Source organism: Anomaloglossus baeobatrachus, chromosome 4 (assembly GCF_048569485.1).
Source record: "Anomaloglossus baeobatrachus isolate aAnoBae1 chromosome 4, aAnoBae1.hap1, whole genome shotgun sequence".
In the NCBI taxonomy this organism is placed as follows: domain Eukaryota; kingdom Metazoa; phylum Chordata; class Amphibia; order Anura; family Aromobatidae; genus Anomaloglossus; species Anomaloglossus baeobatrachus.
Genome location: NC_134356.1, coordinates 35,156,466 through 35,219,332, shown reverse-complemented (window position 1 = coordinate 35,219,332; position 62,867 = coordinate 35,156,466). Strand labels below are relative to the sequence as shown.

General features: G+C 47.7%; 1 long non-coding RNA gene across 1 annotated transcript; it reads left to right on the top strand.

Annotated features, from left to right (window-relative positions):
• The first annotated feature begins 30,188 nt into the window (after positions 1 to 30,188).
• On the top strand, positions 30,189 to 60,210 carry LOC142301147 (uncharacterized). The gene is made up of 3 exons (XR_012752699.1): positions 30,189 to 30,272; positions 51,514 to 51,625; positions 59,805 to 60,210. It is a non-coding gene; the product is annotated as an uncharacterized LOC142301147 (long non-coding RNA).
• Positions 60,211 to 62,867: the final 2,657 nt, after the last annotated feature.

The following is a 62,867-nucleotide window of genomic DNA, read 5'->3' as shown; positions in this document are numbered from 1 at the left end:
TGTGAGGGCTGTGTGTCTCTCTCAGTAATATAGGTTAGATGAGAGGTCTGTGTGTCTCTCCCAGTAATATAGGCTGGATGTGAGGGCTGTGTGTCTCTCTCAGTAATATAGGCTGGATGTGAGGGCTGTGTATCTCTCCCAGTAATATAGGCTGGTTGTGAGCTCTGTGTGTCTCTCCCAGTAATATAGGCTGGATGTGAGGTCTGTATGTCTCTCCCAGTAATATAGGCTGGATGTGAGGTCTGTATGTCTCTCCCAGTAATATAGGCTGGATGTGAGTTCTGTGTGTATCACCGAGTAATATAGGCTGGATGTGAGCTCTGTGTGTCTCTCCCAGTAATATAGGCTGGATGTGAGGTCTGTGTGTGTCTCCCAGTAATATAGGCAGGATGTGAGCTCTGTGTGTCTCTATCAGTAATATAGGTTGGATGAGAGGTCTGTGTGTCTCTCCCAGTATTATAGGCTGGATGTGAGGTCTGTGTGTCTCTCCCAGTAATATAGGCTGGATGTGAGGGCTGCGTGTCTCTCCCAGTAATATAGGCTGGATGTGAGGGCTGTGTGTCTCTCCCAGTAATATAGGCTGGATGTGAGCTCTGTGTGTCTCTCCCAGTAATATAGGCAGGATGTGAGCTCTGTGTGTCTCTATCAGTAACATAGGCTGGATGTGAGGTCTGTGTGTCTCTATCAGTAATATAGGTTGGATGAGAGGTCTGTGTGTCTCTCCCAGTAATATAGGCTGGATGTGAGGTCTGTGTGTCTCTCCCAGTAATATAGGCTGGATGTGAGGGCTGTGTGTCTCTCCCAGTAATATAGGCTGGATATGAGCTCTGTGTGTCTCTCCCAGTAATATAGGTTGGATGTGAGGTCTGTGTGTCTCTCCCAGTAATACAGGCTGGATGTGAGCTCTGTGTGTCTCTATCAGTAATATAGGTTGGATGAGAGGTCTGTATGTCTCTCCCAGTAATATAGGCTGGATGTGAGTTCTGTGTGTCTCACCGAGTAATATAGGCTGGATGTGAGCTCTGTGTGTCTCTCCCGGTAATATAGGCTGGATGTGAGGTCTGTGTGTGTCTCCCAGTAATATAGGCAGGATGTGAGCTCTGTGTGTCTCTATCAGTAATATAGGTTGGATGAGAGGTATGTGTGTCTCTCCCAGTAATATAGGCTGGATGTGAGGTCTGTGTGTCTCTCCCAGTAATATAGGCTGGATGTGAGGGCTGTGTGTCTCTCCCAGTAATATAGGCTGGATGTGAGGGCTGTGTGTCTCGCCCAGTAATATAGGCTGGATGTGAGGGCTGTGTGTCTCTCCCAGTATTATAGGCTGGATGTGAGGTCTGTGTGTCTCTCCCAGTAATATAGGCTGGATGTGAGGGCTGTGTGTCTCTCCCAGTAATACAGGCTGGATGTGAGCTCTGTGTGTCTCTATCAGTAATATAGGTTGGATGAGAGGTCTGTGTGTCTCTCCCAGTAATATAGGCTGGATGTGAGCTCTGTGTGTCTCTCCCAGTAATATAGGCTGGATGTGAGGTCTGTGTGTCTCTCCCAGTAATATAGGCTGGATGTGAGGTCTGTGTGTGTCTCCCAGTAATATAGGCTGGATGTGAGTTCTGTGTGTCTCACCCAGTAATATACTATATGGAGAGAAGGTATGCACACCAGTGACTATGTAAGGGGAATATATGAAAAGCAGAAACTGCAGTGGGAATACTGACATGAAAAATCCAATAGCTATATGCAAGAGTGAAAGTATGAAAAATGGAATCTGCATTACTGCCATAAACATATGAACAAAGAGAAATTTAGCTACTGAATTGATCAATGCAACAGAGCCCCAACACCAAAGTATTTCTCTACGTTGGGGTCCCTAGCTTGTGTGTGTCCTCTCATGCAGTTAAAAAACTTACCGTGTATGGGAAGCTGAGACCCAGGCTATATATGTGTATAATGTGGACTGGCAATAGGTGTGGGTGGGGAGGGTTCACAAACGAAAGACTACAAATCAATCAAGAAATAACGTCTGGAACACCAATTCTGAGTCTGAACTGGGTGCAAAAACCTAAAAAATCTACACTATATGGAGAGAAGGTATGCACACCAGTGACTATGTAAGGGTCCCTAGCTAATGTGTGTCCTCTCATGCAGTTAAAAAACGTACCCATACATGGTAAGTTTTTTAACTGCATGAGAGGACACACACAAGCTAGGGACCCCAACGTAGAGAAATACTTTGGCGTAGTGTTGGGGCTCTGTTGCATTGATCAATTCAATAGCTAAATTTCTCTTTGTTCATATGTTCATGGCAGTAATGCAGATTCCATTTTTCATACTTTCACTCTTGCATATAGCTATTGGATTTTTCATGTCAGTATTCACACAGCAGTTTCTGCTTTTCATATATTCACCTTACATAGTCACTGGTGTGCATACCTTCTCTCCATATAATATAGATTTTTTAGGTTTTTGCACCCAGTTCAGACTCAGAATGGTGTTCCAGACGTTATTTCTTGATTGTCACCCAGTAATATAAGCTGGATGTGAGGTTTGTGTGTCTCTCCAGTAATATATGCTGGATGTGAGGTCTGTGTGTCTCTCCCAGTAATATAGGCTGGATGTGAGGTCTGTGTGTCTCTCCCAGTAATACTGGCTGGATGTGAGGTCTGTGTGTCTCTCTCAGTAATAAAGGCTGGATGTGAGGTTTGTGTGTCTCTCCAGTAATATATGCTGGATGTGAGGTCTGTGTGTCTCTCCCAGTAATACTGGCTGGATGTGAGGTCTGTGTGTCTCTCCCAGTAATATAGGCTGGATGTGAGGTTTGTGTGTCTCTCCCAGTAATATAGGCTGGATGTGAGGTCTGTGTGTCTCTCCCAGTAATACTGGCTGGATGTGAGGTCTGTGTGTCTCTCTCAGTAATAAAGGCTGGATGTGAGGTCTGTGTGTCTCTCCCAGTAATATAGGCTGGATGTGAGGTTTGTGTGTCTCTCCCAGTAATATATGCTGGATGTGAGGTCTGTGTGTCTCTCTCAGTAATAAAGGCTGGATGTGAGGTTTGTGTGTCTCTCCAGTAATATATGCTGGATGTGAGGTCTGTGTGTCTCTCTCAGTAATATAGGCTGGATGTGAGGTCTGTGTGTCTCTCCAGTAATATAGACTGGATGTGAGGTCTGTGTGTCCCTCTCAGTAATATAGGCTGGATGTGAGGTCTGTGTGTCTCTCCAGTAATATATGCTGGATGTGAGGTCTGTGTGTCTCTCCAGTAATATAGGCTGGATGTGAGGTCTGTGTGTCTCTCCAGTAATATATGCTGGATGTGAGCTCTGTGTGTCTCTCCCAGTAATATAGGCTGGATGTGAGGTCTTTGTGTCTCTCCAGTAATATAGGCTGGATGTGAGGTCTGTGTGTCTCTCCAGTAATATAGGCTGGATGTGAGGTCTGTGTGTCTCTCCAGTAATATAGGCTGGATGTGAGGTCTGTGTGTCTCTCCAGTAATATATGCTGGATGTGAGGCCTGTGTGTCTCCCAGTAATATATGCCGGATGTGCGCTCTGTGTGTCTCTCCCAGTAATATAGACTTGATGTGAGGTCTGTGTGTGTCTCCAGTAATATAGGCTGGATGTGAGGTATGTGTGTCACTCCAGTAATATAGGCTGGATGTGAGGCCCGTGTGTCTCTCCCAGTAACAAAGGCTGGATGTGAGGTCTGTGTGTCTCTCCAGTAATATAGGCTGGATGTGAGGCCTGTGTGTCTCTCCCAGTGATATAGGCTGGATGTGAGGTCTGTGTGTCTCTCCCAGTAACAAAGGCTGGATGTGAGGTCTGTGTGTCTCTCCCAGTAATATAGGCTGGATGTGAGCTCTGTGTGTGTCTCCCAGTAATATATGCTGGATTTGAGCTCTGTGTGTCTCTCCCAGTAATATAGGCTGGATGTGAGGTCTGTGTGTCTCTCCAGTAATATAGGCTGGATGTGAGGTCTGTGTGTCTCTCCAGTAATATAGGCTGGATGTGAGGTCTGTGTGTCTCTCCAGTAATATAGGCTGGATGTGAGGTCTGTGTGTCTCTCCAGTAATATAGGCTGGATGTGAGCTCTGTGTGTCTCCCAGTAATATATGCTGGATGTGCGCTCTGTGTGTCTCTCCCAGTAATATAGGCTGGATGTGAGGTCTGTGTGTGTCTCCAGTAATATAGGCTGGATGTGAGGTCTGTGTGTCACTCCAGTAATATAGGCTGGATGTGAGGTCTGTGTGTCTCTCCCAGTAACAAAGGCTGGATGTGAGGTCTGTGTGTGTGTGTCTCTCCCAGTAATATGGACTTGATGTGAGGTCTGTGTGTCTCTCCAGTAATATAGGCTGGATGTGAGGTCTGTGTGTCTCCCAGTAATAAATGCTGGATGTGAGCTCTGTGTGTCTCTCCCAGTAATATAGGCTGGATGTGAGGGCTGTGTGTCGCTCCCAGTGATATAGGCTGGATGTGAGGTCTGTGTGTCTCTCCAGTAATATAGGCTGGATGTGAGGTCTGTGTGTCACTCCAGTATTATAGGCTGGATGTGAGGCCTGTGTGTCTCTCCCAGTGATATAGGCTGGATGTGAGGTCTGTGTGTCTCTCCCAGTAACAAAGGCTGGATGTGAGGTCTGTGTGTGTGTCTCTCCCAGTAATATAGGCTGGATGTGAGGTCTGTGTGTCTCTCCCAGTTATATAGGCTGGATGTGAGGTCTGTGTGTCTCCCAGTAATACAGGCTGGATGTGAGGTCTGTGTGTCTCTCTTAGTGATATAGGCTGGATGTGAGGTCTGTGTGTGTGTCTCTCCCAGTAATATAGGCTGGATGTGAGGTCTGTGTGTCTCTCCCAGTTATATAGGCTGGATGTGAGGTCTGTGTGTCTCCCAGTAATACAGGCTGGATGTGAGGTCTGTGTGTCTCTCCCAGTGATATAGGCTGGATGTGAGGTCTGTGTGTCTCTCCAGTAATATAGGCTGGATGTGAGGTCTGTGTGTCACTCCAGTATTATAGGCTGGATGTGAGGCCTGTGTGTCTCTCCCAGTGATATAGGCTGGATGTGAGGTCTGTGTGTCTCTCCAGTAATATAGGCTGGATGTGAGGTCTGTGTGTCTCTCCAGTAATATATGCTGGATGTGAGGCCTGTGTGTCTCCCAGTAATATATGCCGGATGTGCGCTCTGTGTGTCTCTCCCAGTAATATAGACTTGATGTGAGGTCTGTGTGTGTCTCCAGTAATATAGGCTGGATGTGAGGTATGTGTGTCACTCCAGTAATATAGGCTGGATGTGAGGCCCGTGTGTCTCTCCCAGTAACAAAGGCTGGATGTGAGGTCTGTGTGTCTCTCCAGTAATATAGGCTGGATGTGAGGCCTGTGTGTCTCTCCCAGTGATATAGGCTGGATGTGAGGTCTGTGTGTCTCTCCCAGTAACAAAGGCTGGATGTGAGGTCTGTGTGTCTCTCCCAGTAATATAGGCTGGATGTGAGCTCTGTGTGTGTCTCCCAGTAATATATGCTGGATTTGAGCTCTGTGTGTCTCTCCCAGTAATATAGGCTGGATGTGAGGTCTGTGTGTCTCTCCAGTAATATAGGCTGGATGTGAGGTCTGTGTGTCTCTCCAGTAATATAGGCTGGATGTGAGGTCTGTGTGTCTCTCCAGTAATATAGGCTGGATGTGAGGTCTGTGTGTCTCTCCAGTAATATAGGCTGGATGTGAGCTCTGTGTGTCTCCCAGTAATATATGCTGGATGTGCGCTCTGTGTGTCTCTCCCAGTAATATAGGCTGGATGTGAGGTCTGTGTGTGTCTCCAGTAATATAGGCTGGATGTGAGGTCTGTGTGTCACTCCAGTAATATAGGCTGGATGTGAGGTCTGTGTGTCTCTCCCAGTAACAAAGGCTGGATGTGAGGTCTGTGTGTGTGTGTCTCTCCCAGTAATATGGACTTGATGTGAGGTCTGTGTGTCTCTCCAGTAATATAGGCTGGATGTGAGGTCTGTGTGTCTCCCAGTAATAAATGCTGGATGTGAGCTCTGTGTGTCTCTCCCAGTAATATAGGCTGGATGTGAGGGCTGTGTGTCGCTCCCAGTGATATAGGCTGGATGTGAGGTCTGTGTGTCTCTCCAGTAATATAGGCTGGATGTGAGGTCTGTGTGTCACTCCAGTATTATAGGCTGGATGTGAGGCCTGTGTGTCTCTCCCAGTGATATAGGCTGGATGTGAGGTCTGTGTGTCTCTCCCAGTAACAAAGGCTGGATGTGAGGTCTGTGTGTGTGTCTCTCCCAGTAATATAGGCTGGATGTGAGGTCTGTGTGTCTCTCCCAGTTATATAGGCTGGATGTGAGGTCTGTGTGTCTCCCAGTAATACAGGCTGGATGTGAGGTCTGTGTGTCTCTCTTAGTGATATAGGCTGGATGTGAGGTCTGTGTGTGTGTCTCTCCCAGTAATATAGGCTGGATGTGAGGTCTGTGTGTCTCTCCCAGTTATATAGGCTGGATGTGAGGTCTGTGTGTCTCTCCAGTAATATAGGCTGGATGTGAGGTCTGTGTGTCACTCCAGTATTATAGGCTGGATGTGAGGCCTGTGTGTCTCTCCCAGTGATATAGGCTGGATGTGAGGTCTGTGTGTCTCTCCAGTAATATAGGCTGGATGTGAGGTCTGTGTGTCTCTCCAGTAATATATGCTGGATGTGAGGCCTGTGTGTCTCCCAGTAATATATGCCGGATGTGCGCTCTGTGTGTCTCTCCCAGTAATATAGACTTGATGTGAGGTCTGTGTGTGTCTCCAGTAATATAGGCTGGATGTGAGGTATGTGTGTCACTCCAGTAATATAGGCTGGATGTGAGGCCCGTGTGTCTCTCCCAGTAACAAAGGCTGGATGTGAGGTCTGTGTGTCTCTCCAGTAATATAGGCTGGATGTGAGGCCTGTGTGTCTCTCCCAGTGATATAGGCTGGATGTGAGGTCTGTGTGTCTCTCCCAGTAACAAAGGCTGGATGTGAGGTCTGTGTGTCTCTCCCAGTAATATAGGCTGGATGTGAGCTCTGTGTGTGTCTCCCAGTAATATATGCTGGATTTGAGCTCTGTGTGTCTCTCCCAGTAATATAGGCTGGATGTGAGGTCTGTGTGTCTCTCCAGTAATATAGGCTGGATGTGAGGTCTGTGTGTCTCTCCAGTAATATAGGCTGGATGTGAGGTCTGTGTGTCTCTCCAGTAATATAGGCTGGATGTGAGGTCTGTGTGTCTCTCCAGTAATATAGGCTGGATGTGAGCTCTGTGTGTCTCCCAGTAATATATGCTGGATGTGCGCTCTGTGTGTCTCTCCCAGTAATATAGGCTGTATGTGAGGTCTGTGTGTGTCTCCAGTAATATAGGCTGGATGTGAGGTCTGTGTGTCACTCCAGTAATATAGGCTGGATGTGAGGTCTGTGTGTCTCTCCCAGTAACAAAGGCTGGATGTGAGGTCTGTGTGTGTGTGTCTCTCCCAGTAATATGGACTTGATGTGAGGTCTGTGTGTCTCTCCAGTAATATAGGCTGGATGTGAGGTCTGTGTGTCTCCCAGTAATAAATGCTGGATGTGAGCTCTGTGTGTCTCTCCCAGTAATATAGGCTGGATGTGAGGGCTGTGTGTCGCTCCCAGTGATATAGGCTGGATGTGAGGTCTGTGTGTCTCTCCAGTAATATAGGCTGGATGTGAGGTCTGTGTGTCACTCCAGTATTATAGGCTGGATGTGAGGCCTGTGTGTCTCTCCCAGTGATATAGGCTGGATGTGAGGTCTGTGTGTCTCTCCCAGTAACAAAGGCTGGATGTGAGGTCTGTGTGTGTGTCTCTCCCAGTAATATAGGCTGGATGTGAGGTCTGTGTGTCTCTCCCAGTTATATAGGCTGGATGTGAGGTCTGTGTGTCTCCCAGTAATACAGGCTGGATGTGAGGTCTGTGTGTCTCTCTTAGTGATATAGGCTGGATGTGAGGTCTGTGTGTGTGTCTCTCCCAGTAATATAGGCTGGATGTGAGGTCTGTGTGTCTCTCCCAGTTATATAGGCTGGATGTGAGGTCTGTGTGTCTCCCAGTAATACAGGCTGGATGTGAGGTCTGTGTGTCTCTCCCAGTGATATAGGCTGGATGTGAGGTCTGTGTGTCTCTCCAGTAATATAGGCTGGATGTGAGGTCTGTGTGTCACTCCAGTATTATAGGCTGGATGTGAGGCCTGTGTGTCTCTCCCAGTGATATAGGCTGGATGTGAGGTCTGTGTGTCTCTCCCAGTAACAAAGGCTGGATGTGAGGTCTGTGTGTGTGTCTCTCCCAGTAATATAGGCTGGATGTGAGGTCTGTGTGTCTCTCCCAGTTATATAGGCTGGATGTGAGGTCTGTGTGTCTCCCAGTAATACAGGCTGGATGTGAGGTCTGTGTGTCTCTCTCAGTGATATAGGCTGGATGTGAGGTCTGTGTGTCTCTCTCAGTGATATAGGCTGGATGTGAGGTCTGTGTGTCTCTCTCAGTGATATAGGCTGGATGTGAGGTCTGTGTGTCTCTCTTAGTGATATAGGCTGGATGTGAGGTCTGTGTGTGTCTCCCAGTAATATAGGCTGGATGTGAGGTCTGTGTGTCTCTGTCAGTAATATAGGCTGGATGTGATATCTGTGTGTCTCTCTCAGTAATATAGGCTGGATGTGATATCTGAGTGTCTCTCTCAGTAATATAGGCTGGATGTGAGGTCTGTGTGTCTCTCCGAGTAATATAAGCTGGATGTGAGTTCTGTGTGTCTCTCCCAGTGATATAGGCTGGATGTGAGGTCTGGGTGTCTCTCACAGTAATATAGGTAAGGATGGTTGACCTCGGGGAGATCAACATCCAACACCGCGGAGACACCATCACGTGTTTCTCAACGCAGTGACACTAGAACAAGGCCCCCTGGGAAAATATCCAAAACAAGAATGCCATGGAGACACCATCACATGTTTCTCAACGCTGGCAAGAAACTAGCCAGGTCTTTCAAGGAGACCACCATGTTTGGCATAGGTGGTTTCCTTGACTGGAGACTGCCCTTCCCGTGGTTGTTCCTTCCGGGTGAAAGACCTGGCTAGGTTCCTGCCAGCATTGAGAAACATGTGATGGTGTCTCCATGGCATTCTTGTTTTGCATAATCTCCCAGTAATACAAGCTGGATGTGAGGTCTGTGTGTCTTTCTAAGTAATATAGGCTGGATGTGAGTTCTGTGTTTCTCCCAGTAATATAGGCTGGATGTGAGGTCTGTATGTGTCTCTTCCAGTAATATAGGCTGGATATGAGGTCTGTGTGTGTCTCTCCCAGTAATATAGGCTGGATGTGAGGTCTGTGTGTCTCTCCCAGTAATATAGGCTGGATGTGAGGTCTGTGTGTCTCTCCCTGTAATATAGGCTGGATGTGAACTGTGTGTTTCTCTCTCAGTAATATAGGCTGGATCTGAGCTCTGTATGTCTCTCTTAGTAATATAGGCTGGATGTAAGGTCTGTGTGTCTTGCCTAATAATGTAGGTTGCATGTGAGCTCTTCATGTATCTCCAAGTGATATAGGCTGGATAGGAGGTCTGTGTGTTTTTTTTCAGTAATATAGGCTGGATGTGAGGGATGTTTCTCTCTCAACAATATTGGCTGAATTTGAGCTCTGTGTGTCTCTCTCAGTAATATAGGCTGGATGTGAGGTCTGTGTGTCTCTCTCAGTAATATAGTCTTGATGTGAGGTGTGTCTCTCTCAGTAATATAGGCTGGATGTGAGGTCTGTGTGTCTCTCTCAGTAATATAGTCTTGATGTGAGGTGTGTCTCTCTCAGTAATATAGGCTGGATGTGTAGTCTATCCAGGGCACTGTTTTCACTAGCTGTGCTATATTTTACACTACACACTTGTTTTCATGTACCAGCACAGCTCTAGTCCTGTAATTTCCTCTCCATGTGCTTTCAATTTTGTCTATTGACTGTTTTCTGTGCCATAAAATATACAGTTAGGTCCAGAAATATTTGGACAGTGACACAATTTTGGCGAGTTGGGCTCTGCATGCCACCACATTGGATTTGAAATGAAACCTCTACAACAGAATTCAAGTGCAGATTGTAACGTTTAATTTGAAGGTTTGAACAAAAATATCTGATAGAAATTGTAGGAATTGTACACATTTCTTTACAAACACTCCACATTTTAGGAGGTCAAAAGTAATTGGACAAATAAACCAAACCCAAACAAAATATTTTTATTTTCAATATTTTGTTGCGAATCCTTTGGAGGCAATCACTGCCTTAAGTCTGGAACCCATGGACATCACCAAACGCTGGGTTTCCTCCTTGTTAATGCTTTGCCAGGCCTTTACAGCCGCAGCCTTCAGGTCTTGCTTGTTTGTGGGTCTTTCCGTCTTAAGTCTGGATTTGAGCAAGTGAAATGCATGCTCAATTGGGTTAAGATCTGGTCATTGACTTGGCCATTGCAGAATGTTCCACTTTTTAGCACTCATGAACTCCTGGGTAGCTTTGGCTGTATGCTTGGGGTCATTGTCCATCTGTACTATGAAGCGCCGTCCGATCAACTTTGCGGCATTTGGCTGAATCTGGGCTGAAAGTATATCCCGGTACACTTCAGAATTCATCCGGCTACTCTTGTCTGCTGTTATGTCATCAATAAACACAAGTGACCCAGTGCCATTGAAAGCCATGCATGCCCATGCCATCACGTTGCCTCCACCATGTTTTACAGAGGATGTGGTGTGCCTTGGATCATGTGCCGTTCCCTTTCTTCTCCAAACTTTTTTCTTCCCATCATTCTGGTACAGGTTGATCTTGGTCTCATCTGTCCATAGAATACTTTTCCAGAACTGAGCTGGCTTCATGAGGTGTTTTTCAGCAAATGTAACTCTGGCCTGTCTATTTTTGGAATTGATGAATGGTTTGCATCTAGATGTGAACCCTTTGTATTTACTTTCATGGAGTCTTCTCTTTACTGTTGCCTTAGAGACAGATACACCTACTTCACTGAGAGTGTTCTGGACTTCAGTTGATGTTGTGAACGGGTTCTTCTTCACCAAAGAAAGTATGCGGCGATCATGTTGTCATCCGTGGACGCCCAGGCCTTTTTGAGTTCCCAAGCTCACCAGTCAATTCCTTTTTTCTCAGAATGTACCCGACTGTTGATTTTGCTACACCAAGCATGTCTGCTATTTCTCTGATGGATTTTTTCTTTTTTTTCAGCCTCCGGATGTTCTGCTTCACCTCAATTGAGAGTTCCTTAGACCGCATGTTGTCTGGTCACAGCAACAGCTTCCAAATGCAAAACCACACACCTGTAATCAACCCCAGACCTTTTAACTACTTCATTGATTACAGGTTAACGAGGGAGACGCCTTCAGAGTTAATTGCAGCCCTTAGAGTCCCTTGTCCAATTACTTTTGGTCCCTTGAAAAAGAGGAGGCTATGCACTATAGAGCTATGATTCCTAAACCCTTTCTCCGATTTGGATGTGAAAACTCTCATATTGCAGCTGGGAGTGTGCACTTTCAGCCCATATTATATATATAATTGTATTTCTGAACATGTTTTTGTAAACAGCTAAAATAACAAAACTTGTGTCACTGTCCAAATATTTCTGGACCTAACTGTACTTTCCCCTCTCTTCACTCCACATATGTGTACAATCCCCTCCCTCCTGCTATATTTAACACTGGGAAAGCAGTATCAGTGATCCATCATATTCAGGAGCAGTGATCTATCAGATCCAGGAGCAGTGATCCATCAGATCCAGGAGCAGGAGTGCTGCTGGATTTGTAACACTTTTGCAGAGCACCAAGCTAGATAAATGACTTACAGATACTCTGTATTAGCAAAATAGTAAAGAAAATGTTATAAAGACTAGTTATAAAGTTACTTACCTTTGCATATAAGAAGCAAATGATCAGAAATGGAAAAAAAACAGAAAAAAAAAACAGTTGGCGCCTCCCTGGTATGGAACAGGCTCAGCTACTGAGCCCGCTCCATGCATCCACCCCATCCTATGATGTACTCTTACGAGTGCTCATCTGTATGAGAATAGAGATTGAAGAATATTGGCTGAGCATGCTGGCAAACATGAACTTGTATATGAACAGCTATAGCTATCTTTAGAAAAAAGAGGGAAGATTATGTAATCACGAATAACAAAATGATGGGGAATATAAACTCCGGGCCTTCACTGTAATGGCTGTAACAGAAAGGAGATGACTGGAAGAGAGCCCCTGCACTGGCCATCAGACAAAGCGTACCCTAGGCTTTCCCTCAACCTAGAGGTACGCTTGAAGGTAGCGAGGTCTGAGCCCCTAGCGTCTCCCTGTCTGCTGTCCTTGGCCCTGATGATAAGACCCTCTCCTCAACCCACCACCCAAGGGGACGAGCAAGGACAAAATTCAAAATCCCAACCAACAATATAGACAGACAGGGGTAACAACAATACTCGCACACACCTAAAACCACCACAAGGGGACTACAAAAGTTGTACAGGAAGGGGTAGCAAAGGAAAAGAGAAAGTAACAAAACTAGATATTTTCACACATCAAAGAGCAGTAGCAAACTCATCCTCACAGCTCCAGGCCTAGCTCCAGACTGAACTGAATAACCAGCATCCTTTACTGAGAGCAGAGGGTACTTATCTAGACTAAAAGACATCATCAAGGAAAACACATGGGAAGAGTAAAGGAGTTTGCTGCTGGCAAGGAGAACAGACATTAACCCTGCAAGTGCCAAAAGAAAAACACACGTTTAACATGTAAGGCATCAGTTGAAACAAAGAGAATCCAACCCTGAGCCTGTCACTAATCTCCGAAAGAGACGACCGTGACATTCACCTCCAGTGTCACCCTGTTTGATTTTTTACAGCCCCTCTCTATTATATATGACTTTAGGTAAGAATATACTATTATATTATTTTAGATTCATATTCCCATCCCTGTATATGTAAAAAATGAGTTTGTGTGCAAAAGAAAACCAATGTCTTAGTCGTGGTTGTTGCTTCCCTTTCTTGTCTTCTCTTCCCTTGTCTGGGCACTGGGTATAGCGCGGGGTACTGGGCACACGAAGCATGTCCTGTCTGGATATTCTCAAGATATTTGTTCTTTTTCTCAGCTTTTCAGGTGAGTTACTTAAAACTGTCTGTAACACCCTTGCATTCATTTGGGAAAGGCTTGGAACTGAAATGTCTACTGAGGCACAGAACACATTTTACATGCTTTACATCGGAGCGCTGCCTTCCTTTAATATCTCTGTATTTTGTAGTTCGACAGTCTGTGGCACCTGGATGCTTGCACTGCCACTATATTTTCTTATTTTTATAAGTAATTTAATGCAAAAAGGAAACACAAAAAATATATAGAGTCATTACACACAGAGGGATCTATTCCTATATATTATATAGAGTCATTACACACAGAGGGATCTATTCCTATATATTATATAGAGTCATTACACACAGAGGGATCTATTACTCTATTTTATATAGAGTCATTACACACAGAGGGATCTATTCCTATATATTATATAGAGTCATTACACACAGAGGGATCTATTCCTATATATTATATAGAGTCATTATACACAGTGATCTATTCCTATATATTATATAGAGCCATTACACACAGAGGGATCTATTTCTGTCTATTATATAATCATTACACACAGAGGGATCTATTCCTACATAGTATATAGGGTCATTACACACAGAGGGATCTATTCCTATATATTATATAGAGTCATTACACACAGAGGGATCTATTCCTATATATTATAGAGTCATTACGCACAGAGGGATCTATTCCTATATATTATATAGAATCATTACACAAAGAGGGATCTATTCCTATATATTATAGAGTCATTACACACAGAAGGATCTACTTCAAGTGTTTATTATATATTATATAGTCATTACACACAGAGGCTTACAGGCAATGAAAACCCAAAAGTCATTATCTCAGCAAATTAAAATAATTAACACAAAACACCTGCAAAGACTTCCTAAGCGTTTAAAATGTTCCCTTAGACTGTGTGTAATGACTCTATATAATATATAGAAATCGATCCCTCTGTGTGTAATGACTCTATATAATATACAGAAATAGATCCCTCTGTGTGTAATGACTCTATATAATACAGTATATAGGAATAGATCCCTCTGTGTGTAATGGCTCTATATAATATATAGGAATAGATCCCTGTGTGTAATGACTCTATATAATATATAGGAATAGATCACTCTATGTGTAATGACTCAATATAATATATAGAAATAGATCCCTCTGTGTGTAAGGACTCTATATAATATATGCGTTTCTTTTTTTTGTATTCAATTACTAAAATGATTTTTTGATGATATTCTAATTTATTGAGATGCACCTGTAAATAGATATCAAACATAAAGGGGAAGGAAAAATAGATCCCAAGGAAGTAGGATTCCGAATCATTACATTTGTGCCATTTGTTGTCTATATATTTTCTTGTTTTTGTTTGTTTTTATGTTTTTGTTTGCTTTTCATTTAAGCTTTATTCTTCGCTTAATTTTGCCTCTATTTTAAAGTCTGCGAGTCTGTGTTCACCTTTGGGGGCAGGGTTTGGAGTTTCCCTATGTTTCCAGCTGATTGATCAAAGTTCCAAATTTGGGCACAAATCTCCAGCGGTTCCCTCCTGGGGGGATTTTATGTTCCACTTGTATGTTTTTTTGCTCTATATTTTGCATCATTTCAGCAGAACATGTGACTTTTTTTTCACCTAAAAATTTGCACAACAGGTTAAAGACAAAAATTTAGAGCATTTTTTATTTTGCAAAGAATTGAAGATGGGAGTGCGGCTTTTTGAAGAATTTTGCACAACAAAAACAACAAAAAAATAGCACAAAAAATAAGAAAAAGAAAAGTAAATAAAAACAATAAATGATTTGGGATCTTACGTATATTCTGGTGAAATGCTACAAAAAATCTTTAGTGTTTTTAAGGAAAAATGGAGCTAAAAATAATGTGTTTCCCTCTTTTACCCACAGGAGTGGCTCCTATGGCTCGACAACGAGACGTTGTCACTGGATCAGTGAATGGCACACTGACTTTACCCTGTACTAGTAGCCAGTCCATAAAGTGGACACCTGGAGGATGTTCACCTTCAATGGGAAATATTCAGGTCATCGTTGCGACAGATGGCCAAAAAGTGACCGAGAGGAAATCTGACCGATATCAGCTACTGGGGAACATTAGCCTGGGGGACGTGTCCCTGACCATCACCGGGGCCACCAAAAAAGATGAAGGAACGTACTGCTGCCGGTTGAATATCGAATCATTATTCAGTAATTATGTCAATGAAGTGGAAGTGAAGATACAAGAAGGTGAGAACTTTTAAGTTACGTTCAAACAGAATTTTTTGGAGCTGATCCTTTTAGTGTCCCAAACTAAAAAGATATATGTGTAATAACCTGCAGGTAACGGGATACGCAAGGACCGCACGGAACCACGGGGGTTAATCAATGCAAATTTAATAATGTATTGCACAACACAGGTGGAGGAAAAGTAAGGGAAGGGAGCACAGCAGTAGAGATAATGCAATATATATACAACTACTTTGAATAACTTGTCAAAGATAGGAAGCCTCAGATTGTACTCCCAAAAGCAAAACACAGAACTCCTTATTAAACAAAAAAAACCTGCAGAGTCCTTGTTATCTTACTCGTATAACACAGTGCAGAGTCTTTTCCTATCTGTCCCTAACTAAAAGTAGTGTGCACACTTAACTGCAGGTTTCAGCGTGGGGTACCTCGTCACCGTTGGGACCCGTATTCCACCGGCAGACACCTCTAAAGTTCAGTCTTTGTCCCGTCTCTGTAATTTGCCCGTGCTGTCTGGCTCCTCGCTCCACATCCAGCCTTTCTTGGATCTGTGTCTTGGGGAGATGTCACGCAACACTCAGGTACTTGGACCTTGTTCAGCAGGGCAGAATGCAGCCTTGCCTTCTTCAGCACGTCCGGACACACACACTTCAGCATAAACAGCTACCAAACAAAACTAGCTCCTCTGCACATCCTGTTCAGGACTGTACCAAGTAAATCCAGCAGCAGGGGTTTGTGCCCGCTGTTCTTTGTTTTGACAGCAGGTGGCAGCATAACAAGGAAAAGTCCACAGTCTTCTAACCTATATATGTAAATGTTAACAGGTCTTACATTTCCCCCCCTCTTTAACCTTGGCCGTCCCGGCCGATACTCTCCTGAGGCGCTCTGCACAGGGGCACACGATGGCAACTCCTGCCCTGCTTCACAACCTGTTGTTTGGGAGCCAATGTCTTAAAACAGGATCCAGTGACAGAACACACAAATTCATCTGCCAAGTACCGATCAGGGGGAATACCAGCATTAGCCCGCTCAGTCCGGCGTGGTACTACGGCTAAGTCACCAGACGTCGGCGCCATATCAGGGAGTACAGTATTCTCGTCCCCATCTCTGGTGATTGGTGACTCCTGCTCTGCAGGGGTGGCACCTGTGTCTTGAACGGATGGGGGCGTGGATCTGTCCCAGTCTGCTGGGTTGGCCGGGGCCCGCCACCATTCTTCATCGTCAGAGCCCTCTTCGAGGGTAACAGGGACGGGCACGGGCACCATCTCCGAGGTACTTTGTCTGGTCCTGTCTTCTGAATAGCAGGGCCTCAGCATATTACGATGCAGGATGAGGGTGCCGCCTCTTTGCTCGCCTCTCACTTCGTATACTGATCCGTAGGGCGAGATTCTTCTGATCACAATGTAAGGCTCTGTTTTCCAGCGCTCGCTCAACTTGTATCTCGGGTGCTTCTCTGCAACTAGTACTCTGTCCCCTGGCAAGAACGGGGTTTCACACACAGGTTTCTGCTGTGGATGTGTCTTTTCTTGCAGCCGCTTGGTGACAATTCGATGGATAGTCTCCAGCCGCCGACGGTGACAGTCAACCCAGGAACCTACGCTCTGACCTTCACTGATCTCGGGGGGAGCCAGGTTGAGCTCTTCTATGCCTCTTCCGGCTCTTCCAAACAGTAGCACATACGGGGTGTACCCAGTGGTGGAGTGGACATGATTATTGTACGCCCACACGAGTTCTGCGAGATAGCTGGGCCAGTGATTCTTACGATCATCCTCTAACGTGCGTAGCATTTGTAGGAGGGTTCGGTTAAATCTCTCGCAGGCTCCGTTGCCCTGTGGATGATAAGGCGTAGTCCTTGACTTCTGCATTCCGTAAATCCTTTGCAGCTCTCTCATGACACCGCCCTGAAAGCAAGCCCCTTGGTCGGAATGTATTCTTTTGGGGCAGCCGTACACCCGGATAAAGTCATCACTGATGGCTCGAGCAGCTGATTCAGCTGTCTGATCTCTGGTGGGTGTCACCACCGCAAATTTGGAGAAGTGATCTGTCATCACAAGGCAGAACTGATAGCCCCGGTGGGAGTGACCAATCTTCAGATAATCGATCATGAGTACTTCCAATGGCTCTTTGGTTGCAATAGTCTGTACTGGTGCTCGCTGTGGGGGAGCTTTACTTAACTCACAGGAACGGCACAGTTTACAGGCCTTCTCTACTGCCCGGAGCATCTGAGGACAGTATACTATTCTTTGCAACCACTGGTAAGTCTTGTCCGGTCCGAAATGAGCTCCCTTCTCATGCACCTCTCGGGCCAATGGTACTGCCATCTTCTGGGGTATCACTACTTGCCACCGTACTTCCAACTCTGTAGCTAGGTGCACCTTCCGATACAGCATCCCTTCCTGCACCGACAGCTTATCCCACTGGCTGAGAATCTGGAGGGCCACGTGCGACAGCGTGGCCCGTATTTCCTTTCTAGGCTTGCGCTGCTGGATCACCCACTCTTTGACTTGAAGCAGTTCTGGGTCAGATGACTGGATTTTCACCCATTCCTCTCTGGTTTGGCCAAGCAGGCGTGATGTCGTGCCTGATGTAATTTCCAGCATACGAGCCTCTACCACTTGAGCGGTGAATTTACTGAAGTCCAGAATTTCGTCTGCCTCTAACTGTTCATCTCTCTCCCCCACTGGGGCTTCGGTGGTAACACGAGAAAGGGAATCCGCATTCTGATTTTCATGCTTGGAGCGGTACTGCACATGATAATTGTATCTGGAGAGTCGTGCCAGCCACCTCTGTTCCATTGCTCCCAGTTTGGCGGTGTAGATGTGAGCCAGGGGATTATTATCCGTATAGACTTCAATTTGGGCTCCCGTGAGATATTCCGAAAACCTTTCGGTTATTGCCCATACTAGTGCCAGTAACTCCAGCCAAAAGGAACTGTAATTCTCGGGGTTGCGCTCGGCTTCCCGTAACGTCCAACTTCCATATGCAATCACCCGTTCAGTACCATTCTGTACCTGGGCCAGTACTGCACCCAGGCCGTAGAGGCTTGCGTCTGTATACAACCGAAAAGGGAGGTTATAGTCTGCATAGGCAAGCACAGGGGCGCTAACCAAGGCCTCTTTTAATCGGTGTAAGGCTTCTGCTTGTCTTGGTCCCCAGCAAATTTTCTGTGCTTTTGGTCCTTTTGCAGTCCCTCGCAGCAATTCGTGCAAAGGTTCTGCCTCCTTCGCGAAATCTTTGATAAAGCGACGGTAATATCCGGCTAGCCCCAGGAAAGCTCGAACCTCCCGCACTGTGCTGGATGTGGGCCATTGTAGCACTGCTCTCACTTTCCCATCGGAGGGCTGTACGCCGGCTTCCGACACCTTGTGTCCGAGATATTCAATCTCTTCCTGAAAGATCCGGCTTTTTTTGGTTTCAGTTTCAGCCCATGGGCCCGTAACCGCTGAAACACTTGGCCCAGGTTTTCTAGATGTTTTTCGAAGGTTGCAGAATACACTACTATGTCATCCAGGTAAATCAACGTGGCCTCGAAGTTCATGTCTCCAAGGCAACTTTCCATGAGGTGCTGAAACGTTCCTGGGGCATTATTTAGTCCAAACGGCATGCGATTGAACTCAAAGAGTCCCATGGGTACAATAAATGCGGTCTTGGCCTTGTCTTTCTCTGCCACAGGGACCTGCCAATATCCGCTGGCCAGATCAAGGGAGAAGAAGTAACGTGCCTTTCCCAGCGCCGACAGGGACTCCTCTATCTGGGGCAGAGGGTAGGAATCACGAACCGTGCATCCATTAAGTTTGCGGTAGTCAACACAGAAGCGGGTAGACCCATCCTTTTTCTTGACCAGCACGATTGGGGCAGCCCATGGACTCTGACTTTCTCTTACTACCCCGCTCTTCAGCATCTGCGCCAAGAGCTCTTTCACCTCTTGGTAGTACTTTGGGGGTATTTGTCTGTACCTTTCCCTGATCGGTGGGGCATCTCCCGTGGGTATTTCGTGCTGAATCTTGTCAGTACAGCCAAAATCTTCTGCGTGACGGGAGAACGTGGCTTGATTCTCCCAAATAAAGTCTTCTATGGCTTGGGCTTGCTCCGAAGCGAAGGGGCTCAGGTCCACTCCCATCTGCCCTAAGATGACGCGACTGTTCCACTGATCAGTGGGTTTCTCTTTTCTTTCCATAGAAACAGCCCAAGTCCAGGCTTCCCCTGCCATGGGCTGCAATTCAATCGATTCTGCGGTCGCCACCTCTTCAGGCGCCAGGTAGACATGGGCCAGAACAACTCCCGAGGTCAAGGTGTAGGCCTGTTCACCGGTGTTCACGCAACGGAAAGGGACTCTTCCATTTCTTACTGTTGCTAAAGTGCGAGCCACCAACGGTTCATCTCCGTTCTCTTCACCACGGTAAGGCTCCACCAACACCTCCATCCCCTCGAGTGTACGGTGGGCTCCGACTGGCAAGGTGAGGACTGTCTCACGATTTGGAGGTAGAGTAATTGTTGTCTGTCTTGGGACTCGAACCCTCCCCACCGGGTAGCGGCTCCCACCATTCCTCCACAGTCCTCGGGCATGGATAAGGTGTTGGAAGACCTTTTGGGAGGGCCTGTTAGCAACTGTCGTCTTCCAGTAATCACAGCCCCCCTTGTTGAAGAGCAACTGGTCTAATTCTTTCAGGACGTTCATACCCACAATAGCCGGCACCTCTCTGTCGTACCGGCCCTCCGTTAACACAATCCCTTTTTTGCCTAAGTTCTGGCCACATGCACGTATGTTCATCCACACGACCCCTACAACCGGAATGGGAAGATTGTTTGCAGCCCTCAGTTTGATATGTGCCCCTTTGTCAATGGATACAGTTTGTCCAAAATGTTGGTAGAAGAACTGTTCTGGCATGGTGGTCACTTGGGACCCAGTATCCATCAAGCATCTTACTTCTTTCCCTTCAAATTCGGCCATGATCGTCGGCGTGCAGGCTGCTATATCTTCAGGGCGTTGGTTTTCTCTAAGCTCAGTTGGTCTCCCCGCCATGTGCCCATCCATGGAGGGAGGCACTAGTTTAACGGCGGTCTTTCTTGAGACGTCTTCCTCTCCGGACAGTGTCGGAATAAATGGTTCTGATTTCCACAGTTCCAACACTGGTAGTCTCCAGCGGGTCTCGATCGTCTCTGCTCGATCTGTCCCCTCTCTTCTTGATAGGTATGCGTGCGGGTATTTGGCCGCGGTGCTGTCGTTCTTACTTCTGATGCCGGGGCTTGCATATTCTTCAGCAACTCTTGTAGAGCAGTAACCGTCTCTTGTAACTGATCCACTTTAGCCTCAAGTTGGCTCGGTTCTTTGTTTTTCTCACCCGGGACTATCTTATGCATACAAACTTCTCCCCAGGCGTTCTGCGGGTCGCAATTTTCAGTTTGTGTGTGGGAGACTGCTTCTTCCAATATCTCCTGGAAAGTTAGTTTTTTTCCTACCCTGAGCCGTTCACGGAGGGCACCTTTGATCTTGGGGTTATGTAACCACGGAGGAATTGATCTCGTAGGGTACGGTCAGCATAACCGGGGGTTTGTGCTAGCTCTGGTTCTGCTGTAAGCATTTGTCTCATTATTCTCTGGAGTGCATTTGCATACTGTGGCAGACCTTCTTCTTCACCCTGCAGCCTGTAGAACAGTTGCGCCTGTAAATCTCCTGCTTCTGGTTTCCCGCCATACACTCTCTCAAGAATCTTCACCACCTGCTCTAACGTCTTTCGTTCACTCTCAGGGCGCAATAAAATAGTCTCTTGAGCATGGCCTTCAAGGGCAATCAACAATATCTCCCCTTGATTTTCTGCAGTCACTCCTGCTACTCTCAACATGCCCCTCACTCTCTGCGCCCAGTCATGGAGAGGTACATTGTTGCCAGTAAATTTTGGTATATGGGTCAGCATAGCCCCCAGGGACAGTTGCCTTGATGGTATTCCCCCATCAGGTTGTATTGGAACACCTCCATCAGCGACACCCCCCTGTCCGTCCATTGTTCCGTACCAGCCTGCGTATCCTGCCAACTACGCCAAATGTAATAACCTGCAGGTAACGGGATACGCAGATACGCGGGATACGGGAGTCCTTGTTATCTTACTCGTATAACACAGTGCAGAGTCTTTTCCTATCTGTCCCTAACTAAAAGTAGTGTGCACACTTAACTGCAGGTTTCAGCGTGGGGTACCTCGTCACCGTTGGGGCCCGTATTCCGCCGGCAGACACCTCTAAAGTTAAGTCTTTGTCCCGTCTCTGTAATTTGCCCGTGCTGTCTGGCTCCTCGCTCCACATCCAGCCTTTCTTGGATCTGTGTCTTGGGGAGATGTCACGCAACACTCAGGTACTTGGACCTTGTTCAGCAGGGCACAATGCGGCCTTGCCTTCTTCAGCACGTCCGGACACACACACTTCAGCATAAACAGCTACCAAACAAAACTAGCTCCTCTGCACATCCTGTTTAGGACTGTACCAAGTAAATCCAGCAGCAGGGGTTTGTGCCCGCTGTTCTTTGTTTTGACAGCAGGTGGCAGCATAACAAGGAAAAGTCCACAGTCTTCTAACCTATATATGTAAATGTTAACAGGTCTTACATATGTGCCGCCCCGGCGCAGACCGGGGTGCTCTGGTCCGGGAGGTGTTCGTGGCTCGAGGGGTCCGGACCCTGGCTCGGCTCACACTTCTATCTTTTAAAGGAGTATTTACAGGAGAGAAGTTTGTGACGCCACCTTTGGGTTGCGGTAATGGGAGTACCGCCGCTGCCGGAGGGAGTACCGGGGCAGTTGGTGTGTGGCAGCAAGGTGTCAGTCCCTCCGCAGGTAAGGAAGGCCCCGGACTCTGTGTGGTGACTCAGAATTGAGAGGTTGGGAGGCAGGGAGCAGGGTACTCACTGTTGGTGGTCGTGGTGCTGGATGATGTTGTGCAGAGTACTGTAATGACACACAAGCTGCGAGTAAGCCAAAAGTCTCTGAGTACCTGCACAGTTTTGGGGGAGCACGTCCGGGTCACCATGCCCTATGGTGTTGCTCGGTATTCCGAAGCCTACCTCCGTGCATAAATTTGAGTGTTCGTTGTGGCCCCTCGGCATGAAGCTGTTGGGGCCCTGCTGCCTGGATGTATAGCAGCTGTGCTCTTGATGGCTGACACGCAGGACTTCTGGCTGTCTGTAGGGAAACCCTGTCCCCCTCGTTGTGTTGCTGCCGTCAATCTCTGAGCTCTTGGGGAAAGTCCATAAAATAACTGTCCTCCACAGGTTAATTACCATGTTGCATGAAACTACTCCCTGGTCTAGGGTCCTGTACCCCACTGTGCTCGGTCCTGGCCCGGTTATTGGGCCTTTGGTGCTGACAGCCTGGCCAGACTCTATCTGTCAACTTTCCCAAGTCGCTGCGACCGGTCCCCGACTCCTCCGGTCCCAGACTACCATTTGCGACCCAATCTAGTGCGACCTCCCGGGAGCTCCAACTCCCCAGCTCCTCACTCTTTGAGGGCTAGTACTTTTCTCTCTGTCCCTCCTCCCACCAGTCTGCCTGACCCCTAGGTGGGCGGCCCTTTCCCAGCTAGACCTACCAACTGGTTTGTCTGTCCAGTCCTGGTGTGAGTGTTGATTGAGATTTGAATGCGGTTGTTAGCAGCACTATAGGTTGGGAACCCGGAACCAAGGAGGGTAGGTCCTGCATCCCTTGGAAGGGATGCAGTACCCTGCAGGACCCTGATTTAGTCAGGGGCACCACATATACATTCTAAGAAATGTACAGGAGTAAATTGACAAACATCCAAAAACAAAAAATTTAGGTTGCATGCACAAAAGAAACTAAGACTGGACATTCATCTCCTGCAATAACACCGTCCAGTCAGGTTGAAAACACATGAATGGCCCTTAAAAGGACACTGCGTCACGATGTCACTAGGGGAACTCAGAGAAGCCTATATTGGCCCTAAAACTGGGGCCCCTGAGCTCACCCTAACACCCGGAGGTATCCTTAATGATAGGGAGGTCCAGGCCTCCAACCTAGGCCCTATCTCCTGTCCTTGTCCCTGATGTTATGTACCCCTCTCCCAAATCCACCACTCAAGAGGAATGGGCAAGAACAGAAGACTGCACCCACAAACAAATATGGACAAACAGGGGTAACAACAAATACAAGGACTTCTCATACACATGGCAACCATACACCAACTAAAAGTGCACGAGGGAAAACAACATAAAAGGGGAAAGAAAGCGGACTACTGGGAAACTATCATACAATAAACAGACACACATGAAACTGCTGCAGCAAACACTTATGCTGCAGCCCAAAGGACAACAGAGAGAGAGAGAGAGAGTTCCACAGCTCCTTCCACCTCCTGGCCAAGCTTCCAAATGGTAGGAAATAACCGGCACCCTCTGGTGGATGTAGGGGGTAATTATAGAATCTGGGCAGGGTCCCAACTGGAAACACCTGACCAGGAGCCAGGAACTGCTGGTAGGAAACCTGTAATTGACCCTCTCCTCCCCAAATGAATGGAAATTAATTTAATCAGCAGAGCCCCACAAGACAAAGTGAGACTCTGACCCAGAACATGTCACAAAACTCCTCAAGAGAGGAAAGTCTGTGACACACTGTCATCTTGTTGTCCTTCTGTCAGGGGGCAGCATAAAGTATTATGGTTACAGACGCACTTGCTTCGTCACAGTCACTTATGTGTTAATGTTCGGTAGTTTTTGAGAAGTTTATCATTTGTAGAATGTGGCCAGCAAAGAATCAACTGTAAGGCCGGGAGTCTGATGTGCAGTCATGGCACCCTTAAAATTATTACAGAAAATAAAGTATTTCGCCCAAAAATTTATTGCAATTTCACGCTTTGTTATACACGTTTATTTCCTTTGTGTGTATTGGAACAAGAGAAAAAGAAGAGAAAAAAAAAAGCAAATTGGACAGAATTTTACACAAAACTCCAAAAATGGGCTGGACAAATTGTTGGTTCCTTTCCAAAATTGTGGTTAAACAACTTTGCTTCCAGCATGTGATGCTCGTTCAACTCACCTGCGGCAAGTAACAGGTGTGGGCAATATGAAAATCACACCTGAAACCAGATAAAAAGGGGAGAAGTTGTCTCAATCTTTGCATTGTGCGTGTGTATGTGTGTGTGTCTGTGCCACACTAAGCATGGAGAAATGAAAGAAGAGAAGAGAACTGTCTGAAGACTTGAGAACCAAAATTGTTGAAAAATATAAAGAATCTCAAGGTTACAAGTCCATTTGCAGAGATCTTGATATTCCTTTGTTCACGGTGTGCAACATAATCAAGAAGTTTACGAAAAAAAGGGGGAGGAAGGGCACTACCCAGTGGGATCTCCTGGTATACAAAAGTTATGTAAGAAAAAAAGGAGAAAAGGGTATACCAAAAAGCGGGATCACCACAATATTAGTCAATAAATATTAAATTTTATTATTTTATTAGGTTATCAAAGAACCAGAGCACGAGACACATGTCTCCACACTGAAAAAATTGCCTAAAGACACACAGTGACACAAGTTAAAAACATTTAAAAAGCCATAGGCATAACATGTCCGCCAGGAACCAATTGCATAATCATGTACAAATAAATACAATTATGGACACTCCAATTGATAGTACACAAGGCCCGTATCTGGTTTACAGGAATGAATATGATCCAAAGCACTAATGAGCACGTATGGTAGCATATAATACAATAATGTACAAAACCACTTAGAATTACGCAAATGTGACGAATCCACAATAATATGTGATTACCAACATATAGTAAGTTTTAACATGGGAACACCTGCGCAGATATATGGATCTCCAATCAAAATGAGCGATATGGGCTCTTATAGAGAATTACTGAGATCCATATAGGCACAAGAGACCTCCAATACCTTATAGGTGATAGCATATAGTGGATTATAGGATAGAAACATTCATATTATACAAGTATAGGAAACCTTAACAATGAGCATCAAATAATATAGATCAATAAATTGATCTGACAACAGAGTACATTCAGGTCCCTATCAATACACAGTAATATTATAAATCCAAGGTCTTCTCAGGAGTGTATCCTGAAAAACGCCCATTTAAGTGCAAGATGTTTGTTAGATCAGCAATAATTCTATCTGCTCAATACATATACCCGTACTATGCTGCCACATGTAGCCAAGGTCCTGGATGCTTCCAGCCACCAAAGAGATATATGGTGCAGTTAAATACCGCAACCAGACTACAAGCAGGCTACAGACAATACAAAACCGGACCTACATCCAACAACCCATAGAGTATATAGCAACCATGCTAGTGGGGTGGATTAAAGGAGTGACCAAAAAAAGGGGGTTTCCTGGCGTGGACATCAAGAAGTTTACAACCCATGGCACTGTAGCTAATCTCTCTGAAAGTGAAAAATTGATGGAATGTTGCAATGCAGGATAGTCCGGATGGTGGATAAGCCGCAACAATCAAGTTCCTAAGAAATTCCAGCTGTCCTGCATTCTCTGGGTGCATCAGTGTCAGTTCAAAATATCCATCCACATCTGAAAGAAATGAAACGTTATGGAGGAGACCCAGGAGGACCCCACTGCTGACACAGAGATATAAAAAAGTTAGATTATATTTTGCTAAAATGTACATGAGTAAGCCAAAATTATTCTGGGAAAGCGTCTTGTGGACAGATGAGACCAAGATAGAGCTTTTTGGTAAAACACATTATTCTACTGTTTACCGAAAACAGAATGAGGCCAACAAAGAAAAGAATACAGTACCTACAGTTACACATGGTGGAGGTCAGATATACCTTGGGGTGGTTTTGTTGCCTTTAGCACTGGGTGCCTTCAGTGTGTGCAAGACATGAAATTTGAAGATTACCAAAGGATGTAGATGACAATGTACTGCCCAGTGTCAGCAAGCTGGGTTTGTGTCCTAGGTTATGGGTCTTCCAGCAGGACAACGACCCCAAAAACTTCAAGAAGCCCCAGAAATGGATGAAAACTAAGCGCTGGAAAGTTCTGAAGTGGCAACAAAGAGTCTGGATCTAAATCCCATTGAGACTTAATTAGAGATCTTAAAATTGCTGTTGGGCGAAGAGAAGACGCCTTCAGATATGAGAGACCTGGAGATGTTTATAAAGAAGAGTCCGAAATTCCAGGTGCAAGGAGTAAGAAGCTTGTGGACGGTTATAGGAAGCGACTGATTGCAGTTATTTATTCCAAAGGGTGTGGAACCAAATATTAAGCTGAGGGGGACAACAATTTTGTCCCGGGCCATTTTTGGAGTTTGTGTGAAATTTTTCTTTTTTTTTTTGTTTTTTTTTTGTGTTGTTCCAATGCACACAAAGGAAATAAACATGTGTATAACAAAATAGGTGTAATTTCAATGATTTTGTGGGAGAAATTATTGATTTTCTGGAACAATTTCATGACTTTATTCATGATATGTGTGCTCTGTCTTCTGATTGGGAGAAAACGTCCAATCAGCAGTTTGAGTAGGTGGAGCCTGCATATCATGAATACATCAGACTCCGGACTCATGGCTGACTCTTTGCTGTTCGCCTACTGCAAAAGCTACTGAGCATTAACACATAAGTGTAGACCACTGGTGCCACCTGCTGGACTGTTCTTCTTGGGTTGGGTCTATGTGGAGAGCTGCGCAAAAGTTTTATTATGTAGTTTCCATCACGGCTATTTCCTAAAATACAGCTACCTCATTATATGGTGATATGTGAAGTAAGATATTCTATCTGGGTTACAGAGATCTGGGCTGACCACTCTTGGAGGAAGTGTGATTATGATTTACATTCATGGCCGAAACTGTTAGTTCCTTCTGGTAAACTGCCCTGGACAAAAATGATGGTTCCCTTAACTTAATATTTTGTTCCACGACCTTTTGAGGCAAACACTGCTCAATGAGACTTCTGCCCACGTCTACATGTATTTCGGACAACTTCTCATGAGTAGAAGGCTCCATGTGTCTCAGGTGTGAAGGCGTCTTCACCAGACGGCAGGTTTCAGCTCCTTCCACAGATGTTCAATAGGATTTAGACCAGAGCTCATAGAAGCCACTTCAGAATGGTCCTGTGATGACTGTCACTAGGTGGTGCTAGACACTACTTGCATGCAGTGAATGGAGAGGTAGTCAGACAAGAACAAAACCAAAAGGGCACGATAGTGTATGGGGCAGACAGTGACAAGGTCAGGATACAAGCCGAGGGTCAGGATACCAGGAGAACATATATGGAATACAGGGAACAGGCGGCGATATGGTCAGGAGGAAGTCCGAGGTCAGAAGCCGGGAAGTAACTACAGAAACAGAGGGGCAGGCAGAGATGAGTTAACAACAGTCCGGAGTCAAGAGGCCAAGATCAGATCACTGAGCACCACAGGAGCCAATAGCACAATGGTAACCAGGAAGTACGACTATCAACATCCTGAGCTAAGACACTCTCTAATGAAGCAGAGTAATCACCGGGAACAAGCAGCATCTGCTTAGGCACCTCCCAGGACAAGCGTGGAACCAGTGCTGCGAAACAACCCATCCAGCAGAGCAATCAACCTGCAAAATGCTCTGCAGAGTAAGGCACCATATACCAGCTCTGCAGGAGAGCATGGTAGAACAAAATAATACACAATGTTCTGCACCTTAGAACCATGACAAGTCCAATGCTTTGCTCTCAGCCATTCTTGAATGTTTTTAGCTGTGTAACTATGTACCAAGGGTATTAACAATTGCCATGCAATGTTAAGCTCTGCACACATCTGCTGGCATGGCATTGTCAGACTCTGTTCACACCATAGAGTCTGACAACCAATCTGAGGCTTTTAGATTGTTCAGCCAGAGCCAGGCATCGGCTGGTTCAGGTTCTCTAGTCTTCAGCTCTGCAGGAGTTAATTCCTGCAGACTTGTCAGCAGGACCTAAGAGCTCAGTTGCTAATTTCCACTTGCAGCTGTCTAATCCCTATTTCAAACTATTTCAAAGGTCTTCCAGTATGTGCCGATGATAGCTTCAGCATAAGCTCCAGCGATCCCAGTGTTGGTGATTTTCCTATTAATGGTGATCAGTGTTGCGCTTCTGAGTGGTGTAAATGTTCCCCTGTTGTGCGTTACTTCCTCCCTGTTTTTGTTGCTCCCCTGTACACATATTGTTTCTCCTGTGTGTTTTGAGTGCTGTGTGTACGAGTTTCCATACTCCCTTGTCCGTGTCATTTTGTGGAGTTTTGTCTTTGTGTTTTCCAGCCCGCCCCAAGACTGTAGAATAGGGGGAGTAAGATCAGGGCTCGGACAGGAATTAGGATCATGCTGGGGGCTCGGACTTGGCTACCATCAAGCCTACCTCTGAGATAAGGTACAGCACAGGTTGTCAAGTTGGAAGACCAGCCTAGGGCCCGTGTCCTATCATTACAAACCCTGTGACAACAATTTTGTCCGTGTGTGTATGAAAGAGATTGCCACATGGGCACCGCTTTCCTTCGCCAAGGAGACTCTGGGTGCGAAGTTGACTTTGGGCGGAGTGCATGCACTTACTTACTTTTTCACGCTAATGTCTATCACCCCTGCTGCCAGTCATTGACGTAGAGTAAGTGTCATGTCCCCACCAGAGTCTGCTCCTGCAACTTCTGCTTCGATCGCCAGGCGACGCCATGTTCCCACCATGGATAGTGCTGGTGATGGGAGAGGAGTCGGTCTGCTGAGCACAGGCTCCGCTCATCCACTAGGCTGGGTTTCCCTAGAACCTGCAGTACAAGTGGCTGACTGTAGGTGGCGTGTGTCCACTTCCAGCTGAAGTTGCCATCATTCACCTGCAGCCAATGGGAAGACACCACACCCTTCTTATTCCCCCTCCTGTCATGTGACCACTGCCAGAGATAGTTCTGTACTCCTGGTTCATGTGCTGTTTGTATTTTGAGTCCTGTGTGCTGACCATTGCTTGTTTTTTGACTACCCTCCTGCCTGTCATTTTTGTTTAGCATTTCCTTGTTTTTGACCCTGCCTGACCACCACGGACTACAGCCTACCACAGGTAGTGATCTCTGGGGCTCTATGTAATTCCAAATCCCTGTATAGGGGTTAAAGGGTTGCGGAGTTCTCGGGGTCCTACTTTGTGCGCAGCTTTTTTCTAGACTCCCCTTACAGCCAGTCTGAGTCTGTGGCTCCAGGCAGGCATTACAGTAAGCCACACAACACCAGAGTTCACGTAACCAACCAGAATTTGTTTACTTTTATTCTTTTCGCCGTTATGATAGACATGGCGTTCCTCTCGCTCTCTGTGGGCTACTACGCTTTGTGCTGTCCCCCACTATTTTGGACCTCATCTTCAATACTCTGGAGTCTGTGCCTCCTTCCCCCTAATACCACACACCTTTTGTCCACTTCAGGGCTTCAATGGCTTCTCTAACCGACGACTTTTTATGGCCGCCGGGGTGAACCATAGGCTCCAGACCTCCAAAGGTTACCTCAGGGTTCCCTGACTGGCCCCAGCACTGAGGCCCCGTCTTCCCACTGTTGAACCCAATTCTGTTCTACTCTGGAATTCTCCCTCCTAGCCATCCACCCTGACGGCCATCACTCCTCCCTTAACTCTTTCCTATATGACGCTGAACCTAAAACTTACTCAACCACTGCTCCACCTGACCACTAGAAGGCCGCCTTCGGTAACCCAGTGGACAATCTCAACACCACTACATCCGAAGTCTGTATTTCTCTAAAAACCCACTTACATGTTAACATATATATTTATAATATTCAATAGTACATAAAATATGGCGTATTTACATGACGGGGTGTAGCCCCTATACTATCTAAAATTGTGTCTTGTATTCAAGGTCAAACTCAGCTTTCTATTTCAGGTCCTGAGGTTAGAGAACGTAGTACAGTCAGACCCAAGACGATCCCACCAACCACTTCAAAGACAACCACAGACTCCAGCACAACAGAAGTGATGGTAATCTCATAATATATCTATCTATCTATTGATCTACAGTGCTCAGAATAAATTAGTACACCCCCTTTCAAAAGTAAAATTTTAATCAATATGTCACTGAACACAAGAAAAACTTCCAGATTTTGACAAGACTGCGTTTCATAGAACATTTTTTTAAGCCATAAGATGAAAGTAAGGTTAATAATATAACTTTCATTACAAACTCTTCAGTTTTACTCATATTAGTTGATGCAAAATAAGTACACCTCACATAAATAACTACCACATCTGTTATTTTTTATGACGTCCATGATATTTAAAGACAGCACTAAGTCTTCTAGGCGTGGAAGGAATGAGTTGGTGACATATTGCAACATCTATCCTTTTCCATTCTTCAAGAACGAGCACTTTTAGAGCCTTGATGGTGGATGGAGAGTGATGACAACTTGTCTCTTCAGAACTCCCCATAGATGTTTGATGGGTTCAGTTCAGGAGACATTTGGCCACTGAATCCCTTCACCCTACTCGTCTCGAAAATGTAACAGATGTGTTACTGTCACCGAGAGGGTCGAGCGTCCAGGAGTGGACCCACTGTTCGGTATGTCGCGGGCGGAGGAGGGGACGCTGCGCTCTCCCACTGCTCGGGTCCGGCCACTGCTGCTGCTGCGGCTGCTGCTGCTGCTGCTCGGTGGTGGCTCGAGCGGTGGGCCGGATCCCGGGGACTCGAGCGGCGCTCCTCGTCCGTGAGTGAAAGGGGGTGGTTTGGTTTAGGGATATTGTCCGTGACGCCACCCACGGTTGTGGTGATTTTGGTGACACCACTGCTGCTCTGGACGGGGATCCCGGGAACGATGACAGGGAGCAGCTTGGTTGTTAGTTCTCCCCTCCGTGGGTAGGGGGTTGGTTGTCCGGTGATGGGGTAGGGATGAATGGTAGGCGGGTTGCGGGGCCTGGTGAGGTGCAGGGTCGCGGGGGCAGCGCTGTGCCGCACGGCACGGTGGTACTCACTCAGCCCAATGATGAAAACACAGTTCTCGGTAAAACACACGGCTGGATGGACGGGTCCCACAGACGGCTGCGGTGTTGTTGCCCCCGGCAGGTTGGTGGTAACTGCCTTTCCCTGCACCTAAGTTGTTTGTACAGTTCCAATGGGTTCCCACCGGTAACCCACTCCCCGGCTTGGATATGGGCCGGAGGAGCCCCTTTTGCCCGCAGGCACTGGCCATGAGAAACGGTTGCCTTGGCGGTGGCGGTGTCTCCCTCACTTGGTTGGACTGTTGCCTTCTGTCGGGACTTGACTGTTTGGAAACCCAGGAGGTCCCCTTCACTAACGGATTCGGCAAATTCACGGCGACTCCTAGCCTTGCCGGGGTCCGAAAAGCCCCTGCCTGATGGTGCTGGCTTCTCTCTGTGTACCGGTCCGGTACCGCCGGGCCACCGCCCGTCCACGGTCCTTACGGTAACTCGGATAGGCCACTCCTGCAGACGGTCACCACCGTCTGCCAACCTTGCTGTTCTGTCCGGGCCACACACCCGGACGCTGTCAGTCAGTTGCTCCACTACTACACTTTCCTCCTTCCACTTTCACTGTCAAAACTAGACTCTCCTCTCCTCCAAACTAGACTGTCTGTTTTCCCGCCTCCAGGACTGTGAACTCCTCGGTGGGCGGGACCAACCGCCTGGCCCACCCCCTGGTGTGAACATCAGCCCCTGGAGGAAGGCAACAAGGGTATTGTGTCTGACTCTGATGTGCCTGCTGGGAGTGTGGGGTGTGTTGGTGTTGTTCTCTGTGGCCCCTGGCTTGTCCAGGGTGCCACATTCCCCCTTAGTTAAATGCAGACCGTCCACGGGCTGCGCGTCCATCACCAGTTTTATTTTCACCAACTGGAAAATAGAAAAAGGTAAAACGGTAACACACATACAAATATAATAACTTCTTCCCACATCGGGAGGTACTCTTACTTTAACGTTGCAAATGGTTACGGCTTCCGCTCTCTCTCACCCAAGCAATCTGGCCCTGATGCTGCCCCTAAACAAATAGGCAGCACCCCTTGACCCCAGTCCTGCACAAGTTGCCCGAGCCGGTTCTGTCCTTTTCAGGGGACCCACGTCCATGGGGAACCCCTGAAACCCCCAGAGGATCGCCACTGGTTCCGGTGGTGGCTGGGCCCCAGCCTGCTCCACTGCGGGCCCTTCCTCCAATCTGCCTCTCCGGAGGCGGCAACAGTGGAAGCCATAACATAATTATTTACAGGCCACAAGTTTTTGGTTGCCTTGCAAGTTCTCAGTCTTGTTCATAAGTAGTTTCTTATGTAAATGGTGAAGGGGTCCCAACGGGGACCAGTTGCCGGCAACAACCGGTTTCAAATCACATTGACAATCAGGTGACTTCATCGGTATATTATTTACTCATCATTCTCAAAATTTTTCAACTTTTAACACACACATATAATCTCTCCCCCTTTAAAGAGTAGTTTCCCTGTACCTAAGTGGGGGTCTACCTAGGTTGGGACGAGTGGACCTCCGGGGTCCAGTGTCAGTGGGGATAGGCAGTGGGGCAGAGGGAAAAATCGGTTCCTCCTCCCTGCTATCGTGTGGGGCAGGCGGAGGCATAGGGGAGCTGGGTACAGGTTCATCCCTGGGCACTGGCACTGGCTCACGGTTGACCGCCTCCATCACTTCTTCATCCACGGGTTGTGGGAACAGTATCACTGGAAGAATCACCGCGCCGTTCTGTGTAGGCCAGTCCACTGGGAAGTCACCCATCACGGTGTGGATTACCTCTTCTGCCTTCTCCGCTGGTGGAGGAACCGGAACTTCAGCCGCTGCCCTCAATGCTGGTGGGCACCTCTTTAGATGGTCCCGGGAAATTGTGGCCAAAGTGCCCCCTTGGTCACGACTGATCTGGTAGGCCTTCCCATCTTCCCATCCTGTGGGCTGTATAACGTTTGGGGTTCGTTCCCATTGATCATCCAGCTTGTGGGTCCTCCTCTTCCGCTTCAGCACTACATCTCCAGGCTGAAAAGGGCCAGCAGACGCCCTCTGGTTGAAGCGCTGCTCCTGCTGTTTCCGACTCCGACTCAAGTTCTTCTCAACATATTCCTGAATCTGTCGGTATTGCACCCTCCGCCGAGTTTCCCATTCAGCTGTCGAAGGGAGTGCTTCTGGGGCTTCCAATCCCATGTCCAGATCCACCGGTAGCCGGCCGGGGCGAGCCCTCATCAGGTATGCTGGGGTGCACTTCGTTGAGCTGGAAGGAGTATTGTTGTACATATCGACCAAGTCAGGTAGCTTTTCCGGCCACAGATTCCGCTCTTCTAGCGGCAACGTCTTGAGGAGGCCCAGGACCAAGTGGTTCATCTTCTCACACATGCCGTTAGTCTGGGCATGGTAAGGTGTGGTCCGGATCTTCTTGCAGCCGTACAACTGACAAAACTCATGGAACACCTCCGCTTCAAAGGCCGGGCCCTGGTCAGTAAGCACCTTCTCAGGGTATCCATGTGGTCGACAGAAATAAGCCTGGAACGCTCTAGCGGCGGTACGGCCAGTTAGGTCTTTGACTGGAACAACCACCATGAACCTTGAATAGTGGTCTACTATGGTTAGAGCGTAGGTGTATCCACTTCGGCTGGGGGTAAGCTTTACATGGTCCAGGGCGACCAGCTCCAGCGGTTGATGTGTAACGATCGGGTGTAGGGGCGCCTTCTGGCTGGCCTCGTCCTTCCTTCTCAGCGTGCAAGGACCGCACTCTCGGCACCAGGCCTCTACAGACTCCCGCATCCCGCTCCAATAGAACCGCTCTCTCAACAGCATTTCCAGCTTCTTCCATCCGAAGTGTCCGGCACCATCATGGTACGCTTGTAGAACGGTGGGCACATTAGCTTGGGGAATCACCAACTGGCGGATTTTCTCATGAATTTTCGGGTTAATCAGCTCACGGTACAACGTCCCCTGGTGTAGATACAACCGGGTCCGTTCTCGCCACAGGCGTTGGGCTTCAGCTGGGGTGGCAGGGTCTATTCCAGCAGCGCCTTGCTCCACCAGGATCTTGACTAGGCGGACAGCGGGCGCCTGGTTTTGAGCTTCCTGCCACTCCTGACTGGGCAGCGGGTCCAGGTTCAACCGTTGTTAGTGGACATGCACCTTCTCAGTTGGTGGCTGGTGAAATGCAGGCAACTCAATCTCTTCGAGGTCGTCAACCTCGCACCCTTCTTCCGACAAGTGGGGCATCCGAGAGAGTGCATCAGCATTAACGTTGGCACGACTGGCCCTGTATTTGATGGTGAAATTGTAGTTGGCTAGCCTGGCCACCCACCGCTGTTCCAACGCGCCCAACTTGGCCATGTCCAGGTGGGTCAGCGGATTGTTATCCGTGAAAGCGGTGAACTTTGCTGCGGCCAAGTAATGGCGGAACCGCTCGGTGATAGCCCACACCAGCGCCAAGAGCTCGAGCTTGAAAGAGCTGTAGTTCTCAGGATTCAGGTAAAAGGAGAAAAAAAACCACGGTATGGCTGCACTGCTAAAGATGAAGATAGGGTGATGGTTTTAAGGATTTTAATGATTTTAATATAGGTAATGGTCCCACAACGCGTTTCGGGGATGCATATTCCCCCTTCCTCAGGTAGCAATAATCATACAAACTGATATGCCTTATATATACATGTACAGTCAGGGCCAGAAATATTTGGACAGTGACACAAGTTTTGTTATTTTAGCTGTTTACAAAAACATGTTCAGAAATACAATTATATATATAATATGGGCTGAAAGTGCACACTCCCAGCTGCAATATGAGAGTTTTCACATCCAAATCGGAGAAAGGGTTTAGGAATCATAGCTCTGTAATGCATAGCCTCCTCTTTTTCAAGGGACCAAAAGTAATTGGACAAGGGACTCTAAGGGCTGCAATTAACTCTGAAGGCATCTCCCTCGTTAACCTGTAATTAATGAAGTAGTTAAAAGGTCTGGGGTTGATTACAGGTGTGTGGTTTTGCATTTGGAAGCTGTTGCTGTGACCAGACAACATGCGGTCTAAGGAACTCTCAATTGAGGTGAAGCAGAACATCCTGAGGCTGAAAAAAAAGAAAAAATCCATCAGAGAGATAGCAGACATGCTTGAAGTAGCAAAATCAACAGTCGGGTACATTCTGAGAAAAAAGGAATTGACTGGTGAGCTTGGGAACTCAAAAAGGCCTGGGCGTCCACGGATGACAACAGTGGTGGATGATCGCCGCATACTTTCTTTGGTGAAGAAGAACCCGTTCACAACATCAACTGAAGTCCAGAACACTCTCAGTGAAGTAGGTGTATCTGTCTCTAAGTCAACAGTAAAGAGAAGACTCCATGAAAGTAAATACAAAGGGTTCACATCTAGATGCAAACCATTCATCAATGCCAAAAATAGACAGGCCAGAGTTACATTTGCTGAAAAACACCTCATGAAGCCAGCTCAGTTCTGGAAAAGTATTCTATGGACAGATGAGACAAAGATCAACCTGTACCAGAATGATGGGAAGAAAAAAGTTTGGAGAAGAAAGGGAACGGCACATGACCCAAGGCACACCACATCCTCTGTAAAACATGGTGGAGGCAACGTGATGGCATGGGCATGCATGGCTTTCAATGGCACTGGGTCACTTGTGTTTATTGATGACATAACAGCAGACAAGAGTAGCCGGATGAATTCTGAAGTGTACCGGGATATACTTTCAGCCCAGATTCAGCCAAATGCCGCAAAGTTGATCGGACGGCGCTTCATAGTACAGATGGAAAATGACCCCAAGCATACAGCCAAAGCTACCCAGGAGTTCATGAGTGCAAAAAAGTGGAACATTCTGCAATGGCCAAGTCAATCACCAGATCTTAACCCAATTGAGCATGCATTTCACTTGCTCAGACTTAAGACGGAAAGACCCACAAACAAGCAAGACCTGAAGGCTGCGGCTGTAAAGGCCTGGCAAAGCATTAAGAAGGAGGAAACCCAGCGTTTGGTGATGTCCATGGGTTCCAGACTTAAGGCAGTGATTGCCTCCAAAGGATTCGCAACAAAATATTGAAAATAAAAATATTTTGTTTGGGTTTGGTTTATTTGTCCAATTACTTTTGACCTCCTAAAATGTGGAGTGTTTGTAAAGAAATGTGACAATTCCTACAATTTCTATCAGATATTTTTGTTCAAACCTTCAAATTAAACGTTACAATCTGCACTTGAATTCTGTTGTAGAGGTTTCATTTCAAATCCAATGTGGTGGCATGCAGAGCCCAACTCGCGAAAATTGTGTCACTGTCCAAATATTTCTGGACCTAACTGTAGTTAAAAGGTCCCCACACCCCTTAATCAATTTAACACTTAATGTGATGAATAATTAGAGAACGATCAATCAATTGACAGGGTTTGTAGAAGCCTTAGCTGACAAAAAACAATTGCATATATTCATATTGAACAGCAATATTAAATGAAATATGTATTAATTATAAAGTAAGATTCTACACATAAAGAAATAAATGACAAATGCGGCCGCACAACACAAATGTAGCATAACAGATTAAATGGCCATAGATACAACATTCGTCATGGTATAATAACACATAGTCTTTCCAGACATTTTTCATTAGAACATGATAGAGAGAGGGATAATTTTAAAACAGTGATTATTGAGCAGATTAGGACTGATGATACAGCTAAGTACTGGAGGCTGGAGGAACGTGAATCATTTTGGATCTTTAAATTAGCCACCTTGAATCCAGAAGGCCTCAACATCATGACAGAACAGATCAAATAGAGTAGTATGCTCCACCAACATCAATTAACATGATGTAGGCAGAATCCTTTTGATCAATATATAATGTATATCAGGATTATTAGAATATATTTATATTTTACTTTTTTACTATATATTACATATTTATATGGCCTTGTAATATATATATATAAAAAAAAAATTCCCCTCTTTACATATTATTGGAGTATTTTTTAACAAAATTCTATGGTCCCTTATTTTTGATACCGTGTTTCCCCGATAGTAAGACACCCCCGATAGTAAGACGTAGTGGGGGTTTTGGGGGGGTTGGCTAATGTAAGACGTACCCCGAAAGTAAGACGTAGTAAAAGTTTATTTATTTATTTTTCTTCTTCTTTACAGTACAGTTATAGCGGCCGAGCGCTCAGCTGAGAGCCCTGACATGCCGGCGGCAAAGCGCTCAGCTGAGAGCCCTGACATGCCGGCGGCAAAGCGCTCAGCTGAGAGCCCTGACATGCCGGCGGCAAAGCGCTCAGCTGAGAGCCCTGACATGCCGGCGGCAAAGCGCTCAGCTGAGCGCCCTAACATGCCGGCGGCCGAGTGCTCAGCTGAGCACCCTGACATGCCGCCGGCATGTGACAGCTCTCAGCTGAGAGCCCTGACATGCCGGCGGCAAAGCGCTCAGCTGAGTTCCCTGACATGCCGGCGGCTTAGCGCTCAGCTGAGAGCTGACACATGCCGGCGGTCGGGCGCTCAGCTGAGCGCCGTGACATGCTGGCGGCTTAGCGCTCAGCTGAGAGCTGACACATGCCGGCGGTCGGGCGCTCAGCTGAGCGCCCTGACATGCCGGCGGCTTAGCGCTCAGCTGAGAGCTGACACATGCCGGCGGTCTGGCGCTCAGCTGAACGCCCTGACATGCCGGCGGCTTAGCGCTCAGCTGAGAGCTGACACATGCCGGCGGTCTGGCGCTCAGCTGAACGCCCTGACATGCCGGCGGCTGAGCGCTCAGCTGAGAGCTGACACATGCCGGCAGTCTGGCGCTCAGCTGAACGCTCGGCTACCGAGAAATGTTGAAATGTTGCAGTAATGTTGTCTGTGGTCCATCAGGACCATGGACAACATACAAAATCACGCAGCCTTAGTGCCCTCATGTGCAGCTGCTGGTGGTTAAGTTTCCTTAACTTGCGGTACACTTAGGGCGCAATCGCGGCAAGTCCCCATACGGTACATTGCATGGAGACTTGCTGCGATTGCTGTGGGATTTTTTCCAATATAAGACATACCCCGAAAGTAAGACATAGTGGCACTTTTGGGGGTAAAAAGAATGTAAGACACTGTCTTACTTTCGGGGAAACACGGTAGTTATTATTTTTTTGATAGATATCTTTACTAAAAGTTTTTCAGAGAATTTTTTAATCCAGCAAACATGAATAATTTTAATACATTTTTATAATCATTATACAGTCTAAATTTTTTATAAATATTTTACAAACATTTTACGAGTAAAAATATATTTAATATACTTGTGTTAATGTTGGTGCTTTTATCCATATTTTTTGAACAATTGAGTTTATTTAGTCCTACCGATATTAATTGTCATAGTCTATTTTATTATTTTTACCAATAGTAATTACAATTAAATATAAGTTAAAAATAACAATAGATATAAATAATAATATTCGATCCGGAAAGAATAGATTTATTTTTATATATTTTTTTAGTTATTTTTTAATTTTAATCTATTCAATTATTGCATTTATCTTGCAAAAAGTGCTACTTATGGTATATTACTAAAATCGATATTTGTCATTTATTTCTTTATGTGTAGAATCTTACTTTATAATTAATACATATTTCATTTAATATTGCTGTTCAATATGAATATATGCAATTGTTTTTTGTCAGCTAAGGCTTCTACAAACCCTGTCAATTGATTGATCGTTCTCTAATTATTCATCACATTAAGTGTTAAATTGATTAAGGGGTGTGGGGACCTTTTAACTACATGTATATAAGGCATATCAGTTTGTATGATTATTGCTACCTGAGGAAGGGGGAATATGCATCCCAGAAACGCGTTGTGGCACCATTACCTATATTAAAATCATTAAAATCCTTAAAACCATCACCCTATCTTCATCTTTAGCAGCGCAGCCATACCGTGGTTTTTTTTCTCCTTTTCCCTGACTCTTATCTCCATGTGGAGCTCACGGGGCTGCTGCAGCTAATCCGGGATTTGTCTGCATCTATCAAACGCTTGCGTGAAGGGCTGGTGAGTCACCGGCATCAAACGCTTGCCTGAAGGGCTGGTGAGTCACCGGCATCAAACGCTTGCCTGAAGGGCTGGTGAGTCACCGGCATCAAACGCTTGCCTGAAGGGCTGGTGAGTCACCGGCATCATACTCACGGGACCGTCCATCCCAGAGGAGGAGCTGTAATTCAGCGCTGGTCCGGCGGCTGTGATCTCCACGTTGGATTGTCGATCGTGTGAGCAGCCACCTAGGACAGGACTCCTGTGGGCTTGAAAGGACCGGTTCTCCCGTTGATGTCAAGCAGTGCACTTTGCAATTCCTTATGGCTAATTCACCAGCGTTGTACCTGATGTATAACAGTACCAGGTGAGTGTGTCCATCACACTGTTTTACTCTTATCATCAGTTTTCACACAGGAGCGCCCTCTCTGTCTTTTATTAGTTCTCAGGATTCCTTTCAGTCGGTCGGAGCTTTCGGCTAGCATAAGCAATCACTCTTTCCTTCCCGTCTTGGACCTGGGATAGGACTGCCCCCAAGCACACATTGCTGGCATCGGTGTAGAGGATGAACGGGTGGCTGTAATCAGGATACGCTAGGATCTCCTCTCCGGTCAAGGCCGCTTTCAGCTGGCGGAAGAATTCCTCATGCCTCTCTTCCCACACCAGTGGGGCTCCGAGGGGTCTATCACCTTTGGTCTGTCCCACGAGGAGGTCTTGCATGGGGGCAGCCATCTTCGTGTACCCCTTGATGAAGCGACGGTAGTACCCCACCAGACCCAGAAACTGCCTTACTTCGCTCACTGTGGTTGGTCTCGGCCAGTCTTGGATGGCAGTGATCTTCTCGGGGTCGGGGGCAACACCTTCTGCACCCACCACATGCCCCAGGTACTGCACTCTGGGTTTCAGCAGATGACACTTGGAGGGCTTCAACTTCATCCCGTATTTGGCAAGGGACGCGAACACCTCGGCCAGGTGCTCCAGGTGGGCTTCATATGTCTGGGAGTACACAATCACATCGTCCAGGTATAACAGGACGGTCTCAAAATTTAGATGCCCCAGACAGCACTCCATCAGCCGTTGGAAGGTTCCAGGGGCGTTGCACAGCCCGAACGGCATACTATTGAATTCACAGAGCCCCATGGGGGTAGTGAAGGCAGTTTTCTCCCGGTCCTCGGGTGCCACGGCCACTTGCCAGTACCCGCTGGTGAGGTCAAGGGTAGAGAAGTAGTTCGCGGTTCTCAGTGCGGCCAAGGACTCTTCAATACGGGGCAGTGGGTAAGCATCTTTATGCGTTATCTGGTTAATCTTCCGGTAATCCACACACATCCGCATGGTGCCGTCCTTCTTCTTAACCAGTACCAACAGGGCGGCCCAGGGACTACAGCTGTCCCTGATAACCCCTGCCTCCCTCATATTCCTCAACATGTCCTTGGCACATTGGTAGTGTGCAGGGGGAATAGGCCTGTACCTCTCTTTGATAGGGGGGTGTTCACCGGTGGGGATATGGTGTTGGACCCCTTTAATCTGCCCAAAGTCTAGGGGATGTTTGCTAAAAACTTGCTCATACTCCCGTACCACCCGGTATACCCCTTCTTTGTGATGTGTAGGGGTATTGTCAGTGCCTACATGTAACTGTCGGTGCCACTCATCTGACTCCCCTTGGGGCGGGGAAGTGCTGGCAGTCAAAGTGAGCAACTTGGCAAGTGTAGCGTACCGGGGAAGCCTGACTTCTTCCTCCCCACAGTTCAGCACCCTCACAGGCACTCTCCCCTTCATTACATCTACCACCCCTCGGGCGGCCATTACTGTGGGCCAGTGCTCGGAGGGCATGGGCTCTATCATGGCAGGGTAGTCACGCCCCTGGGGCCCTACTGCTGCCCTACACCAAATCATCATCTAGCTCCTAGGAGGCACAATCAACGGGGCAACATCCATCACTCTCACCCCACCAATCTCTCCTCCTGTCGAGTTCACATGCTGGCGGTACATCAAGGCTCGGATCTCACGCTGCACAGCTCTCTGTCGGTGTTGTGTCCCATGAATGGGAACAACCTGTTGTATGTAATTCTTGCATTGCATATTTTTCCTCCTATCAAGAAATTCCTTTATTGTTACTAGGTAGATTAGACTGTATGAAGTTTGTCCCTATGTACCTCCCTTAGTTGGCTTCTGTATAGAATGCTCCTCCCTTCTCCTTCAGTTAGTCTAGAGAAACCATTGCTGAAGAGACATGTCTGCAACCCTGTACAGATTATTCCTTTTCACCTGCATTTACTTTGTACTTAATACAAGATTCTAGAAGAAAACTACAGCGTTTCTCCTGGTCTTCCTACAAGTCATCGTTGTGCTGAGTTGAGCTATCTGTGGAAGCCATAGAGTGAGTAAACCATACAGTTATCTAAGGGACTGATAATTAGAGCGGTTGGATTCATTGCTACAGGAAGATACAGAATAGTGAAAAGGATTAGCTGTGACCGGGATTAGTATACATATATCAGTAAATAACCTGCATCCAGGAGTGCTATACTGCACACAATCCAGAGAAAGGATTACCCCAAGGGGCTGATAACAAGCCACAGCATAAAACTTTATAGCAGCTTCTTACAAAGTGCCCTGTAAAGTATTTACCTGTTATCAGAACTGTGTGCAGCTATAAACCAAGAATCTCCCATAAGCTAATTGTAAATTGCAGCCAGAGACATCCTGCAAACACAGACTGCTGGCTGCAGAGATTGCAACATTGTATTGTTTCCCTGACAACCAGTGCAGGCAGCAGTCACCATTCCTGATGGAGTCAAAGAGAACCCTCTCACTACCTGCTTTAAAGCAACAAGAGGAAGACATGGTCTCACACTTACATTGCAGTGAAAGATCTAAGCGGTTGACCAAACCAACATGGAAGGTTAAAGAGAACCTAGAAACAGCCAGAAGTGAACTATTTACCCAGACAGCATTATTGTGGCAAAGAGTGCAAAAACAAGTGACTGTTTTATCTGCGACCGGTGCTCATGAGCTACCATCAGAGGGAGCCCTTGAACAACTGTACTCAGCATACCAGTCCTACAAAGAGATTTGTAAAAAATATTCCTCTACCCTGCTGAGAGCAAATACGTCTGAGTCTGAAAAAGAACTACAGGACTTCCAACAGCTTAATGCTGAACGAGACCGCACCGTGCGCGACATTGTGAGCAAGACTGAAGCAAAAATTGCGCAAATGTCAGGAGCGGCATCTTACAAATCCAGGTCCATTAAGAGCTCAAGGCACTCACTCAAATCAGGCTCATCAAGGTACTCAACCCTCAGCGAGCAGCTCATAAAGGCGCGCGCTGAAGCAGAAACAACAAAAGTACACGCCATCTTCGCCCAGAGAGAAGCAGAGATGAGAACAGAATCTGCACGCAAAGAAGCAGAGATTAAAGCAGAATCTGCACGCAAGGAAGCAGAGATGAAAGCAGAATCTGCACGCAAGGAAGCGGAGATGAAAGCAGAATCTGCACACAAGGAAGCAGAAATTGAAGCCCTTCAGAAGGAATGTGAACATGTGGCGGCCATGGCAAGGCTAAAAGTCTTCGAGCAAGTTCTGGGTGGGAGCCAGGAAGGCAGCGCCAGTTTGCGTGATCTCGACACAGAAGACTCACTTAAGCGTACACGAGATTACGTGCTGAGCCAAGCCGACGAACTGCCAACTACCATCAACATTCCCGTCAGTGCTAACACTTCTCCAGAGCCTCAAGACACTGATCCACCTACAGCTTCCAGCCTTCCAGGTCAGTCCAATGCACCTCAGACTTTCAAGCCTGAACCAGCTTCATATTTCAATGCACAGCCACACCCTGCCCATCAGCAACCTCCGTATGCCCATGTCTACATGCAACCTAACATGCCGGCAAGGCGCTACACTCCCAACAACCGTGTAGTTCCAGACCCGCATACAACAGAGACTGTACACACCAAACCGGCGGTCACTGGTCTAAACGCCTACGCCACTCCGTACTTTCCCATGTTCCCGAACCACGAAGCTACGAACAACGCAACCAGCATCACGCAGTCAGCAAATGTGCCCCAACTATCGGAAAGATCAGACATGTCCGACTTTGCGAGGTACATGATCCGCCGAGAACTCACCAACACCGGTCTCACAAAGTATGACGACCAGCCTGAAAACTACAGAGGGTGGAAGTGTGCCTTCAAAACCGCAACGCGTGACCTTGGCATTACGGCTGCTGAAGAGCTGGACTTGCTAATCAGGTGGCTAGGGCCACGGTCTACTGAGAGAATCAAGAGACTCAGATCCGTCTACATCAGCGACCCAACAACTGGTCTCGCAACCGCATGGGACAGGCTAGAGAAAGGCTTCGGCAGTCCTGAAGCAATTGAAGATGCATTGCTGAAACAACTATACGACCTTCCCAAAATATCTAGCAAGGATGCTTCAAAGTACCAGGAACTCAGCGACCTGCTGTCCGAGCTCCAGCTGGCCAAAACAGACACACACCTACCTGGCCTCAGCTACCTGGACACCGCTCGTGGGGTGAAACCCATAGTCGCCAAGTTACCTTACAACTTGCAGGAAAGGTGGACTACGGTAGGAACAAACTATAAAAAAGAGCACCAAGTCTCCTTCCCTCCATTCTCCTACTTCTGTGAGTTCATCAATGGCATCGCGGAACGTAAGGCAGACCCCAGCTTCACCTGTGGAGAACCCACCGACTCCACTTCACCAGCTCCCAGGTATGAGAGCACTCATCAAAATGACAGAAAATGTAGGGGCCCAGTATCAGTCAAAAAGACCGATGTTCTACCACCTACACCAACGTCAGCAGCAGACAAAGGCAATGAAGGCGGGAAGGCGGAAAATCCAAACCGCCAGTGTCCAATTCACAAGCTGCCACACCCCCTGAAGAAGTGCATTGGCTTCAGGAAGAAACCCCTTCAAGAACGAAAGGAACTCTTGAAAAGGTTTGGGGTATGTTTCAGGTGTTGTGCCTCTACAGAACACCTTGCCAAGGACTGTAATGTTACAATTAAGTGCATGGAGTGTGACAGCACAGATCACGTACAAGTGCTGCACCCATCTCAGCCTGATCCTGCACCTACACCTTCTCCTACCACAAGTCATGGCGGGGAGAGTACCGGCCAAGCTGCAAACCACCTCACAGTATCCTCCTCGTGCACCGCAGTCTGCGGAGAAGATCTCTAGGACAAGTCTTGTGCAAAAATATGCCTAGTAAGGGTATATCCCAAAGGTCACCCAGAAAGGGCCGTGAAGGTGTACAGCATCCTGGACGACCAGAGCAACAGGTCACTCGCCAGGTCTGAACTCTTCGACTTGTTCGGCTTAAAAGGAAATGCCTACCCTTACACACTAGGCACTTGCAGCGGCATCTCAGAAGCCTGCGGAAGAAGAGCCAGTGGTCTCGTGGTAACATCTCTTGAAAATACCGTAGAGATACCTCTACCGACACTCGTCGAGTGCAACCAGATACCGGCTAACCGGGAAGAGATTCCAACACCAGAGGCAGCTCTTCACCACCCTCACCTGAGAACTATCGCCAGCAAGATCCCACCTCTTGATCATAGTGCAAAAATCCTGATTCTGATTGGAAGGGACATCCTCCGGCTACACAAAGTACGCCAACAAATCAACGGACCACACGACGCGCCATTTGCTCAGCGCTACGACTTAGGCTGGGTGATCATAGGAAACGTCTGCGTAGGCAAAGTGAAGAGTCCCGACGCGATCTCCTCCTACAAGACGCACATCCTCCCAAACGGTCGCGGCACTCACTTTCAACCATGTCCGCATCACTACGGGGTGAAAGAGAGGCTGAGCGACACCAGGTGGTGACAGCAGCCTCCCGACTGCGCGAACGCATATCATCTCTGGGATGACGACTTCGGGTCAACAGCGTTCGAGTCTACAAATGAAGACAACAAATTGGCTCCGATGAGAGAAGACAAAGTATTCATAAAGATTATGGATAAAGAGTTCTCTCAAAATGACTCTAACAGTTGGGTAGCCCCATTACCCTTTCGGTTTCCAAGGCCAAGGTTGCCAAACAACTCCCAGCAAGCAACCGCAAGGTCCTCCTCTCTAAAACGCACTTTGGAAAGACAACCAGAGATGGAGAAATGCTTTGTCGAGATTATGCAAAACATCCTCGTCAGAGATCATGCTGAACAGTGGCACCACATTCCCACCGAACAAAATCCAGCTGACCGAGGAACGAGACTCACTGCTGCATCCAAACTCGGCGACAACATGTGGCCGACACCTCCAAGTATCTTATACGAGGAGATCTGCGATAACTACGCCGGCAACATGTACGAGCTGGTGGAACCAGAATCCGACAAGGAAATTAGACCGGTCGTCTCCGCTCGCTACACTTCAGTGACATCAGAACAGAAGTTGAGACCTCATCGCTTCGAGCGCTTCTCAAGTTGGTCATCTGAGGTACGAGCCGTAGCTTGTCTTATTCACATTGCTCACTGTTTCACCAACTACAAGTCTTCAACGTGCCACGGCTGGCACATGTGTGTGATTCGTCCAGTCACCGAACTCGTGCTATTTTTACCAAAGGAGGACGTTACATGAACTAACTTTGTCGTTGGACACTGCCACGGCGGGGAGCGTACCTTTCCTTACCCCTGCTGTACGGAGACACAACTGTCCGTGTCTAATGAACCTTGAACTTTTCCTTTGGATTAAAACTTTACCGTTGGATTATTGGGTTGGAGGAAGAGTTGGCATGTTTGCGGCTTCCCCAATCTGAAGATGGGTTTGTTGAACTTGAATTCATGTTTAACATTTTTCTACTTTTTCATTTTTTACGCAAGGACAATGCGTCATCAACAAAACATGGACTTGAATTCAGTGCATTACGTTGCATTTTTTGTGTTGTCTCTTATCTCGTTACAGGTTTCGTGACATCGAGGGACAGGATTGACTCCTTACGTCGTAGAAGGACTTGTGAAATCATATGATTTCAGACGGGGAGTGTTGTGTCCCATGAATGGGAACAACCTGTTGCATGTAATTCTTGCATTGCATATTTTTCCTCCTATCAAGAAATTCCTTTATTGTTACTAGGTAGATTAGACTGTATGAAGTTTGTCCCTATGTACCTCCCTTAGTTGGCTTCTGTATAGAATGCTCCTCCCTTCTCCTTCAGTTAGTCTAGAGAAACCATTGCTGAAGAGACATGTCTGCAACCCTGTACAGATTATTCCTTTTCACCTGCATTTACTTTGTACTTAATACAAGATTCTAGAAGAAAACTACAGCGTTTCTCCTTGTCTTCCTACAAGTCATCGTTGTGCTGAGTTGAGCTATCTGTGGAAGCCGTAGAGTGAGTAAACCATACAGTTATCTAAGGGACTGATAATTAGAGCGGTTGGATTCATTGCTACAGGAAGATACAGAATAGTCGGCTCCCCGCCGCCGTGGCGGCCAGCTGCTGCAGTAGGGTCAGCACATCACTCATACAGTGCTCCATCACGTTAGTTCCTAGCACTATCTTCGGGTTATGATCACTGGGTTCATTCATTATCACAATCATACCCTGGTGTTGCAGTTCAGCTCGTCCCACAGTCATGCCCACTTGCTTGTATCCCACTTGGGTCAATGGGAGTCCATCAGCAGCAATCAGTGTTATACTGGCATCTGGGGGAGCCAGCTCGTCTTTTCCCCAATACCGTTGATACAGTGTGTATGGTATAGTGGTTACCTGTGATCCAGTGTCCAGGAGAGCCATCACCGGTATGCCGTCCACAGCCACGGGGATGATAGGCCGGGCCCCGATATACCGGTCCCGCCAGTCTGGGGGGCCATGGGGTTCTACTCCTGAGGATTGGCCCGTGGCCCCAGGGGTTGCTCGTTTAACGGACACCGTCGGGCGTAGTGGCCGGGTTTGCTGCACCTGTAACAGATTGGGGGCCCGTTCCGTGAGCCATTGGCCCTACTCCGCTGCATCCAGGGGACGTCCTCCGGGCTGTCGGCGAGCTGCATCTCCACCGGTGCCTGGGATCTGGTTAGAGGCTGGAGTGCGGCGAGAATCTTAGCAAGGTCCCCATCCATGCGGCGAACTCGAGCCGCAAGCTCTTCCATCGCCCCGCTTGGGGCTTCATGCACTGGAGGTGCCGGTATGGTAGGAGCCACCACAACAGGAGCAGTCTCAACTGGCCACAGGATTGGCTCAGGAGCTTCCAATGCGGGGGGTTGCAGAGCTTTGATGGCCCGTTCCTTTAATACGGCAAAGTCCACGTCAGGGTGTTCTAGGGCCCACAGCCGAAGCTGCTTACGGTCCTCGGAGGACCTCATCCCCTGCACGAACTGCTCACTTAGCATCTTGTTACTGTCCACACTGCTGATGGTGTCCACCCGCTTTAGTGTGCGGAGTGCGGTTTGCAGGCACAGAGCATAGTCCCGGATGCTATCTGCGGGCCGTTGTCGGCATTGATAGAACTGCATCCGAAACTCTGCCTCGGTACGGGTCTCAAATGCAGTCTGCAGCTTTTCGAAGATGGTGGCTACAGAGGACCGGTCCCCCTCGGCCCAGGTCTCCACCTCTTGCTCAGCCGTGCCGGTTAGCTGCCCCAGCACTAGCGCTGCACGTTGCTTATCAGTCAGGGGGTACAATTCTAGCAGCGGACTAAGTTTTTTCCGGAAAACCTGCAAGGCATCAGGTTTCCCATCGTACTGCGGTAGCCAGGCAGCTCCGGGCACATAGGGCAAAGAGAACGGCATCACCTGGGCGAGAGCTGGGGCCGCGGCGCCCCCTGCCAGCGCGTCCGGGACCTGGGCAGGCCCATTCCCATTTACGGGTGCTTCCGCTGCTGCGTCCGCCGCTCCTCCAGCGGCTTCGTCGGGCGCAGACATCTTGTTTCCATCTCCCTTAGTCTCTTTCGGCCCCTCCTTTACAGGGGCGGGGTTTTGGCCTTCGCGCCTCTACTACTCGAGGAGCCGCTCGAGCGGGAATTCTTCGCTTTTCAATTTTTCCGGCCGGACACCTCCGGCGGTCACACAAGGCGCACTTCTACCAGTCTGTAGAACGGTAGGATCCTGTTCGTGACGCCAAGTTGTCGCGGGCGGAGGAGGGGACGCTGCGCTCTCCCACTGCTCGGGTCCGGCCGCTGCTGCTGCTGCGGCTGCTGCTGCTCGGTGGTGGCTCGAGCGGTGGGCCGGATCCCGGGGACTCGAGCGGCGCTCCTCGCCCGTGAGTGAAAGGGGGTGGTTTGGTTTTGGGATATTGTCCGTGAAGCCACCCACGGTTGTGGTGATTTTGGTGACACCACTGCTGCTCTGGACGGGGATCCCGGGAACGGTGACAGGGAGCAGCTTGGTTGTTAGTGCTCCCCTCCGTGGTTAGGGGGTTGGTTGTCCCGGGGCCCGGTGATGGGGTAGGGATGAATGGTAGGCGGGTTGCAGGGCCTGGTGAGGTGCAGGGTCGCGGGGGCAGCGCTGCGCCGCACGGCACGGTGGTACTCACTCAGCCCAATGATGAAGACACAGTTCTCGGTAAAACACACGGCTGCATGGACGGGTCCCACAGACGGCTGCGGTGTTGTTGCTCCCGGCAGGTTGGTGGTAACTGCCTTTCCCTGCACCTAAGTTGTTTGTACGGTTCCAATGGGTTCCCACCGGTAACCCGCTCCCCGGCTTGGATATGGGCCGGAGGAGCCCCTTTTGCCCGCAGGCGCTGGCCCTGAGAAACGGTTGCCTTGGCGTTGGCGGTGTCTCCCTCACTTGGTTGGACTGTTGCCTTCTGTCGGGACTTGACTGTTTGGAAACCCAGGAGGTCCCCTTCACTAACGGATTCGGCAAATTCACGGCGACTCCTAGCCTTGCCGGGGTCCGAAAAGCCCCTGCCGGATGGTGCTGGCTTCTCTCTGTGTACCGGTCCGGTACCGCCGGGCCACCGCCCGTCCACGGTCCTTACGGTAACTCGCATAGGCCACTCCTGCAGACGGTCACCACCGTCTGCCAACCTTGCTGTTCTGTCCGGGCCATACACCCGGACGCTGTCAGTCAGTTTCTCTTCTACTACACTTTCCTCCTTCCACTTTCACTGTCCAAACTAGACTCTCCTCTCCTCCAAACTAGACTGTCTGTTTTCTCGCCTCCAGGATTGTGAACTCCTCGGTGGGCGGGACCAACCGCCTGGCCCACCCCCTGGTGTGAACATCAGCCCCTGGAGGAAGGCAACAAGGGTTTTGTGTCTGACTCTGATGTGCCTGCTGGGAGTGTGGGGTGTGTTGGTGTTGTTCTCTGTGGCCCCTGGCTTGTCCAGGGTGCCAAAGGTACACCGGACTCCCCTGGGGCAGCAAACCAGTAGGGAACCCCTGTACAGGGATTGTCTAGTGCAGCCACAGGGGGCCTAAATGCACGACTACCAGGAACCAGTAGAGGTCGGCTCTTATGGACTGGAAAAGTCTCTCAACGTCCGGTGTTGATGTGCTCGGATATGGCAGCATGGTATTGGTAAGTCGAACTTGGCAGCACGGTGGTGGTGGCTCAGACGTGGCAGCACGGAGTCGGAGACTAAGACGTGGTAGCACATAGATGGTGGCTCAGACGTGGCAGCACGGAGGTGGAGAATAAGACATGGCAGCACATAGAAGGTGGCTTAGAAGTGGCAACACGGAGAGTAAGATGTGGCGGCACATAGATGGTGGCTCAGTAATGGTGGAACGTAGGTGGTGGTAGTGAGCAAGCTCTAGGACGAGACACAGGTTAGGAACATGAGACTGGTACTAGGACACAATAAGCAGAATTACAGTAGCGTAATGAGACCTGAGAAATAGCAATGCACTATCTAGTAGGCAAAGTTGCTTAGGCACCTCCCCTAAGGGGAGGCAGATTGACATACCTTTAGGGTAATGGGTGACCTCAGTAAACAGTTCCGGGTAATGACACGCTGGCCCTTTACGAAAGGGGACATGGCCACACGCATCCTATGGGCGCTCACAGAAGCTCTACGCATGGCCTGAAAGTGGGATGAGGTTGCTGTATACCCCGGGGCAGGAGATGAGCACGTGGAGCAGCCGGGCAGGTGAGGAGAACGGTGACCCCGCCGGGGCCTGGGAGCGAGGGCATGTGGGGGTGCCGCGCTGGGGGCTACAAGATGTCTGTTTTGGATCATTGTCATGTTGGAAAAGTGAAAGTCTACCAAGGGCATGGAGTGATGGAGCATCTTTTCAGTCACTATAGAGCAGAACATCTCTGAACATCCCCTGCTTCCTAAGGGGGCGGGTCGTGCGGTGTCACAGCGACGTCACACGGCAGGCGGCCAATAGAAGCGGAGGGGCGGAGATGAGCGGGATGTAAACATCCCGCCCACCTTCTCCCTTCCGCATAACCGATGGACGGCGGGCGCAGGTAAGGAGATGTTTGTCGGTCCTGCGGCTTCACACACAGCGATGTGTGGAGCTGCAGGAATGACAAACAACATCGTACCTGTAACCTGCGGACGCACCGACATTCTGAAAATGAACGACGTGACACAGATCACCGATTTTTGACTGTTTCACGCTCGTTCATCTTCTCTCCTAGGATTTACACGTTGCGACGTCGTTACCGGCGCCGCATGTGCGTCACTCTCGATTTGACCTCGACGATATCGCAGTAGCGATATCGCAACGTGCAAAGTACCCCTTACTTTCATGTTATGGGTTAAAATCAAGTTAATAGCTTTTATTACTTTCTTATATTCTGAAAATTTGACTTTGTTCTCATCATGATACTAATTATTGTTTTGTTTTTCCATAAAGGGAATATGTCAGTAGGATTAACCCTCCTAAGCTGTCTGTATGGGCATGTACTGTAGGTCATAGGAAGCTGAATAAAATGACACCTTTATATCTGCACTAAGATATGTTATTCCACAGAAATCCACAACTTTCTTAATATGTAAATGAGCTGTTAAGATCTATGGGCTGGACTTAGATCTTCCCGAGAATCCGCCTCCAGAGCTTCTTTTAAATGAAAGGATGGTGTCTAGTGTGAGACATGTAATGACTGACAGTCTCCTCTCCTGATCGACATGTCTCATATTGGTAACCTCTCCTTTTGGAGACAGATTCTCGGGGAGATGTATGTCCAGCCCAAAGATCTTAACAGCTCATTTACATATAAAGAAAAATGTGGATTTCTCTGGAATAAGACATTAGATCAAAGTTATTAAAGTGTCATTTTATGGCCTACATGCCCATATAGACAACTCAGGAGTATAGACCCTACTGACAGATTCCCTTAAATTCTTTCTGAATATAGGTGATAACAAATTCACTTGATGTCGGAAGACAGAATGAAATTTCAGTTGGAAACATAATTCGGGGGATATTAATCTTCCTGCTTCCCGCAATATTCATTCTCATTTTTAAATGTAAGTCTAATTTCCTTTACACCTGGATTATTAGCGTCACACTGAGTTTTGCCCTTCAACTTCACCAACTGTCATGGCGGCATTCGACTCTCTTGAGATTGCAGTTTCTGATGCTCTGTCCAATGGTTTCTCTGGTGTCTGGGATTAACACAGGCAGACTCGGGTGTCGACCTGCTGTGTGCTGATTCATAGGCAGGCTGTTATGATCCGATGTTCAATGACTACCATGAACACAATTCACCAGAGTCGTAGCTAATAAAGTATCGACTGCAAGCCCTGAACTTAACACCACACTAGAAGTAGCCGAGCAGCATGCCTAACAACCTAGATGCCTCAAACCCAGCAGGAGGACTAAATAACCTACAAGGCAGAAAGTGAAAAGAAACTATCTTGCCTCAGAGCAGATTTACCCAAAGAAAAATAGTCAGCCTCCCACAGATTGTAAGCAAAGATGAAAAAGACATACAAAGACATACACAGTAAGAGCAAGATGGAGCAAAGAGAGGCCACACTATACTAAATACGAAAGACAGGATAGGGAACTCTTGCGGTCGGCATGAAAAACCCTATCAAAACACCCTACACGGAATGTGCAAAAAGGAAGAGTAATCTAATACTCGCACGTTCACAATCCGTACAAGATTCTGGTAGGAAAAAACTAGCAATTACACTGCTGACTAACCCTTGTTAAGATAAATAGCATAGACTGACTAGGAAGATAAACCTTCCTTATCTGAAGGCACAAACAAAACAGGATACAATACAAAAACCTTCAGAGATAATTCACAGAAGCAATAAGCAAATAACACACAAAAGTATGAAGCAAAACCAAGAACGTAGCTTAACTTGATAGCGGGGAAGCCAGGAGGACAAGAGACAGATTCCTATTATCTCAGGAATTTCAGACAACTGGCAAAGACAAACAGCCAGCACATGCCTATATCCAAAATCAAGGTTTGAGCTGCCAACCAGGTGTGTAGAACTGAGGAACAGAATCCAACCTACTAACATAAATGACCACAGGAGAGGGAGTCCAAGAGCGGAGCTCCACCAGACAGCATTCACAACAGCAGGCTATCAACAGTTAATCTCTGCTGGTCTGCTTGCTCCTTTAATCATATGTCGTGAGGAGACCTATCACATCTGCTTCCCTCCTATTGATGCCGGTGGAACCCTTCCACCCATGCCAGCTATAGTTTATTCTGTGTTGGTCTGTGAGGTGTCCCAAACTCTCTCTAGTGAAAGTTGTGCTTTTTGCTTGGTGCAGTTGTGGAGTTTACCCCTGTAGTTTTGTACTTCCTGCTTTTATTTTCCTCCTGAATCTCTTATTGTCTTTAACTTTCTGTGTGCGTGTTGTATGACAGAGTTTTGGTTTTCTCTTGTCTGTCGTTATCTGTGGTTTCAACGCACTCCTGACCCGTCCCTCCCTGTGGGGAGTGAGAATAAGATCAGGACTGGTCAGGAGCAGGGCCAGGAAGGAGATTCAGACCTCTCCATTAGGAGTATCCCTGAGATTAGGGATAGCATAGTGTCCCCTAGCTTTAGGGACAGTTTAGGAAACCTGATTCCCCACTATCCCAATCTCATCGTGACACTGACAAATATTATATTTATCAGTCGCTATATACATAGGACTAAGTAATGTGCAGATCTAGATACGCTTTATGTCTGTAAGATATGATGTATCCAAATTACGAATATTGCGTTGCCTCGCTGATTGGAGTGTAATTGTTTTTTTTGGAATAAATACTAAAGGGGGCTTTACACGGTAGCGATATCGCTAGCAATTTGTAGCGATCGCGAGCGTGTAAGTACCCGCCCCTGTCGAGCATGTGATTGTTTGTGATCGCTGCCGTAGCGAACATTATCGCTACAGCAGTGTCACACATACTTACCTGGTCGGCATCGTCGCTGTGACTGCTGAACAATCCCTCCTTCAAGGGGGAGGGACGTTCGGCATCACAGCGACGTCACCTCAACGTCACACAGCGTCCGGCCAATCAAAGCGGAGGGGCGGAGCTGAGCGTGATGTAAACATCCCGCCCACCTCTTCCTTCCGCATTGGGGCCGGCGGCAGGTAAGGAGACGGTCCTCGCTCATGCGGTGTCACACATAGCGATGTGCGCTGCCGCATGAGCGATGAATCACAACGCTAAACAACCCTTACCGATTTTTGAGTTTGGGACGACCTCTCCATGGTGAACGATTTTCACCATTTTTGAGGTCTCCTAAGGTCGCTGGTCAGTGTCACACGCTGCGATATTGTTAATGACGCCGGATGTGCGTCACTAACAATGTGACCCCGACGATCAAACATTAACGATATCGTAGCATGTAAAGCCCCCTTTAGACCTCAATCTATTACCCCGATCAGTGCAGGGTGATTCAATAAACACAATTTACCCAAAGAGCAACAGGAGGTACCCTAACTAAAGATCCTAACATTTTTTATTTATAACATTTTAAATGTCATTTTTTGACCAAGTTAAAACTGGCATGTAGGGCTAAATTACCATACATTAATACGCTATTCAGCCGCGGACTGAACGCATAAGCAATCGGACCCTTGCTGTGTTAATCTGTAGCACCCAGGGATATGGGGTACTCGCTCCCGGGTAATGTCTCTCTTAGGGGATGTCACGGTGGTGGCCGCTGCCCGGTTCCGTGCCCTGGGCCCTTTTTGTAATGGGGATATATTTACAGGGGATTAAATTAGTGTTCATACGAGACGCCACTTGCAGTGTTGCGGCTATATAGATGGAGCCGCTGCTGCAGAATGTCACTACTGGGGCTGGTGTTATTTGCAGCCTGGATGGTAGGCCCTCCACAAGTAGGGCCTGGCCCCAGAGGGAAGGTGATGTGACAGGTGTTAGAAGAAGGGAGTCCACACCAAAGTTCAGTGCAACTGGTTTTACTCACTGCTGGTTGGTGATAACTGGTTGCCCGAGACCGGCTGGTTTCACCTCCAGGTCCCCTTCATTCCAGTGCCAGTCTGGTTCTCTGGTACCTTCTTCCCCTGCACCTGTCTCTGGTAAATGGGTCCCCATGGAGTAGAGCAACTGGGGGTCCCCGTCCGATGGTTTGTCCACTTCTGTCCGCCTGACCGTAGCTTGAACCTTGTGGGGTTGGAGTCTCTGGTCCTGTCCCCGGCTCTCCCTTTGCTACTGAGTCTTCGAATTCTTAGGGTCAGCAAGATCCTTGATGGTCTCCTTGCTGTGCAGGTGTTAACAGGTCGGCTTGGAGCTCTTTCCTGTCCTAGGGTCCCGTACCCCGTTGGTGCGTAGTTCCGGGATGTCACTTAACTTCCACCTTTACTCCTCGCCTGTCTGACACTTTCTGACTGCTCTCTGACTGCATTGTATCACTGCAGTCTCTCTTCTGACTACTGTCTTCCTGTCTTCTCTGTCCTCAGTCCTCCCCTCCCACCTGGTCAACTAGTGGACTGGACTGGCTCCACCTCTAGGTGGCCATCCATTGGTCCGACCCTAGCTTATTACCATTGTATGGGGAATGTTGGGGAAAACTGGGATTACCTGGGGTTTTGGTGTTACTAGCTCTGGATCTCCGGGTCCCTAAGGGGGTAGGCCCTGTATCCTTGTGGGGATGCAGAACCTTGTAGCACCCTGAGGGGCGCTACAAATCCATATAAGTAACACGTTCCACCCTACACTGCCTATCTAAAAGCTTTCAGCTAATAGCCTCCCCATATATATGCTATAAAGCCTCAGCCCCCTGATGAAGCCAGTTCAAGGTGAAACATGTTGGGGAGGCTATTAGCTGAATGGTTTTAGATAGGCAGTGTAGGGTGGAACCTGTTACTTATATGGATTAATAGGGCAAGGGTCCGATTGCTTATGCGTTCAGTCCGCGGCTGAATAGCGTATTAATGTATGGTAATTTTGCCCTGCACGCCAGTTTTAACTTGGTCAAAAAATTACATTTAAAACGTTATAAATAAAAGTTAATTTTTAGGATCTTTAGTTAGGGTACCTCCTGTTGCCCTTTGGGTAAATTGTGTTTATTGTTTTTTTGGGGCACTTTGATGGCAAAAAAGCACTGAATGTTGAATTTTTAATCAGAAACAGATTAACACAAAGTGTTGGTGATGCAGCCAGTTTAGCACTGGTGAGCTCACTGCGTAAATTGTGACAATTCACCATTGCCTCTGCTCCTTGCAGAGCCATTGGGTTTTGTCTATTGCTCGGTTGTTTGTATTCCCCGGGTCCTTGCCGGTGGGTGGGGCTTGTTTAGTGCCTCGTTCCAGTAATCGTTTTGCTTTATCTTGGGCTGTTTCCTCCGGAACGTCGCCAGTGATAGTTCCTGCTCTGCAGTGTGCGCTTCTGGTTCCCGTGAGTTTGTTCTCCTCCTCGTCCCGCTACAGCAACTCCTCTCCCTGTCCACCTCTCTGTCCATCTTGCCTGAGCTCCCTGACTTCTTGACCCTCAGTCCCACTTTCCCCCTTTCGTACTGACGGTTCCCTTCGGCTTCTGACCCCGGCTTGCTCTCTGACTATGGTTCTGCTCCCCATCTGTATCTGACGTTACCTCCCGGCTACCGTCCTTAGGCTTAGGTTTCGGCTCCTCTTCCTCCTTTGCACTAACGTGACCTCCCGGCTCTGACTCTCAGCGTGTACGTTCATTCTGCTACCTACCCGTCTAGATACTGGTGAGATCTAGTGGGCAGACGCTGCATTTCATCTAGGAGCTCTACATCTCTCCTGCGCCCCCTGGTGGTAGCATTACATAAATGATTTATAGGGGAAGCTCTCTTGTAGTTTAAGGAGTTGTCCACAAACCTAAAATGTTTCCAAAAAACCCATAAAATTGTATAAAATAATAAAATATGTAATAATACTTTCCATACCAATCTGTTCCAGAACTTCTAGTCTCTGTTCTTTCTGCTCCATCAGTGAGTTGTGACCTCAGTGATTGGCTGCAGTGGTTTCATGTCTGTGTAGTCTTGTCATTTGTAAAGTGGGAAGAACAGATTGATGGAGGAAATATTTTATAGTAATCAAAGAATGTTTTGCAAAATTGTAGGTGCTCCGACAACCCGTTTAATTTTTGAGGCTCGGAGTCGGCACTACTAGGAAAGCACCAAGGTGTTTGGACCATGGGGTTCCAGTAAGTGCTACAGTCCTGGTATCCTGCCGATCAGGAGTTAGAGGGTGGAAAGGTAGTCGTCCTGCCTGAGGAGCCATTCTAGTTTCTCTGCCACACAAAAAGGACATGATGAGGGAGGTCCTCTTGAAGCGATAAACCGAGGGCCCTCTGCTCTGCAGAGCAAGTCACAGGATCAGACGGATTGAAGGATAAACCAGGGAGAATGTTTATCTACAAGGAATAACAAACGCAAGTCTGTCGCCCAGGGTTATGGGGTACTCGGTCCCCGTCCAGTGGTTTTTCCACTTCTGGCCGCCTGACGGTAGCGTGAACCCTGTGGAGTTGGAGTCTCTGGTCCTGTCCCCGGTTCTCCCTTTGCTACTTAGTCTCGGATTTTTAAAGTCAGCGAGGTCCTTGATGGTCCCCTCGCTGTGCAGGTGTTATCAGGCCTGCCTGGAGCTTATACCTGACCTAGGGTCCTGTACCCCGTTGGTGCGTAGTTCCAGGAGTACTCCACCATACTCCACCATAAACTACCCTCCTGGGCACCAGGTTACTGCTCACTCCAAGTCAGTGCGTCTCCTCACGTCCACCTACACTGCCTTACTCCGACTTGACTACTGTCCACTGTCTGCCCCATCCACCTACTCAACTAGTGGACTGGACTGGCTCCACCTCTAGGCGGCCATCCATTGGTCTGACCCTAGCTTTGTACCATTTTATGGGGGATTGTTGGGGAAAACTGGGATTTTGTGAAGTGTTTGTGTGTGACCGGCACTGGTCTTCTGGGACTCTAGGGGGTAGGCCCTGCATCCCGGTGAGGATGTGTCACGGGCGGAGAAGGGATTTCGGGGAACGCCGCTCGCCTCGGGGAATCGCTGGCGCTCGGGTCCGGTGCTTCTGCTCCTCGATGGCTCGAGCACGGAGCCGGACCCGGGGGCTCGAGCAGCGCCTCCTCGCTCACGAGTGAAAAGGGAAGGTTTGGTGGTGGGATGTCGGTTGTGACGCGGTTGTGGTGATGGTGGGCACCACCGCTGCTGGTGACGGGGGTTCCCGGGAGCGATGGCGGGGAGCAGCTGAGGTGTTGGCCCCTCCGTGGGTAGGGGTTGTTGGTCGCGGGGCCCCGGTTGGGAGAGTCGGATGTTGGTGGGTAGGGGATAGGTGCAGGTGCCGATGCGGGGAGGCAGCGCGGCTACGGGGTCAGCGTTACGGTGCAGCGCTGTGCCGGATGGCACTGGTGTACTCACTCAGGTAGTCAATGACAGAGTCTCTGGTAAACCAAACGGCTGGATGGACGGGGCCCACAGCCGGCTGCGGTGTCTTCACTTCTCCCGGACGAGTTGGTGGCGGCTGTCTTTCCCTGCACCTGTATGTATGTGTTTGACCCCTATGGATTCCCACGGGTGGTCCGCTCCCTGGCTTGTACGTGTCGGGAGAGCCCGTTTTGCCTGCAGGCGCTGGCCTTTGCATCTCTGGCCGTTGGCGGTGGCTCTTATCCGGACGGGTTGGACGGTTGCCTTCTAACGGGACTTGGGTGGGAATGAACCCCTGAGGTCCAGACCTCAATCAGATAATTTGACCTTTACGGCGGCTTCCGAGCCTAGTCGGTGTCTGAGTACCCTGCCTTGGTGCTTAGCTGCACTCCGCTCCCCGGTTCGGTACCGGCGGGCCACCGCCCGACCCCGGTCCTACGGTTCCGCAGACGTCCACTAACTCCTGCAGATGGCCCCCACCGTCTGCCAACCTTGCTGACAGTGCCTGGGCTCCGACCCAGACACACACAGTCACTGCTCCTCTCACTTCCACCTCTGCACTTCAACTCTACTACCACTTAACTAACTGCTTTTCCCGCCTCCAGGACTGTGAACTCCTCAGTGGGTGGGGTCAACCGCCTGGCTCCGCCCCACCTGGTGTGGACATCAGACCCTGGAGGGAGGCAACAAGGATTTTTGGGTTGACGGGTGTTCCCTACCAGGGGAGGGTGTGTGTGTGTTGTTCTACTGTGACCCCTGGGGTTCAAGGCGTCACAGATGCAGAACCTTGTAGCTCCATGATGGTTTTAGGGGTGCTACACAAGCTGCCAAGCAGTGGGAGGGGGGAAAAAGGAGTAAAGGTGGGAAAACACCCCTCTATACAACAGTATACTCTTTAGTTGAAGTGACTGACCAGGTTACCACAACTAGAACAACATACACTATAGATTTCACAGCAGTACAGCGATATACTGTACATATATTCAACACTAAACAATCCGGCTCTGTCCTCTATCCTAACTGGTCTCCCCTAAAGGGACTGTGCGGATACCGTACTCTACGGAGACCTAATATTGTTCCCTAACTGCTATACCCTGGCGTACACTCATGACACTGTCCACAGGACTAGTCCGCTCTGGGGCTTAACAGTATGGTGGTGTGCACTTCACTCCGGAAGGGCAATGCAGGACATTTCTTCCCATGATTCACAGGACAGCTGGGCTCATCCAGGCGGCGTCTTCTAGCAGACCGGATATTGACTCTCCTGTGTGCGTCCCTCTGCAAGTCCTGCACTCTCTCTGTCTGCCACTTCCTGCGTCTTCCTGCACTTTTCCTCAGGGCAGACCAAACAAGCACACAGCAGCAGGGGAGATGCGGGTCATTCCATTGTGCTCTGCAGGGGAACCAATCTCTTAAAGCCACAGTACAACAAAGTCTTAAAGTCACAGTAAAGCAACATCCTTACTAAGGCCTGCACTCCCCTACACTGTTACGGATTTTACATTAGAACCTCAGAATCAGACAGCCCATGTGGCCAATGAGTTCCAGCCACTTTTTAAGCTACTGTTGGCTAATTCAAAAGACTAGTGGCTCGGTGTTCTACTTTGGAAAACATAGCCAAAATGATCCTCCATAGCCATTGAAAAACATTGAAAGGGGTTGTCCGGTTGGGATAGGATCAATAGCAGATCGGTGGGGATCCGACATCCGGTATCCCCACTGAATAGCTGCTTTTAGGGCTATATATAATTGGCTTACGTATAAGAATGTCATGATACTTGTATTGGAAGTCACCTTACATGTTCTTCATTTGTCTTCATGCAGGTTGCTCCTTGTAGTCCTACTAACCAGAATTGGAGATGTATGGCGGATCCTCCAGAGATGAATATGATCAAGACTGCTATATATGATTTATTAATTGCTTTGGATTAACATTGACCTTGTTGGGGGTAGAAATACCAGTTGAAGACCTAAGTTATGTTAATATAATACATATATCATTTAATGCTTATTTGGTACTTTTATAGTATGTCATGTAATATTATAATAGTTTATGCACTATGCAATGTAAGCTAAATGTTATTTCTAGGTACTGTTACTGACAGCAATGCCATAAAATGTATATTTTACTACATTTATTGTGTTGTATGATGCCACAGATTTATTAGAGGCGAGCAATTTGATTCTATGTTTCGCAATATGGAATGGTGGGTGGCAGCGCATATAGCCATAGCAGAAGAAGCTGTGTGCACCATAGCTAGCTAGCAAGTGGGGGTGAGTAAACACTTGCTATTAACGTATTAAAATATGCCACCCTATATTTTGTGAGAGCGTCAGAGAAGTATAAAACAGCTCCAATCTGAATGGCAGGAAACTAAATTTATCCTACAAGGAGAAGCTCTCACTACTTGCATAGGTACCGCTATTAGAGACGTATTGCACCATAGCTAGCTAGCAAGTGGGGGTGAGTAAATACTTGCTATTAACGCATTAAAATATGCCACCCTATGTTTTGTGAGGGCCACAGAGAAGCATAAAACGGTTCCAGCCTGAATGGCAGTTAACTATATTTATTTTATGAGGAGGAGCTCCGACTACTTGCATAGGTAATGCTATCAAAGGGAAAGAGGTATGCTACGGCAAAGGGATGCATAAAATGTTATGCCTAGATTTCAAGCATGGATCTGGCAGAGTAAGTGAGGGGGGGAAAATAGATAACTCAACGGAGTCTGAAAGCTGATGATGGACTCTAAAGATGAATGTCGCATACAAGACATCAAAGGAACTGTAGCTGTTGTGTGAAGGAATATGATGGAGTTACTGAAAAGAGTAGGTGGCAACTATGTACAAAGTGCAAGCCAAGTCATTGTAGTCAAAGAAATTGACTTATAATCAGCACTATGTGTTTGCTGTGTTACCTAGAAAGTGGCACAGAGGTTGTTGCTGAATGAATGAAGGAGGTGTTGCTGAAGTAATTGCAAGCAGAACATTGCAATGTTGTCAAAGGTAAATCCACTGTGAAAAGTACCAATTATTTTCTTCTATTCAAGTCAATCTATTGCTTTTTGTGGGATTGTTTAAACTATCAAGCTTCATTGTGTAATGTAAGTCTGTATAAACATCAAGCAAGCTACATCTTTGTGAGTAAAGCTATTGAACTAGTATTTGTGTGCAATTGTATCTTTGATTGTTTCTCACAGTAATATAGACTGGATATGAGGTCTTTAGGTACCTTCACACATAACGACTTACCTGCGATCCCGAAAACGATGCGACCTGATAGGGATCGCAGGTAAGTCGCTGGGAGGTCGCAAGTGAGATGTCACACAGTGAGATCTTACCAGCGATGCAGAAACAATACAGGTCGCAGTAGCGACCTGTATAACGATCTCTGCAGTCACTGGGACCCTGTCCCACAGTGTCATACACAGCGATGTGTCCTGCCCAGCAGGACGTCGCCTTTGAAGAAAATGGCCTGGACCATTCTGCAACGACTAGAGATCTCACAGCAGGGGCCTGATCGCTGGTAAGTGTCACACATAACGAGATCGCTAACGGGATCGCTACTGCGTCACCAAACCGTGACTCAGCTGTGATCTCGCTAGCGATCTCGTTATGTGTGACGGTACCTTTAGTGTTTCTAAAGATTGATTTCTGTGTCCACAAAGATACTCTCCCCTCTCCTCGTTGCATACCAGTGTACATCCCCTTCCCTTCTGCTATCTCTAACACTAAGAGAAGGGAGAGGAAGAGCTGTCAGAGCCAGGAACTCTGACTGATTTGTAACATTTTTGCAGATGCCTTAGCTAAACGAAGCCTTCCAGATAGTTTATGTTATGACACGTAATATGGTATGTGCTAAAACTAGAAGAATTCAACAAAGGTATTGTGAAATCACTTTCATGGAAGTACCTTATCGATATATAGCTAGATTGTGCTGTTAACTCCTTAATGACGCAGCCAGTTTTTATTTTTTTTCCTTCTCTTCTTTCAGGTATGATAACATTTTTAATTTTTTTAATTAACATCACTGCATGAGGGCTTGTTTTTTTTGCATGATGAGGTATACGTTTCAATGGCATGATGTACAGTAGTTAATCATATACACTGGAATGTCCTGACACATGGAATACAATTTCCAATATCTAATGGAGGAAAATTGTAAATCCAATGTTTTTTGGGGGCAGGGAGTGTTTTACAGCATTTATTGTGCCGTAAAAATGGCTTGCCTAAATGATGGTCCTGTGTGAAGGCTTAAATTATTGTGCTGAACAGTAGTGTACACACAATAACCCCAATTCATCCAAGATTTAAGTTTAGGAAAGTTGCAAAATTTTATCGCATCATGAGGATGCGCTAAAATTTTGTGACTTCTGGCATAGCCATGCCATTTTCTTTGCCTAGTTCCAATAAAGTGGTCAAAGCTGGGGCGGGATGGGGGTATGGCATCCGCTGTGGTGCCCCTGAGGCTTCAGTCGCCACAGGGTACTGCACCTCTCTTAAGGTGCAGTATTCATCTCGGGTAAGGAGGGGGTTAATCACCGTTTTTTTCACATTTCCACCTTACATACAGCTTAGGTGCCTTCTCACTGGGGAATGGACTAGGGTAGGCTGGGGGTGGCCATCACAAAGCATGGGACTTTCCTGGTCACGAGGACAACCACCTGTGGGGCGGTAGAAGTAGGAGCAACCTGGACACATTCTACAGTTAAGTTGGGACTACAGTTCTGGAGACACGACACCACTTTCTTCTTCTTTTCTTCACGGTACCCGAGGCTTGGCGAGGAAGGTTCAGCCCAGGTTCCTCACTTCTGAAGGGGCATCCCTGGTTGCACTGGTTGCTATTTCTAACTTATCCGGAATCGGCTGGAGCCCATCACGGTGGAG